Source organism: Boleophthalmus pectinirostris, unplaced genomic scaffold (assembly GCF_026225935.1).
Source record: "Boleophthalmus pectinirostris isolate CB_2022bp ecotype Guang Dong unplaced genomic scaffold, ASM2622593v1 HiC_scaffold_14, whole genome shotgun sequence".
NCBI lineage: Eukaryota > Metazoa > Chordata > Actinopteri > Gobiiformes > Gobiidae > Boleophthalmus > Boleophthalmus pectinirostris.
In genome coordinates this window covers 1664066-1734645 of record NW_026571047.1, presented here as the reverse complement: position 1 = coordinate 1734645, position 70580 = coordinate 1664066, and the positions used below count along the sequence as shown (strand labels likewise).

Here is a 70580-nt window from a genome sequence, read left to right as displayed (position 1 = left end):
ACTCAGTTGTTTAGTTGTGTTTAGAAGTGGCACATTGCGCTCGCTTTTTCAGTCGTTCCTCCATTCCGTTCCTCGTCAGTGTGGAGCAGGAGAGTCAAACTCATTTTGGTCCAGGAACCAACTTTGATCCCAAAGGGGCCGGATCAGAAACTCATGTCATATAAACTCCAAAAATAACAATAAATTCAAATATTTGTGCAGAAAAACACAAATCTGTCACAGAAATCATTTTTAATTGATGAACTCTTTCTTTTACAAAATATTATAATATTATGAACAACCTGAAACTTTAAGAAAAAAACAATTTCAACACAATGTTTTAACATGAACTTGTATGTAAATAGGAATAAGTAAATTTTTCTTGGTGTCACGGTCAACAGTCAAAACGATCGTCCTTTAAGAGCGTTTGGAAAGAGACAAGTCTTCATTTGTGCTGCTCTGGTGGGAGGGGCCACGTACAGAGACGCTGGAGACGCTGCTGTGATAAACACCACAGAAAATTAACAAGATTTTAATAGAAAATATAATTCAAATATTTTACTAGAAAAGGCTTAGGAGTGCATCTAATAGCCCAGAAAATATGGCAATATTAGTATTTTATTTTATTTATTTTTTTGTTATTTTCATTTCTATTCTGATTTCACTTATGTCATATGTTCCATTGTATATGAATGTAAATATTTACTTGCCCAAAATAAATACATTAAAAAAAAAAAAAAAAAAAAAAAAGAGTAAGCATGTTTTTATAACAGAACCACAATCGAGGCATCCAAACAAACATGTAAAAATGTACAAAAACTTTACTGAACAATAAAGTACAACTATTAATTATTCACATACTCAAAACACTTTTTAAAAATAATAATAATTTTTTTTAAAAAGCCTATATCGCTCCATTTTCTGATCTCTGTTCTAATGCAGTTTCCTCATCACAAACAGACCTGGAGTTGTGTTTTGTTTCATTCACATTTTTAACACACAAACCCTGCACAGAAAACACACGGTTCCACCTCATGATGTCATGTGGTAATACAGGAAGTGCTCCACTGTGTTTTTAAGCTTGATAAATCTTCACCGGAATCAGGAGGATAAATTTATTTTTGGAATTGTTTATCTTTACTGAACAAAGAGTAAGTTGGTAACTGTTAACATGATGACATCACAAGGTGAAACAGAGCATTTGGAGCTTTGAAGATATATAATAAAGAATAACTCAAACATATATGAATAAAACAACTCCAAATCTGTAAAAAAAAATTTCAGAAGAAGCGCTTCCTGGACCTCCTCTTCCAGGTGGAGCAGCCCTGTTGGTGGGTTTTTGTATTTAATTCACATGATTTGCTCTTGCGTCGGGACTTTGTAAGTCGTCCATTAAGACATGCCGTAAACTAATAAAGGCATTTTATTTTTAACCAGTGAGTGCCTTGGGGTTTTTTTTGCATTTTTTTTGCATCTTTGTAACTCCAGATCTGTTTTTGAGGTGACTTAAAGCTCACAAGAGTCATTTTTGTGTAATACAGGACTTTTAAACTGCATCATATTCTGCACATAAAACACCAGAAAAGTCAGATAAAAATGATTGAATTTCTTTTACAGTTGCATTCATGTTGTATTATTTACATGTCACTGATGGGAAAAGAGTTTCTGTAGGATCTGTAAAGATGGATCGAGCATGACATAACTTTTCTGGCGGAGGGTCGGCCACCTGCTCCATGGAGATGTTATTGTTTTATCTAGAATGTGCCACAGCATCTATCTACCGAAATCTGTGTATCATTCATTCATTCGTTTTTCAGAAAAATAAATAAGAAAAAAAAAAAAAAAAAAAAAAACAGCTTTTTCCCATTTCCGTGACTTAAACCGCGATGCTGGACTTTTGCACCACATATGGACTGAACCAGGACTAAACCAGTCTCAGTCCCGGTCTGGTCCCAGTCTGGTCCTGGTCTCAGTCCTGATCACCCAACAGTCTATGACGACATTCCTGGTTCAGTCTTGGTTTAGTCTTGGTTTAGTCCTGGTTTAGTTCTGGTTTAGTCCTGGTTTAGTCCTGGTTTAGTCCTGGTTTAGTCCTGGTTTAGTCCTGGTTCAGTCCTGGTTCAGTCCTAGTTTAGTCCTGTTTTAGTCCTGGTTTAGTCCTGGTTTAGTCCTGGTTCAGTCCTGTTTAGTCCTGGTTTAGTCCTGGTTTAGTCCTGGTTTAGTCCTGGTTCAGTCCGTATGCAGTGCAAAAGTCTGGCATCGCAGTTTAAGTCACGGAAACAGGAAATCCATTTTTTCCATTATTCATTTCAAAATCAAAAACTGAAAAAACAAATCATTATCCTTTTTTTTTCCATTAATAGTGAAGAAAATTGTTTTTCTTTCATTTCCTTATTTTTGGTTTTACATTGAAAAATGAATGAACAAATGATACACAGATTTACCTTAAGCATATGTTTAGTTAGAGGTGTTTTATTGCTCCAAAATACCTTGAAAATCATATATTCTAGCAGGGTTGCCTTTCCACAGATCTTACCTGTAACCTGGCCTGCTTGTGTACATGGACATAGATGTTTAATACCAATATTTAATGGAATCTAATGGAATATTCAACAGTAACATCTCCATGGAGACAAGCAGGTGGCAGACACTGACTAGAAAAGTTACACAGTAGACCTTTAAGACAAAATATAGTCCTCAAAATGGCCACCTCGTCCCCTCAGCGTGTGGCTCTAGGCGCTGGAGCCCAGGGTCTGCTCGGGGTCAGTGCTGGTCAGGAGCACACACAGACGCTTGGACAGCTCGGGGCCCACTCTGCGCACCGTGGACGTCACCCCCTCCCCGCGCCGGATCTGGAGCTCCGACAGCAGCGCCACCTTCTCCTTCTCCGTCCGGCACGAGCTGTAGGCCTGGGCATGAGAAAGAAGAACACGACTCCACGTTACATATGTGAGCTTTGAACGCACATGTCACCTCATCCAAATGTACACCCACACGTGACGGTCAATTACTCAGTTACTCAGACGTGTAGATGTAACGAAGCACATCTCTACGTATGTTTTTGAAGAGGTAACAACATTCCTACATGGCTTAAAACTCACAAGAGTCAGTTTTGCAACATACAGAGCATTGCTAGTTTGATCTGTAACTATTCATAGGACAAGACAACAGCAAACCCATTGGACTATTGGCCAATTTTACAACCTGAAAGTCAGCAAACTTCTGTCTTTTATCAAGTCCTTTTAGATGAGAGATAGAGAGGAAAGAGCGAGAGATGGAGAGGAAAGAGAGAGCCATAGTGAGGGTTAGAGAGAGAAGAGAGAGATAAAGCAGTGGAGAGAGAAATGGGGTAAAGAGAGAGGTAAAGGAAAGGAGGGGGTAGAAAGAGAGAGAGAGAGAGAGGGATTGGAAAAGGTAGAGGAGAGAGAAATAGGGGTAAAGAGAGAGGTAGAGGAGAGGGTTGGGGGGTAGAGAGAGGAGACAGAGAGATAGGGATTGGTAAAGACAGAGAAGAGTGAGAGATAGGGAGGGACAAGAGAGATAGAGGAGAGAGCCATAGTGAGGGTTAGAGAGAGAGGAGAGAGAGAGAGATAAAGAGGTGGAGAGGTAGGGGTAAAGAGAAAGGTAAAGGAGGGGCAGGAGAGAGAGAGAGAGAGAGAGAGAGAGAGAGAGAGAGAGAGAGAGAGAGAGAGAGAGAGAGAGAGAGAGAGAGATAGGGATTGGAAAAGACAGAGGGGAGAGAGAGATAGGGAGGGGCAGAAAGGAGAGAGAGATGATTATAAAATGCACAGGTTTCATAGATTATAGCTGTACAGCAGACACAAACATAATGTCTCCTTTAAACATCATTTCTCCACAGGTTCTATGTGGAGTTTTCTGGTGTGTGTGTTCATACCTGTGTGAGGAGCCTGGGCGAGGGGTAGGACGCGAGCACGGCCGATGCCATGTCCGCACTGACCCTGTGGAGCTGCTGCACCTGTCTCCTCCACACCTGCAGGAGGCCCCTGCCACTGCGCTCCACCTTCTGCCCCCCCGCCCACTCACTCTCCAGGTAGAAGGAGAAGCCGCTGTTGTCCCGCTCACGCCTGCAACCAACAACAAGAGGAGTCAGACAAGTGTGTATGAGATCTGTGACCAGACCTCTTTGTCAAAGCCACTGGAATATCAGGACCCACAGTGAGGCCAGTGATAAAACCCACAACTCCACACATTCCCTGTTGTTGAACAAATGAATATTTTATTCAATAGCTTTTTTGTTTTTTCCTTTTTCTCTCTTTTTTTTTTTGTTTTTGTTTGTTTTTGTTTTTGTTTCAAGGGATTCAGGTATTCACAGGAGACCCATCATTTATTGATTTGCCAAAAAGTGATTTCATATTAGGGATGGGCATTCGATGACATTTCATTAATCGATCGTCAGGAGAATTAATGATTGATTATCGATTAATGTTTTTATATTAACATGATCATCATTATTATTATTACTACTAATCTGCATACATTAATTCAACTTTACAACATATAAACTGTAACCACTCTAGAGCCACATGAGTTCCTTTGACATTAGAATGTGTTTAATGCAGATTTGTGCAAGTCTCACAGAAACCAAACTTAAAACCTCATGACTAATTTGCATAAACTAAGCAAAGAATAAAACAGCTCTTGTGTCGCTGATGTGGTTCAGCTTCTGTCGGATTAAAAGACATGACTCAGTGGAATACAGGTTAGTGTGACCAGATTTGTGTTTGTCAAAACCAGGACACCGTACGGGGGGTGGGAGGTGGGGACTCGTCATCGACATTGAGCAACTCTCACCTGGAAAAAACGTTTAAATGTTTTTCGGTGTCCTGGTGCTTTGAGGTCCCTGACACCACCACTGGACACCGAAACATATGTGCTGCTTTGTACACTGTGCACATGAACTCACACTTGCTTAGGGACGAAAAGCGGAGAATTTCTTGTACAAGTCATGCATTTGTGCTTTGGCATGTTGCAGACTGTTTGCGTTTGCTTGCTGAGTGTACAGAGAGCTACAAGAGACGCTCAGTTTAATGGCCCAATGAAAGGTAATGAAAACCTGAACATTTGCATCACTTTAAAAAAAAAAAAAAACCTGGATGGCCAGGACAGGACGTGGAAAAAGGACAACCTACATTCGGTTTGCATAATCAATGAAATTCTTAATGATCAATTATCGATTAATCATGCCCATCCCTATTTCATACATTTGCTCAGATGCTCAGAGCATGCTCTTTCATGGTGTTCTTCACAGCTGACAAACGTTTAAGCAGCCAGGCTCAACAACTCATGATCTCATGTGTAAGCAGTAGTGTAGTGCAGTGGTCTCCAACCTTTTTTGCGCCACAGAAGGTTTAATGTCAGACAATATTTTCACAGACCGGCCTTTAAGGTGTGGAGGATAAATATGACAAAATAAAATGATACAATCAACACAAACACTGTGGTATTTTCTAAATATAATGATAAACGTTTCCAAAGATGTGTGTTTTTTACTCATTTCGCAGCTTGTGGGTTTAATATTAGCGTTAATGTGTGAGGTAACGGAGACAAACATCTGTGAGAGTGAGTCAGAGATGTAACAGATAGAATTCAGTCATTTTTCAAAATAAAACATTGTTCAGACTTGGATAATAAATAAAAACAAATAATGTAAGTTATTTATTCTTTTAGTGCGGCCCGGAACCAAACGACCCATGGACCGGTACCGGGTTGGGGACCGCTGGTGTAGTGCACTCACCACACCGCACCCCTTTACATCATAAGGTGTGTATGATCCATCTCTGGCAGACTGTAATAAAAAGAAGACTGTGCTCATAGTCAGTTAAAAGTCTCCACTTTCTTGTGTTGGGTTTGAAGCACGGGGTGTTTGTGGAGTATGCATGTGTGTGTGTGTGTGTACTTTGCACACGTACATAATAGTAATAATTAAAAATCAGTCACAAGATAGAGAACTGGCAGTGGACCCCTCCATTAAAACAACCCAACAATATGTGAGGATTAGAAATGACTGAAAAAGAAAAGACCATTTCCGAGCTGTGTGTTTCTGACAGTGTGATTGAATGGTACACGTACTTGAAAGGTGCCTCGGCGACGGCCTTGGTTGCCATGGTGACGTGCTCGGTGAAGTCCTTCCAGGTGGAGAGGAAGCGCACGCAGACGCCCGTGTGCAGCTGCAGGTGGACCACAGCCTGAGGAGAAGAGCAGGGCTTTTACAGACGTGCACTCATATACAGTGTACATTATAGAGACCATAAACTGTGTAAAGAAGTGGATTAAAAGAGTTCAGCTCCAGGCAAATGAAGCTCACGAGGCTAACGGTTATAGGAAAGAGTATCAGATTAGGAATAGGAATTGCTTTATGGACAAAATGGTGAAATAAAAACACCAGGATCATGTAGAGTGGGTTAATACGAACATTTAAGGTCAAAATGAGGAGCCTGACGGTGGCAGATACAGAGAGAGTGGTGAGATATTTTTCAAAACAAAGTGAACTGGAGCTGGAGTCGATGGACTCAGAAACGCATCGATGCTCAACAGAAAAAAGTTTGCAAATGGAATACATTCTAAATAAACAATAGCTGGTTTTCAGATGACACCACAACATATGAGCCAGTGACATTTTTTATGGTGTTGGGGGCTGGTAAAACACTACTGTTAATGTGGGTACAGGATGCACCAATCAGGTCCTACATCTGATATCCTGGTTGGACATACAGGTAGAAACTGTCATAATAAGACTGTTTACTGGTTGTAGTTGGCCCAGAAAGTTCCATAATGTTTGGACTTTTATTTATACAGAGCTGTTGTGTACTGTGTTAGTTTGTGGCATAAATGCAGCTACATAACACATTTGAATCAGTTTTGTCTTATTTAATTTTTGTTTTAAGGAAATATCCTGCAGTCTCTGCACTGGGATCAATTGATATTGTGTAGCCTCACATCTTACTATGTGTCGTTTTATGTATTTTACCGTGTTTGTGTGTGTTGTGTGTGTGTGTGAGTGTGTGAGTGTGTGTGTGTGTTTGGGTTGTCTGGTTGTGTGAGGTTGGGGGTGTGGGGGTTGGGTTGGTGGGTGGATGGAAATGCGGAATGGTTTTTAATCACTGTAAAGCACTTTGTGTTACAGTTTTGTATGAAAAGCGCTTTATAAATAAAGTTTGATTTGATGATTTGATATCAGCAGATACTTAAAGCTATGCTATTAGTATCAGAATTGGTAAAGGAACTGAAAAAGCTGGATCGTGCATCCCTAGCAGTTACGTTACAATTACTTTCCTTAGTAGCTTTTAGTTAGTTTATCCAAAAATGTGTGTAATCAGTAGTGTGTGGTAAAGCAGTACACAAGATAAACAGGAGCAGTGGATGTCATCTCCAGTGAGCTTTGAAATAAAGTCATCTGAGTAGTAATGCTGCTCAATTATGGAAAAAATCATTATCAAGATTATTTTTGGTCAATATTGAAATCACGATCATTTTTTAGTTACACGATGCATCTATCAAGCATTTTCCTCACAAAAAATACTTTGTTATTGATAATTTACGCAAAACTTTAAAATTGAAAACAAATATCGGCTACAAATATGAACCAGATATATAAAAAATATCCCAAAACAAGCTTTGTTAAGATTTATAATAAACCGTTTCAAGTTGATTATATGAGTTTGGAGGTCGTTTGACACACAAAATCGCAATAAAAATTGTATTAATTGCACAGGCTTACTAAGTAGTAAATAGATTAGTTTAGAAGGTCAGTAATCAGACTAGTTTTGTAAACTGCTCACAGACATTGTTCAGTATCGAATCTGAAAGCACAAATAACATGCTTTGAACTGGACGTAACTAAAGCGTTATCAGTCGATTGTTGGAAGCACACATATGAAGTTCTGAAGTATTTGCAGGATTCCTAAAAACATGAATTCTAAAAATTACATCCATGTATGTTTTTGTTTAAGAAAAAGCATCCAACAGTGTGGTCCAAAGCTTCATAAAAATCCTGTGTGTTCCGAGTGTGTGTTGGGTGTGTGTGTATATGTGTGTCTGCGCACTCACCTCCTCCACCTCCACTCGGCTGAGCTCTGGCAGATGATTGGCTGCTGTGTTCTTCTTCTTCCTCTTGGCTCCTCCCTGCTCCTCTCCCATCACTGCCTCTCTCAGCTTCTTCTGGCTCTGGGCCTTGTGTGACCTGGAGCAGAGGATTCATCAGAGGTGGACACCAACACTGGCCAACAGGGCTGTGCTACATCAAGAGCGCACAAAACCACAGCGCTGCTCTATGTCTCAAAGGAAAAAACAAACAAATTGGTACACAGACTGAAGTACACATAAGACGTATCAGATGGCTCTTATGAAGTAGAAAAGATTCACCAAATAGGTTTAAGGGTGTAGTTGCTATTGGGGAAGGGCGTCTCTTTTGAGCTTTAACCATATAGATGAACCCATTTTTGTCAGATGCTGCTTTTTGAGTGAGTCTGTGCTTTACCTGAAGTACTGCTCCAGTCCCAGGACCACCAGGCTGAGGACCTTCTCTGGGTGTCTCCTCTGCAGCTCCTGTACCCATGAGGTGAGGGTCCGCCCACACTCCGCCCTGCCTGTGCGCTCCTCCTGCAGCCAATCAAAGCCCAGAGAAAGACAACAGTGAGACCGCGCACACACACACACACACACACACACGTACGAGCCTGCTGCAGATCTCCTCCTCACCTGGATGTAGCTGTGGCTCAGACTGATAAAGTCATCGACGTTCATCTGGATCACCACGTCGTTCTCTGGTACACCATCTCCATCTGCAGTCTGAGATAACAGACAGTTTACATTACAATAGGAACACGTGGACTAAACACTGGACCAGGGATTGACAACTTGGACAAAGTGTCAGTAACATTCATAAATATATTTCTGTGTAACATGACTGGGCAAAACGGAGTGTGATTAATCTGAGTTAATTTATGGATGATGCGTCATTTGTTTTGATTAATCGCATGTGTTAAAGCATTCATGTTGACAGCCCAAATTTAAACAAAATACAACTTAAATCAAGTACATCTCAGATTTGTGACCAGCTTGTCCAAGCCTGATCTCGTCAGATGTCAAGAGCTCAGCAGGGCGGGGCCTGGTCAGTACTTGGATGGGAGACGCTGGGAAAACCGCAGTGGGGCGCCAGTGGCAAAACCTGTATTCAAGTGTCCTGGGTCACATTTGAAGATCGGATACAGGTCACATAGGGGCAAAAAAATTGGATTTGGGTCACTTCAGGCGGCAGTCTGAACACAGCCATTATGTCCTTAAGCAAGACACTTCACCCACATTGCCTAGTATGAAAGCGGTGTGTGTGTGAGTGATGGGAGTGGTGGGAGGGGCTGATGTCGCAGATTGGCAGCCTCACTTCTATCAGTCCACCCCAGGGCAGCTGTGGCTACAATAGTATCTTACACCACCGAGTGTGGAGTGAATGAATAATGAACTGTAAAGAGTCTTTGAGTGTCCAGAAAAGTCCTATATAAAACTGATGCATTATTATTATTTTATTATTAGCTCTTCAAAATCTATACTTAAGTATAATCCTTAAGTACATGTCCTTACTGACCATCTCTGCAAATAAGTATCAAGTTTCAATGCTAGTTTTAGAATTGATTATCTTGTTAGCGTCGAAGAAGAGTCTATTCAAATACTGCCTGATTGTGTCCTTGAGCACAACACTTCCATGAGCTTGTTACACAACATTCCTGGAAACTAAGTGCTTCACTTCAATTGACAGTTCAATTGATGGGGACCCAACTAAATTAAATATATATATACAGTATATATATTAAAAAAAATTAAATAAATACAAAATATGGGCATCTAGGTAAAGAAAAAAAAACATCAGTGTGAATGTGAGTGTAAAGTGTATTATACAAAAATAATGTTACTGTAGAATTCAGCTGACTAAATAGTGAGCAACATCCAAACGATGAGTGTGTGAATGGTAAAATGATGATGTGTTGTGTACTGACCTGAGCACCAGGAGTCCTGCGCCTCCAGCCCACACTGCGAGGGAGGGGCTGCTTCTCGATGGCACAGGTGCAGCCCAGAGCCTGGAGAGACGAGAGCAGGGCCCCCCCACCCTCCAGCTGCAGGAGAGCTGTGGTTCAGCAATTCAACTATTAGTTTTTGATGGTGTATGCACAATGAAAAACTGGCACCACTTCTGAATAATGCAGAGGAATAATTTAAAGGCAAGTTCTACAATAAAATAAATTACCTTCAAGCTAAATCTGAATGAACTCCTGAAATTAATATGTCAAGTTTGTGGGGCCAGTCCCAAACAAAGAATGAAAAGGTTCAATGTTTGTGCATCATCATTTTGGATATTTCTTTCAAAAACAGTAAATCTCCCATAGAATTCTATTGGCCTCTGCCCTCCCTCTGAAATGATGACACCACTAAATAGAACATACCGTATTTTTCGAACTATAAGTCGCAGTTTTTTTCATGGTTTGGGTGTTTCCTGTGACTTATATATTAAAATTTTCACACTGACAGCCGTGAGAGGCTCTAGTCTGTCAGTATCTGATGCTCCTGTACCACTGTCACTTCACTCTACTGCACATGTCTGCAGCAGCAAAAGTTGCTGTCCTGTTGCAAATAGTGAAATATTCAGCCAAAAACAGTAATCGAGCAGTAGAAAGAAAGTTTGGAGTGAGCGAAAAACTTGTGAGGGACTGGTGGAAAGTGGGGATGGAGAACCCAGCTCCACTGTAACCGGGAGGGTAAAGAATAATTCTAACTGGAACTGATGCTGAGTCTGACGACAGCGACACAGAAGAGGAAGCGACGCTCTGTTTACCTCCGGAGGTCGAGGCCGAGTTGTTCAGAAGTGACACCGAGGATGAAGAATTGAATGGATTTAGTGATTTGGAGTGAGATGGAGAGTTTGATAAACTTGTTCTGTTCTGTTGTTTATGTTATAGTTTATCTGAAGAACTGTTCAAATATGTGACGTTAACATACCAGACACAATATGCCTATTCAGCCTGTTGTTCTCTGTTCTGTTGTTATTACTATAACTTGCCTTTCATGATGAGATGTCGGGTCCTGGTCTCTGACTTTATAAAATAAATTTCCCCCAAAAAGTGCGATTTACAGTCTGGTGCAACTTATATACGTTTTTTTTCTTCTTCATTAAATAATTAATTCATGATATTTTGGCTGGTGCGACTATACTCCGGAGCCACTTATAGTCTGAAAAATATGGTAAACACTTCCCATAATCCTCGTAGTTTACCTGGGTCCACCACTGCCACCATGTACTTGATGCACTCCTCTGGCCTCAGTGCCTTCACAGCGTCTGCCATGGCCTTCCTCTGGGCCCTCTCCTCCTCTCTGCCCCTCCTCTGCTCCTCTCGCTCCCTCTGCTTCCCCTCTCGAGTCCGCTTCCTCCTCAGTGCCTCCTCCTTGGACTTCTGGATCTCCTCCACTGTCCTTTTGGTAGGAGCCTTGGATTTGGGCGGACTATGACCAACCTGGCCGTTTGGATGTTGGAGTATTTCAGTAAAGCCATTCGGTGATTTTTCTGGAATACACGAGGGAACACCTAGGGATGAGAGGAATTGTGAAAAATGTGAGGAATTTTATAGAGGGTTAATCTGAAAACAATAGGGGCAACAACAATCAGGCAATATGTTTAGGTACTACATCACACAAAATGGATTCTTATGAGTTTTAAGCCATGTTAGAATGCTTAATCCTCATCAAAACATATCTGGAGTTGTGTTTTGTTTTATTCACACATATTTGAGTAACCCTTGATTCTCCAAAGCTCTAAATGCTCTGTTCCACCTTGTGACATCATGAAATATTTTCAAATTTTCTAATTATTACTTTTTAACTTTTGTTCAGTAAAAATAAACAATTCCAGGGCTGAAAGTATCCAACTGATTCTAGTAAAGGTATAAAGTTTAAAACCCAGTGGGGGAGCATGTTCTGTATGACATCACAAGGTGGAACAGGTCATTTCAGTTTAAGAGAAGAACTCCTAAATCTGCAGGGTTTGTGTGTTAAAACATGTGGGAATGAAACAAAACACAACTCCACATAGACAAGAAAATAGTTTTAATATGGGACCTTTAAAATATGACTATGGGACCTATAATTACTTAAAAAGGGGGGAATTATACAAAAGCAATCAATCTGGGGTGCAATGCGCTGCCCACAAACCTACCCTACCCACGATCATACATGAAAGTTGTCCATAAATATTCAAAAACATGATACAAAACTGTATGCAACAACTTGACAAACCTGATGCGATGTGCAGGAGCTTCATTAGCAGTATGCATGCTGATTGTGTTGTGATTAGAATATGGATTGGGCTGATTATGGCCCACGTCCAACAGAGCAGTGATCGAATCCAACCTGAGCCCAGGCATTAAGATATTTGTGTCCAAGCCTGACACAATTACAATCACACTATTTTCATCAGCCTAATGACACATGTAGGATATTATTTGTGTTCCTCTAATGGACACAGAGACGCAAAAGACAAACTCAGGATACAGCGAAAATAATGAGAAGACTTGATTCCTCATCTCTCGTAAAGTGGTAAATTTAAAGTGCAGCATCTCATCCACATTATCCACAGAAATTGTTCTCCTCAAATAATGAGCCCAGTCCACAAAACCACACTGTGAATCCAGTTTGAGGCATTTAAAAGTAAAAAGGTGAGAGTAGTTCCTCACTTGTGTCTGTTTACATCCACCCAGAGCACAGATTGAGCTGAAGCTGCAGATTAAAGACAGTGACTCTACTTCCTGTGGATTTTTATTGCCAATCTTTTATGCTTTAAAAATCATGTATCTTAAGTTTTGCACCACATGCACCGATAGTAATAACACAGTTTTGACTTGTATCTAAACTAGAAGGGCAGAGTCTCTGATCTTTGAACACTTAAGAGTCTCAAAGCGACTGGTTTTACTGTAGACAGGAATCAGCTGACGCTCTGATGTGTCTGAGTCTGACCCGAGCCCAAACATAAGTCAGGTGCCAGTGGGTTCTGTCGGACTTCGGTCAGGTTTCCATGCTCTAGTTGTGATAGCACACTGAAGGGGGAGTCAGAGTTTCAAAAAAATTAAACTGAAAAATGTTGATACATTGTTTTAGGCAAATATTGAATTTTCAGAACTATGTGTTAGCAGTTAATACCCCCAAAGAAGTGTAATACTCCCTCTTTAATAAATACTGTCCTCAATAACCACATATTTGTAGAGAATTGAAGCTAATGTTGGGTTACCCATAATGCAAAAATGTCAAACCATCCTTATGTGTACAGAGCATAAAGGCTGAACTTGAAACATTAGTACAGTAGATACAATTTGAACCCATCCTCTGCCCACCTCTCGTCGCCTCCTGCTGCTGTTTGAGACGAAGAGCCAGGGGAACGTACGGAGTGTCGTCATCAGAGTCGCTGCTTATGGTCATGACATCAGAGCGCGCTGAGGATTTGATTGGCTGTCGGAGGAGAGGGGCGGGGCTTAGGGGTCGCCTTGGTTTGGTGAGGAACACTGGGAATTCCTCGTCCAGGTCGCTGTTGGAGTCTGTGTCCATATTGGGTGACCTGTAAGATATAACAGTATACAGGATTTGAAGACAACAAACTGAAACTGGGTAATGGTACCTTCTACACATAGACATTATCAAAACTCTGTGGAGGAAGTGGCCTTTTAACTGTTAAAATGCAGATGTTTTGACCAGGTTCATCATTAATGTGTCTGTAATTACTGCGCCTATCCTAGAAAGTAGCAAAATGTTCAATGTCTTCTGTCAGTTAAAAATGTACTATGATTAATAGTGTAGTAGTACTTGAATGGTAAATGGTCACATTTTTAAATAGCACTTTTCCATCTTTTAAGGTTCTTTACATCAAGGAACCACTCACACATTCACGCACAGACACTGGGGGCAAGGTGGGTTAAGTGTCTTGCCCATGGACACCATGACAGCATTCATCTGTGGGAGCTAGAATTGCACCGCCAACCTGTGGATCAGTGGATCTGACCGCTTTCCTAATAGCATTTATCAATTTATCAATGGATGAACACTACCAACTCTCTACTCTCGTCTTAAGTTATAGTTGAATATATGAATTTCCTTTTCTTTCTTCCTTTTCATCTATAGCCCCCTCCATCTGAAACTGTGACAGAATAGACCTTTTCCACAACGTCCGGAAGTGCTGCGATATAGAGTAACCTGAACTTCCGGTTAAAGCTTTTCTATGGTAAAATATCTGTGAAAATGTCCCGCGTATTCTCCAGCAGCTTCATAAATCTGCCCCATCACCAAATCTTCAACCATGAAAGATAAACATCCTTCCATGAACAATTTAACCACAACTATCAAGGGAAGAAAGATAAAAGCTTATGATGTACGGCGGGCCACCTATGTGTTTCCAGATGGGACCCTGCCCATCATGCAGAGGTCATGTCTCACTCTGGTCACTAGGATCCTCAATGCGTTGAATCATCCTGACTGTTTCACTCTCTGGAACAATGGGCGAATTCAAGGCACAGCTCAGTGACGAGCCCCTTGCAAACTTCCCTTTTGAATGAGAGGGGACAGAGGGGTTTAAAACTATTTTCCAACGGTCATAAGACCACAGAATTTCAATTTTGTATTTGAAAAACTCTTGATGTAATTGCAACTTTTGCAATTAAAGGGGGAACAAAGGTGACACATTAGTGAACTACTGAGCAAAGCTAACATTATGTAATGAATGACTCTAGAATCAAAATAAAAAATGTATTTCATGGTGTCGATATTAGCAGAAAGATAGATTTGTGCAGTTTTAAATGCTACAGATGTTCACAGATTACATGTCTCACATTCAAACTGCACAAACAAATTCATCTATCTATGCTAATATTTAAATTTTTTTGTTTTTCTTTTTTTGATATCATGAAGAGACTGATATGTTTAATGCTAGAATGTAAAATAAATGTCCTCATTGCTATAATTGTATTCTTATTTATTCAGCATCAGATCCCTTGTACTTAGGTGTAACTTTTATGCTGCTAAGTTTTATCAATGCATAATAATGGATGATAATAATGAATACATAAATATTAACGGATACAACCTGGAAGAAGGTTTATTTCAATGTTCAATGCAAGGTCCATCTGAAGAAATGCTGCGTTTGTTGTTGTCATGACATGCACATGGAATAGTCGCAGATAAATCCATGTTCTTGAGTGTAGCTTGGCGCTTACCTGTGGTTGATTTATGCACAAGCTCAGGATAGAGTCTACTATAACGCCACGATGATTTAAACGAGCGATTTCACGGGTTAGTTTAGTTTATCAAAAGTTTTCGCGTTCACGGAGCTCGGAGACATGTTTGATTCACCCGGGCGAGGAGGCGGAGCGTGGGCTTTATGACGCTTGGGATTTTTTTCCATTCTGTTCGCTAAAACGTGAAATTACAATACAATACAAATAGCAAATATTATTGTAAATATTATTAAATCTTTGGGATTTTTTTATGTAAATAGATAAATAGTTAAAAAAAAATATTTGTGCTGTTATTTTTGTGAGTTTTATTCAAGCAAGGGTTCAATATTAAAAATAAAACTCTTTCTGAACGTACCATGAACGTAACGGGATGTGACGTAGCGGATTTGACGTGATTCAACATGGCGGCGTTGACGTCCTTGGTGTTGAAGTCTCGAGCAGGTATTTAGTTTAAAAGTGAAATAAATCGCTGTCTGCTGATCTGGACAAAGAATCTGAGCTGCAGTAGACGTGACACTTGTGTTTGAATGGACTGATTATAGGAGTTCTGCACAAATATGGTGGTTTACGACGAACGTGGGTGCTCAATGTGTCCTGAGTGAATCACTGAACGCAGCTACAGAACATGTTGTTGCATTTTTGCTTTTGAACCTTAAATTAATCTTGGCATAATTTGTCTCAGTGTTTGTCATTGATGGTGGTATAGATGTTCTCTGCATCTCATCTCAGGCTGTGCTACTAATCGAATTTTGATCGCGATTTCGATTTGTGTGTCAAACGATCTTCAAACTCATCTAATCAAGTTGAAACGAGTTATTATTATTACAATTTTTATATAAACAAGTATATTTATTAATTTTTTATTGTAGAACAGCTGGACATATAGTTTATTTTGGATACATGTGTGTTTTTCTATGCGTTATTTCATGGTCAAAGTTTATTTTATTTATTTTATGTTTTATACATCTCAAAACTTCACTAAGGTTCATATTTGTAGCCTATATTTATTTTCAGTTTGAAACTTTTGCAGAAATTGTCAATAACAAAGCATTGTTCTTGAGAGCGAGAAAGATCAAATGTAACTATAAATAAGTGTAACTGTTTGAATAATCGTGATTTCAATATTGACCAAAATAGTGATAATGATTTTTTAATTTAATTTTTTTCCGTAATCAAGCAGCATCTCATCGTATTGTGTTCATGTTCTTGCAGGGCTCCTGCTCCCCGGTCAGTCTCTTCTGCTGGACTCCGTGAGGTTTGCCTCTAAAAAAGCTGGAGGCAGCTCCAAGAACCTGGGAGGGAAGAGCCCGGGCCGCAGATACGGCTTTAAAAAACAAGATGGTAATTTAAGTTCTATAAGTTCAAGCACTGATCATACGCGATTCCAACCATACCTCAGTTTTCATCAGTTCCCCACTGACACACAACTCTGAGTGCACTGGTACATGTGATTAGAAGAGATGAGGCCAAATTCCAGATGATTCCAAACAGCACATACGTCTGCAGTCTTCATTTTACCACTGATCACATTTACTTCAGTGGGTTTGTCAGTCAGAGAGCCCAGTGTCAAGAACTACACTGGAAGTTGTCATTGCATCTTTCCTAACATTTTCCTGGTTTATGACGTAACATGAATAGAGCCTATTCGCACACAAAGTAATTCAAAGTGCCTTACAGAATAATAAATACATTAAAATCACAATACAGAGAAATCAAAACATAAGTAATCATCATAAAATTAAAAAGAGAGAGAGACATTAAATAAGAGCGAAGAGTGCAGAATGAAAAATGAAAACCTTTCAGTCATGTGCAGCTGAACAGAACTGCTTTGAGTCTGGATTTAAACAGAGTTAGAGCAGAGTCTGTCTCACATGTTCAGACTGTTCCAGGTTTTAGCTGCATGAATCTGAAACTCTGACTCCCCGTGTTTAGTCCTGACTCTGGGCACAAGCAGGAACTCCTCAGAGTGCAAGATATATTTACAAACTTGAGTTATTATGTTTGGTTACTCTCTTACATTCTCCTTTTTAGGTAACTTTGTTCGTGCTGGATACATCCTGGCCACACAGAGGCACCTGAGGTACCACCCCGGGGCTCATGTGAGTGACTGACTTTTAACATAACGCATATTTAGACAACAATTTCTGTCAAATATAGTGAAGACATTGATAGAGAATAGTTCAACAAAGTAGATTTGTGGGTATATCATTTATTTATTATTCATTATTGCGTTCTTTATTGGGTCTTTGTGAAATAAAAAACACATCTTCTCTATTCAGTTTTACTAGTTTGATAGTTGAGCTCTATTAATGTCATAAATAGTTGCTGTGTTACAAGTTGTCCCTCTGTTACTTGAGCATTGCACTCAAAGATTCAATAAATGAACAAAAATAAATTACAGATCCAGGTAGGGGATTAAGACTTGGCATATTTCTTTCCTTGACTAAGAAATGTCCAGGCACATTTCATATGGGGTTATTTTTGTCTCAATAATATTCACAAATACAAAGATGGTGATCTACAAATAGTCATTGATTTGTACGTGTTTTGATGTCCACAAATGCAAATTTAATATTTGTAACTTGTATTTTGGTATTTACAAATAGACGTGTATTTATAAATATATCTTTTTTCATTTGCAAAAAATAATTTAATTTGTTAAACTAAAAATGTGATTTGCATTTGTGGATTACCAGTTACACGAATCCACCAAGACAGACACGTACTTGACCAGTAGAGGGCAGCAACTGCATACGAAACATTTGACACTGCTGAAATTGGAAGCGTTTCTTGCGTCACTTAATGTCACTTTGGCTAATGTTTACATTATCAAACACCTCAACAGCTGAGGGCTAAACCAGAACTGAACCAGGACTGAACTAGGACTAAAACAGGACTACACCAGAACCGAGTGTCTGAACGACTCGGAGTTGTGCCCATGCAAACTGTCGGGTGACCTCAGGCAAAAGAGCTCCGAGCCTCACGGGGCTAAACACGGCCGTCACCTGAACGCGCTTTACGGACACCGAGCTCCGTGGCTCGGGGTCCTCCCGCTCTCTCTCTCAAGTCAAAGATTAGTCCTGGTTTAGACCTGGACTGAACCAGAACTGAACCAGGACTAAAACAGGTCTAAGCCAGGACTAATCTTTGACTTGAGAGCAGCGGAGCTCGGTGTCCGCAAAGCGCGTTCGGGTGATGGCTGCCTTTAGCCCCGCGAGGCTCGGAGCTCTTTCGCCCTCTGTCACCTGACGGCCTGTTCAGGCACAACTCCGAGTCGTTCAGACACTCGGTTCTGGTGTAGTCCTGTTTTAGTCCTAGTTCAGTCCTGGTTCAGTTCTGGTTTAATCCTTAGCTGTTGAGGTGTTTGATAATGTAAACAGCCAAAGTGATGTCAAGTAACGCAAGAGACACTTTCATTTCGGCAGTGTCAAATGTTTCATGTGCAGCTGCTGCCCCCTGCTGGTTAAGTACTTGTCTGTTTTTGTGGATGTGTCTGTGTTTGTGGATTTCTCAAAATGAGTATCTCAAAATTACGTCATACCGGAAATCGGTGGATTCGTGTAACTGGTGATCTACAAATTCAAATCACATTTTACAAACAGAATTTTTTGTTTTACAAATGAAATTATTTTTTGCAAATGAAAAAAGATATATTTACAAATACACGTCTGTTTGTAAATAGCAAAATACAAGTTACATATATTAAATTTGCATTTATGGACATCAAAACATATGTACAACTCAATTACTATTTGTAGATCACAATCTGTGTATTTGTGAATATTAATGAGACAAAAATAACCACATAATTTCAGTACATTTTGAAGTGAATATTATCATCGGGATAATAAAAAGACAGATACACTTCTTACATAGATGCAGGTGAAGCCGATGAGCAGATCTGCTGATTGTGTGTGTGCTCTGTGTGTCTCCCAAAGGTGGGCATGGGCACCAACAACACCCTGTTCGCTCTGGAGGACGGACACGTGTGCTTCACTAAAGAGGTGTACATCCCCCCGCCGCGCAGCACCGAGTCCAAAGACGTCATCTCCAGACTGCCCCGAGGAACCGTGCTCTACAAGACCTTCATCAACGTCCTGCCCGTCAAACAGGAGGGAAAGTTCAGACTGGTGGACTTAGTCTGAGCGCGGACTCGACTAAAGACACTTTGACATTCTGGGTTGTGTTATATTACGCTCTTCTCTGATCTGTGTTCTAATGTTGTTTCCTCATCACGTTTTGTTTTATTCACACATGTTTACTTTGTTCCACCTTGTGATGTCATGTGGTAATACAGAGCTCCATTGTGTGTGTGTGTGTGTTTTTTATTTTTATTTAAGACCTGGAATTGCCGATCTCTACTTCACTAAAGGTAAAAGGAGCTGTTAACTTGAACTCTACCACTACATGACATCAGAGCATTTTGAGCTTTGGAGATGTACACAGACTATTAAAGTTTCTATTTAACGTTTTTTAAACTTTACTGAAACAAAACACAACTCCAGCTCTGTTTTTGATGAGGTAACAACATTATAACATGGCTTAAAACTCCCAAGAGTCAATTCATTGTAATAAAGGACCTTTCAGTGTTGGACTAGGGGCTTGCATGTCTTCTGCCTGATATGTCGCCCATCTCTAGTTCAGTTCTAGATCGGTTAATGACATTAAAAATCACTTCATCTTTTTTTCAAATCCTGCAGCTGGATATATCATTATGTAATATACCATATAAGGCGAATGTTCCAACATTCTCATTTCAGTTGTGTGATGAAAGTGTGTTGTTTTTATACATGTTAAATATAACTTATATAAATCATTGGTCTCTCTTATTTTTTGTGTCATTTGTATTGTTTGTTAGTTTTCACTGTGAGGAAGCAGTTGCTCAGTTTGTAGAGATGTTTGTTCACTCACTAAGACATAGTTAGTTACTCTCTTTGTCTGGGTGAATAAAGAGTAATAAAAAAAAATTAGAATTACCATATGACTAAGTTACAGGTCAGACCTGTGCAGGGGATAAGAATGTGTGTGCTTATCTGTATCTTTGTTGATTTGAGATTTGCTAGGTTTCAGATGTGATCATAACATTCTATAGCTCAGTATTAAAATGCCAATATTCCTGGTGATACAGTGAGTTCTTGGGTCTAGACAGTAAGAGAAATGACCAGGTTCCACATTTGTTACTTTACCTTGTAGATATTTTGTGCTAAAGTACAATGTGATCAACAGGGAGAACTGTCTCCTGCCCCCCATCTGGGAGTATAATACCATCACATTTATCCATCCAGCTTCTTCCGCTTATCTGGGGTCAGGTCGCAGGGGCAACAGTCTGAGGAGGGCCTCCCAGACTTCCCTCTCCACACACACGTCCTCCAACTCTTCCAGGGGGATCCCAAGCTGTTCCCAGGCCAGCCAAGAGACATAGTCCCTCCAGTGTGTCCTGGGTCTTCCCCGGGGCCTCCTCCCGGTGGGACATGCCCGGAACACCTCAACTGACTCCTCTCGACGGAGGAGCAGCGGCTCTACTCATCACATTCTACAGTCTGAAAACCACCAATAGTATTTGAATGAATGTAATATCAGTTTAATGTATTTGCAGTCTATATATTCAGTCTGAATTTCCTGTAGTTCCACCAACCTGCTCAGGGACCACAGGTGTGACAGAGATTCATGTTATAACCACTGTCTCTTCTGTGACACTATTCTATTGTAGTGCACCATGGAAATTAGAAATTAGAAAACGTGAAAGTAAATTAATGTGTAAAATGTCCCTTGTTCTCTTATCTGTACTTTGGCCTGACTGTAGCGCACACTGTAATACTGACTTTATCCACTAGATGGAACTAAATGCACATGTTTTTGGATCCAACTCAGAAATGCATAAAATCATGAAGATTACAAATCATAAAATGTGATTTTAACATGTTATATTGTAACATGAGGGGGGATGGGAATGTTCCAAAGGATGGCATTAAGTTTATCTATCTCCATGGAGACAAGCCAATGTCACTACTGGGCTCGGTCAGTTCAGATGTGGAGCTCGAGTCTGCTTCTGTAACTGCGTGTTTTTGTTAGCAATGAAAAAGAAATGAAATACATAAATGGTACATTCTCTAATCTGTTCAGGTATTTTGAACTACATGTGAACACATTTGCATTTGCAACTTGAAACTTACCCTCCTTGAGTAATACAGCTGATGCACAGTGTAACAGTACTCTTACTTGAGTAAGTGCACAGTCTAGCAGTACTCTTACTTGAGTAAAAGTTAAAGTAAAAATAATAATGATAATAATAATAGTAGTAGTATATATGTAATTCTGTTTTATTATATAACATTTTTGTTGTCTACCTTTCAAAATCCCATTTGTATGTTTTGTCCCAGAATATATAAACTCTGTTGAGCTACTTACACCAAACAAGAAAACAAGAATACCAGAGAGCAAGAAATGTAGCGCATATAAGAGCCAAAACAAGGTACAGTTAAATGTCTATAAAACATAAATCATTATCCATGTATTAGTGCACAAAGCCACGCACCAGAATGACACATTTACAATAATAATTCATCTAATCTTTGTTTTTTACTGAAATACATATATAAATCATAAATCTCTTGGAGAGCTTCTTGAAAGGGGGTGAGAGCTCCTGGTAGCTCCCAAGTAACAGATTGTAGAGACTTTTCTTAACCTCTACAGATTTGTGTCTAAACCAGACACAGAGCCTACAACAACACACACGACAACACGTTCACGTTCTGTGTTATTTCTTTACACAATAGGCTACATGTTGACTGTGAAATGTCCTTGTCAACATGTTTGTGACAACATATTTTAAACTGCTCATTTCTTTATATGAGCAGAGTAAAGACAACATAAAGACACTTTCAAATCAGAACACTCAGGAAACACATTGGGGATTAAATGTACAATCTTTGAAGTGCAAATAAGACCAACTAAATGAAATGAGCTTTTGTCTAATGCCTCAGTCGTCCAGGTCTGATCCAAAGCAAATGAGAAATGAAATTCTGTCCCTGGACAAAAGTTTTTGGAGTGAAGACCTTTTGCAGCATAATCGCTCAGGCCCCCTCAGAGCTGTGAGAGCCTGAACTATTCTGCAAACATGACTCAGCACAGTCCCCACTCAGTGCACTTCAACAGAGCTGGTTAACAACGCAAACTGTGAACAGGTAGGTGTGTGAGTTTCAGAGGAGTTTCAGAAAATACAGAGGGTCATGTGGTTGAGTCCTGCTGGAGGCAGTGTTGGGAAGGTGACTTTTAAAATATATTCCCCTACAAATTACAGATTACATACCCCAAAATGTAGTTTGTAACATAATCCATTAAATTACTTAAAGTGAGTAACGTAATCTGAATACTTTGGATTACTTGATTTGCTGTAGAGAAGCAAAGACGAGGAAATCTTCACATAAGATGTTTTGTCTGATAAAAGAAAATGAAAAAGCTCAAACTTTACTGAACCAAATTAAAAATATTATTGATAGAAGAAGAGACACATCCACACAGCATGATTTAGTCCTGTTAAGTCCTGGTTTATTCTTGGTTTAGACCTAGTTTAGATCTAGTTTAGACCTGGTTTAGTCCTGGTTTAGTCTTGATTTAGACATAGTTTAGACCTAGATTAGACCTGGTTTAGACCTGGTTTAGTACTGGTTTAGTCTTAGTTTAGACCAGGTTTAGTGCCGGGCAATGAGTGAAATTACCGGAAAAAAAAAAAGGGGGATTTTGCCCGAAATGTGAAAACAGGAAAATACCCCCATGTAATCTATTTGTTTCAACAAAGTAACTGTAATCCAATAACCACTCAATGAAACAGTAACTGTAACTGAATACAGTTACTTATAATTTGTACTCTGATTACGTAACTCCGGTACATGTAATCTGTTACTCCTCAACACTGGCTGGAGGTCTGTGGGGTTGGGTTCTCTGGCTGGAGCTCTGCAGCCTGTTGTATTTCTAGGACTACTGCTGTCTGAACACTACTGTACAAGTGTAAGATCTGTCAGTGTCTCCATCATTCCCCACTGGCTTCATCACACTGTTAGACCCTCCTCCTCCTCCTCCTCCTCCTCTTCCTGTCTTTTCTGTGACGTGGTTGTGGACGTAGTCTATAAGAAGGTCCTGGTATAGATCTATAGATGTGAGGTGTAATGCTGCGTAATCTCACTGACAGTATGTGTCTGCACTTTAGGCCTGTTTGTAACTGATTGTAAACCAGTGTAATCACAGTGTTGGGAAGTTGACTTTTAAAATGTATTCCCCTACAAATTACAGATTACATACCCCAAAATGTAGTTTGTAACATAATCCATTAAATTACTTAAAGTGAGTAACGTAATCTGAATACTTTGGATTACTTGATTTGCTGTAGAGACGCAAAGACGAGGAAATCTTCACATAAGATGTTTTGTCTGATAAAAGAAAATGAAAAAGCTCAAACTTTACTGAACCAAATTAAAAATATTATTGATAGAAGAAGAGACACATCCACACAGCATGATTTAGTCCTGTTAAATCCTGGTTTATTCTTGGTTTAGACCTAGTTTAGATCTAGTTTAGACCAGGTTTAGTCCTGGTTTAGTCTTGATTTAGACATAGTTTAGACCTAGATTAGACCTGGTTTAGACCTGGTTTAGTACTGGTTTAGTCTTAGTTTAGACCAGGTTTAGTGCCGGGCAATGAGTGAAATTACCGGAAAAAAAAAAAAGGGGATTTTGCCCTAAATGTGAAAACAGGAAAATACCTCCATGTAATCTATTTGTTTCAACAAAGTAACTGTAATCCAATAACCACTCAATGAAACAGTAACTGTAACTGAATACAGTTACTTATAATTTGTACTCTGATTACGTAACTCCGGTACATGTAATCTGTTACTCCCCAACACTGAGTACACATATGACATGCCCACTGAGGCATGGATTTATAAGACACACAACACAATAAGCAGACAGATCACACATCAAACATAAAGTGTCCTTTTACGGAGGTCCCAGACTTTTAACACAAACTGAGCCAACTTGAAAACATCACATTTAAACAAATACTTCAGTCTCTCCTCATCAGACACAGCAACAATCATTAAGACACATTAGACAATAACTGACAGAGCAGCTCATGATACAAACAACAGTAAAACACAAGATGCATTTCATTTTCAATGTCCTTTAAGTCACACAGACACATGTGCTCCTCCTCTGGGACTGATGGAAGTGTCCTGTCTCCAAGTCCTACACCTCAACTGGACACATACTGACCTCTGACCTCTGCCCTCTAATACTACTACTACTACTACTACCACTACTACTATATAATATACTACTACTACTACTACTACTATAATACATGGGGTTATCTACCTGTGGAAAAAATAAATAAATACAAATCATAATAACGCGCATTATCACAGCGTTATTAATGACGTATGATGATGCGTGTAAAAAACGTGAGTCACGGGCACGCACGCGGCTCGTGACTCACGGCGGGTGGGCGGTGCTTGTATCCGGAGAGGCGGACAGGCGGTGCGCGCGGTGCGGGGGACGGGTGGCTCTGACTCGGCTGGACGCTGCTCAGACCTCCGCTCCGACCGCGGCTCATGCTGCGGACGCCACACCGAGCTCACGCACGAGTCCCCCGGCCGCACAGCAGCCCCAGCGCACGCACCGGCGCACGGCACGATGGAGCGGATGGAGTCTATGGAGCCCATCTCCGCTTACTACACCACGGCGTACCCGGAGATCCAGCCCGAAAGCGGCTACGGCTCCGGAGAGAAGACCCCCCCTGCGCCCGCGTACAACGAAGAGCTGGTGCACAAGGTAAACAACATCTGGACTGTGCGCCTTTTTTGTTGCGTAAAAATACATTACGACATCACGACACTAGATGATGTTTTAAACAGAGCTGGAGACAGGTCTGGATTCTCAGGTGGAGTTTGTGTAGAACTGTCAGATTGCAGATTTGTTGACCTGGCTTATGGTTCATGTTTCTATAATTACTGCACCTTTCCACATGAAACAAAAACTGGTGCAAAGTCCAGCATCTACTCTGTCAGTATAAATAATTCAACTCCAAAGCTGTGATTGATGTCACCTGAAAGGACTTTAAAGGTCTTTGTGAGCTTCTAGCCATGTTAGGATGTTGTTACCTAATGACAAATATCAAAAATACCTTGGACTTGTGTTGAATCTGTGGATCATTCGTTCATTCGCAACGATGTTCTTCATTATTTGTCTCCAAAACCAAAATGAAAAAATGGATAACGATTAACTTTTTCAGTTTTCAATTTTGTGTTTAGATTAATTTGTTTTTGGAGACAAATAATGAAGATTTTATTTTATTATTATTATTTTTTTTTTTTTTTTTTTTTTTTTTTTTGAAAAACAAGTGAACGAATGATACGCAAATTGAGTTTCATTTACACATATCTGAGTAACTTTTTATTATTAGTCTGTCTACATCTCCAGCTCAAAATGCTCCGTTCCACCTTGTGATGTCATGAAGTGGTAGTTTTCATTAACAGCTCCTTTTACGTTTAGTTCAGTAGAGATTGGAAATTCCAGACTGAAATGATCCAAGTGAATCTAGTGAAGGTGTGTGGAGTTTAAAAACACAGTGGAGCACTTCCTGTATTCCGGCATGACATCACAAGGTGGAACAAAGTGTTTTCTTTTTGAGAGAAGAACTCAGGCTGAATATTTTGTGTTAAACGTGAATGAAACAAAACACAAGTTCAGGTCTGTTTGTGATGAGGAAACATTAGAACACAGATCAGAAAATAGAGTAATACAGGCTCTTTAAAACGTTACTCAAGTACATGTAACTGAGCAAATGGAGTACCGCCCACCTCTGATGATAGGTTGCACTTACAGCTGAGCGTACAGTGTGTTGTATTGTCGTGGTTGTGCGTCGGTTTTGCGGTCGTGTCGTCTCTGGGAGCAGCGTGGTCACATGGTCGGGTGAGGGGCTGTTATATAATGAGGCTGTGCTGTTTGGCCTGGAGCTGCACTGACTCTGTGTACGAAGGAACTTTAGTGCCACTTCCATGTACACAGGCCGTTTGACAGCAGTTACAGACGGAACGTGACACTTCTGCGGCGTGTGAACCGCGAAAACATCACATATTTACATCACCGTGTTACTTTTTATTGTTCTGAAAATGAAATATTCGCCAAAAACAGTGTATTAACATGTTTTATAAATTTTACTTTTTTCACGTTTTTTAGCATCTCCCTTTCCTTTGCTCTCTGCGCTAAATCACTCCCCCTTCAGAGCACTATCACAACACAATCTGTGTGCGTCCCTCTAAAAAAAATATTGGAATTGTCGTGCAGGAGCATGGGGGACGTAGGTTTGTGGGCAGAGCTTGTAAGGAGGGTTCAAACTGGTACTAGGGGAGATCACTAAATTACTCAGACATGATCTTTTAAAAAAAACAGTTCTTTGACCTTTACAGTAATAATGAATAGAATAAATAGAACAGACCAGGATTAAAAAGACGTGTGAGTGACGGTTGGACAGATGAAGGTGCAGGAGCTGTCCGTGGTGCTGGAGTCCTCAGTGTGGCCTGACGCTCTGTTCTTTTATTACACAAAACTGACAGTTGTGAGCTTTGTTGTTGTTGTTGTTGTTTGTTGTTGTTGTTTTTAATTTGCATATAAGGGTTTACAGATACAAGATTTAATTTAAAAAACAAAGCATTATATTCCAGCCCTCATCTGTCTCTTTTTTTAATCCAATTTATACATGTAACTTCACCTTTGCAGCATGGTGGGCAGGTAGAATGGAATAGAATGGAATAAAAAGCTTTTATTGTCATTATACAGTATAATGAAATTCAGAGCTGCTCCGTCAAAGTGCAAGAATTAATAATAAATAAAACAAATGAACAGTTCTCATTCAGTATGGTTACAGTTTTGGGGAAGAAGTTGTCCCTGAGTCTGTTGGTCGTAGCTGGAACTGACCTGAAGCACCTGCCAGAAGCAACAGTTTGAACAGGTGAATCCAGGGTGTGTATTGTCTTGAATTATTTTCCTCGCTCTGCTGAGACAGTGGGAGTTGTATAACGTGGTTAAAGAAGGCAGAGGGCAGCCAGTAATGTCCTGTGCAGTGTTGGTGACCCTCTGTAGACACTTCCTGTCGGCCTCTGTGCAGCTAGAGCCACACTGTCACAGCAGAGGTCAGCAGGTGACCATTGGTGGAACAATAGAAGGTCACCAGCAGCTTGTGTTGAGTTGCTCCTTCCTGTGCAGCTGCTGCTGGGCCTTTTTGACCAATGCTGAGGTGTTGACTGACCAGGAGAGATCCACAGAGATGTGAACCCAAAGGAATTTGAAGGACCGTTGTATCCAGCACCACGTGGCTGCAGGATCCAGATTGGAGCATGGAGACCCGACCGAAGTCCAACAGGACGAGTTCAGGCAAATATTTAGAAGGGATGTTCGTGCTCAGGTCGGACTCGGACACATCAGCTGTTTCCTGTCTAGAGTAAAACCACTCACTTAAGTGTTCAGAAGATCAGAGCTCTGCACTTCTGGTTTAGATACAAGTCAAAACTGTGTTATTATTATTTGTGAAATGTGGTGCAAAACTTTAGATACGTAGATGGAAATAGAGTCACTGTCTCTAATCTGCAGCTTCAGCTCGATCCGTGTGCTGTGTGGATGTAAACAGACACACGTGAGCTACTTAGAACAGAAAATTACCCTTACAGGAAAATGTAAAAATGGGTAATGTACAAACATTTGACTGCCTAAATCAGCCTGAGTTTACACAGAACATTTTGTATGTGGAGCGCCAACAAAGCAGGATCCCGTTTGTTAAGTGAGAGGTGCAGAAGACAAACATCCTGAGCTGCACTTTCTTGTTCTTGTGGTTTTACATCAACATCACGTCTCGGGATTTTGCATTTTTGTCGCTCCACATACAAAAAGTTTACTGCAAACTTGGGATGATTTCTTAGTCAGTCAAAAGTTTCCTTTTTGGTTCTTCCTGTGGATCAATCCTGCCCATCACCTTCACCTTTCACTATTTTTCAATTCCGTTGGAAGGGGAACAGTTTGAACAGAGGTTTGCAGTCACACACATTTGATTCACTTTTGCATTTATGGAGTTCGCAAGCAAATTTCACGAGCCGTTTTCCGCTGTCAGGATCCAACATCCACACAATTACGATGTCCGAATCCCAAAACTAAAATATGACAATATCAGAACCAGAAACAAAAGTGATATGGTTCAAAAGACTTGAAAAGATCGACTTGTGTCAATAGACACATCCCACTGGGAAAATAAACATGGAGGTTTAATGTTCACTTTTTCAGAAAATCCTTCCTAGTATGAATTGCGCAATGACCGGAAGTCCGAGATTCTTGATGCTTGTATTAACAGAAAAAAATGTAAATGCAAGTTAGACAGAACATCTTTTTTCTCAGTTGTGTTAGTTTATAATCCCTTAGCCAGAACTGTGATACTGATCATTTTACAATATGTTCCTGACCTTCTCCAGATGGTTTGAAACAGGAAGGGCATCTGGCATAATAATCTGTCAAACAAAAAAGTGAAAAAAAAAAAAAGTTATATGAAAAACGGTCTTTGATCTGCGGTTTTTCTTCCATAAGACTTTAAGCTGACAGCTCCTCTGAGTGTTTCCTCTAAGCCTGCAGTGGCCTAAATCTCTCCTCATACCCCCCTCTCTGCTCTCTCCTTTTTCATTTAATGTTCATTCATTTATTTATTTATTTATTTCATTTCATCTTGTTTTGTCATTATTTATTAGTGTTGTTAAGGTTCTAATTGCACAAACGTGACTCTTGTGAGCGTTGAGTCATGTTATAATACTGTTACCTCATCACAAACAGACCTGGAGCTGTGTTTTGTTTAACTAACCATTTAGTCTTTCTACATTTCCTAATCTCCAAATGCTCTGCTCCACCTTGTGATGCCATGGAGCGGTAATTTCCAAGTTCCAGGGCTGAAATGTTCCAAATGTTTCCTGTGAATCTAGTGAATAATTCTAGTTTGCTGCACCAAAAACTTGATTTTTTTTAAATTTATTTATTTGTGTATTTATTAATTTTTTTTCTTTATTTCATTCATAAAGTATAAAAAGACATCAACAGTGTCACAACATCAAACATACAAGAAATGAATGAAAAGGAGCAGAAAGAAGAGAAATCTTATGTTATCTGCCCCTTTTTACGGAAACCAAGAGGGGTCACAACAAACGCAAACGCCGTAACAAATACAAATGCGACAACACAACAAAAAGCCACAACGGAAGTGACCGCGGGACTCTATTCTCTGACGGACCGATCAAGCGGCAAGTGAAGAAGAAGAACTACAATGTGAAACGAATAATGATAAAACAATAAATGACTTTTACTCACGTTTCCAACTTCTCCGTTCCTTTACTTTTCATGTTGTATTTCTTCTTCTTCACTTGCCACTTGATCGGTCCGTCAGAGAATAGAGTCCCGCGGTCACTTCCGTTGTGGCTTTTAATGCGTTGTGGCTTTTTTATGTGTTGTGGCATTTTAATGTGTTGTGGCATTTGCGTTTGTGTTGTGGCATTAGTATTTGTTGCGGCGTTTGCATTCAAACAGAGTCCCGCGATCATTTCCGTTGTGGCTTTTTTTGGTGTGTTGTGGCTTTGTCGCATTTGTATTTGTTGTGGCGTTTGTGTTTGTTGTGACCCCTCTCGGCTTCCGTACCTTTTCCATTTTCAAGACAATCCATCTACGCCGATGGTTACTAAACATTTCAAATCAGTACATTTCAGTTCAGGCACAATTATTAATCAGTTGTAAACAGAAATCTTCACTTTTATGCACAACAACTTCCTTTTTCATACATACACACTGCATTTGATTTTAAGTATTTTTAAAATGTCATCATTGTACTTGATTCGTTTATATCTTTGTCAAGACTATTCCATAAATGAACTTCTTTCACAGTGATGCTTTGCTCCGTAACCTTTGTTATGAATCTGTTTTTTTATTTATTTTTTTTAACATGTAGGTTCCTTTTAAATTGTAGAGACTTGTTCTCATCTCAAACAGTCTTTAAATATTTACAGATGACACATTGCACTTTAGGACACTTAAGAATTTCCCTCGGGTCAATAAAGCATCTCTCTCTCTCTCTCTGAAGGTGTATGGAGTTTAAAAACACAGTGGAGCACTTCGTGTATTACCACATGACATCACAAAGAGTATTTTCAGTTTGAGAGAAAAACTAAATCTGCAGGTTTGAGTGTTAAACTTGTTCGTGAATGAAACAAAACACAACTCCAGGTGTGTTTGTCTGTGTTTTTTTCTTTTCTTTTCTTTTTTCTGGAGGCTTCTGTCCGTCCTCTGTGTGGTTCTGTTTCTAATCTGGTCCGTCTCCTCGAAACGTGGAGTCTTAACACTGGAGCAGTACATGAGCTGACCACTGGGGGCAGTAGTGAACACAGCACGACAGTGGAAGCTAAATTTTTCAAAAGTGACTAGTTTGATTATTTGTTGCTCTGTTTCGTCCGTTTTGGTGGATTCTGACTGTTAGCGTGGTTTGTCAGCAACATTTCTCTTAAATAATTGAATGTATATTTAATGAAAGCAACAGGGAATAATCCCTGGATATCAGGGAAGAATTAGTAAACTTTTGGATGTTTACCAATAAAAAATGGCTGCAACATCAACATTTTTAGTAGGGCTGGGTATCATTAAGAAGTTGCCGATATGATACATACCTCGATACATAGGCCACGATACGATACATATCTCGATACAGTGCACTTTCGATTTGATTTGATATATTTCAAATCGATTCGATATGGTTCAATAAAACATAAAGGTTAAATCATGGCTGTGATACTAAAAGTTTTTGTTAAACCACTTCTTGTGCAAAGTTCATATGAAACACAAATATTTTAATCATCAAAACAGTAAAAATGTCATATGTGTAGCATAAATGAGTTTCCTTTCACTCCACAAGCAACAAAACTGTAGCTCTGTAACAAAATAATTTAGTAAACCATGTAAAAAATACTCCACGATATCGATACTGCATCATCACATTAAACAATACAATATATCGATATTCCGATATTTTTGCACACCCCTAATTTTTAGAGATATTGACAGGAAAACCCATAATCATGCATAACAGCATTAGCTAAGACCAGCATGACTTCATTTGTTGGTTTACAAACCCACCAATGCTATATTAAAAGAAAAAGATTGAAAATACAATTGAAATGAAGGTTGTAGAGCTCGAATTACTGAACATTTTGCAAGTTGCCTGAAAATCAGACAATCATCAACCCTGTTACACTTAAGACAGACATTTCCACCCAAATCATTATTTCCTCAAACATTTTGCCTGTATTTTAAGGGCTTAATATATTTATTACTTTTAATATTTACTTTTAAAAATATTTAAAACTTGAAATACAATTTAATATGTAACAATTTGTAACACCACCTGAACATGGATTTTCTGACTAGAGGCTCTTCTGACTAGAGGCTCTTCTGACTAGAGGCTCTTCTGACTAGAGGCTCTTCTGATGATAAGGCTGACCCCATGTAACCGCACTGAACTTGGCCGTACAAAAGTCCAGCTTGTTTGCAGGAGTAATCCGTCTGTGTTCAGTTTTGACTGTCGTATAGTTCATCTGTGTTGTGTTGTGAACAAATGTCCAGGACATGGTGCTGTCTTTTGTGGTTTTAATCTGCGTGAAACAAAATATGTACTGGTCAGAACGACGGCTCAACACCATGAGAAACTCTACAAAGATCACAGCATCTGAAATTTAACTTCTGTCATGACATGTGATGTACTGTGGCAAAAATTATTTATCTCTTGAAGATAAATAATGAATCAATTTGCAAAGCCCGATGAGTTTTTGGAAACCAAGGTTTTTGGAAGCCAAGGTGGACCAAGGTTTATTCTTGTTACAGCAGATATGGACAGAGCCTAGTCCTGCCCTGACCACAGACCAACAGCCTCTCTCCTCCAGCAGGAAGTTCCTACCACAACTCGCCCCATTTCCCAAGTATCTCTCCAGTATCTCTGAGTACCTCTGAGTATTTATACACAAATACAAGTTACATACTGTACATATTAAAGTAGAGTGACTTTGCTTTGAGAGGCTGGTGCTAAATGAACATCAGTGTTGGGAAGGTTCCTTTTAAAATGTAATCCCCTACAGATTACAGATTACAGACCCCAAAATGTAGTTTGTAACAGAATCCATTAAATTACTTAAAGTGAGTAACGTAATCTGAATACTTTGGATTACTTGAATGTACATGAATGTATCAAACACATCGTGAAAATTCATGTTTGTTCTCTTCAAATTGTCTGTTGAGCCCAAGTCTCCATGAACAGGTTTGTGTTTACTGTAGAGAAGAAAAGACCAGGATCTGAACATAAGAAGTTCTGTCTGCTAAAAGAAAATAAAAACTCCAGTCTTTCCTTAACCATATTAAAAATATTATTGATAGAGAAATGATTTTTATATGAGATCACTGCTGCCTTCAATTATGTCCAACCTACTGTTAGTGTCATATTGTTTAGACCTGGTTTTAGTCCTGCTTTTAGTCCTGGTTTTAGTCCTGCTTTTAGTCCTGGTTTAGTCCTGGTGTAGTCCTGGTTTAGTCCTGGTTTAGTCCTGGTTTAATCCTGCTTTTAGTCCTGGTTTAGTCCTGGTTTAGTCCCATTTCAGTCCTGCTTTTAGTCCTAGCTTAGTCCTAGTTTAAGTCCTGGTTTTAGTCCTGGTTTAGTTCAAAATGTAAAAACAGGAAAATACCTCTGTGTAATCCATTTATTTCAACAAAGTAACTGTAATCCAATTACCACTCACTGAAACAGTAACTGTAACTGAATACAGTTACTCATCATTTGTACTCTGATTACATAACTCCGGTACATGTAATCTGTTACTCCCCAACACTGATTAACAGTTGTGTCTGATGAACTTTTCCACATGTTCATGCTGCTCTGGGTTTCAGGTACAAATCACATTCATTTACACAAAAACACAATGAGAGAAATCTTTCCACAATCTGAATTTCTATCACAGATGTGTAACCGTCTGTGTAACAACTCATACACTGTACAAACTACGAGCTCATAAATGCCTCAAATGACATAAATAAGGTGTACGAATTAGGCTTTGAACACATAATGAATAATTAAACAGAAATACACAACTTGAATAGACAGAATGAATGTCAGTGACCCACCTCGTGTTTGAATCTCATGAACTTAGACTTAGACCAACTTTATTGATCCACAAGTGAAATGATTTGGACACAGGAGTCACACATCACAATATAATATAATAACAAAGAGAAAAAATATAAATGATAATAATAAATTCTAAATAAGTTGCAAAAAATAAGTAGAAAAATAAGTAATAAAATATAAAATCTCAGCTTTACACAAGAGGTCACAGGAAGACAGTGCAACAATGATCTGATGATTGACAGGACACTGGGTTATCTGTTCCATAAGGGTGAGTTGTTGTACAGTTGTAGGGAGTATTATCTGTTCCATAAGGGTGAGTTGTTGTACAGTTGTAGGGAGTATTATCTGTTCATAAGTGAGTTTGTACAGTTGTAAGTACATAAATGTGAGTTGTTGTACAGTTGTAGGGAGTATTATCTGTTCCATAAGGGTGAGTTGTTGTACAGTTGTAGGGAGTATTATCTGTTACATAAATGTGAGTTGTTGTACAGTTGTAGGGAGTATTATCTGTTCATAAGGGTGAGTGTTGTACAGTTGTAGGGAGTATTATCTGTTACATAAGTGAGTGTGTACAGTTGTAGGGAGTATTATCTAAGTGAGTTACAGTTGTAAGTATAGGTGAGTTGTTGTACAGTGTTATTATCTGTTAAGTGAGTTGTTGTACAGTTGTAGGGAGTATTATCTGTTACATAAGGGTGAGTTGTTGTACAGTTGTAAGTATTATCTGTTACATAAGTTGTAGTTGTGAGTTGTTGTACAGTTGTAGGGAGTATTATCTGTTACATAAGGGTGAGTTGTTGTACAGTTGTAGGGAGTATTATCTGTTACATAAATGTGAGTTGTGTACAGTTGTAGGGAGTATTATCTGTTAAGTTTGTGTAGTACTGGTGATTGTTACAGTTGTAGGAGTATTACTTATAAGTTTGTAGTTGTTGTTATCTGTTACATAAAAGTGATTTGTACAGTTGTAGGGAGTATTATCTGTTGTTTTTATTTGTCTATAACTCGCTGATTGACTGGAGCTTTTAACAGTTTTCTCTACTATTTGTGCTTCAGAAAGTGGTTAGCTCCACCGCGATGCTAACGACCCATTAACTGTTCACTAATGCACGTTCCAGCTCGGAGGGGCTCTGGCGGAGGATCCACACGCTCTAAGTGTTCCTCACATAAATCAATGTTTTGTTTTTCACTCTTTTCTCATTAGCGCACACAGCGTGACCACTCATGCTGTAATGTCAGGAAGTGTAATGTCTCAAACAGTGTTGGGGAGTAACAGATTACATGTACCGGCGTTATGTAATCAGAGTACAAATTATGAGTAACTGTATTCAGTTACAGCTACTGTTTCAGTGAGTTTGTTGAAATAAATGGATTACACAGCGGTATGTTCCTGTTTTCACATTTTGGGCTAAACCAGGACTAAACCCAGGATTAAAACCAGGACTAAACCAGGACTAAACTAGGACTAAACCAGGACTAAAACCAGGACTAAGACCAGAACTAAACCAGGTCTAAACAATATGACACCTAACATATTGCTTAGACCTGGTGGACATAACTGAAGACAGCAGTGATCTCATATATAAAGTATTTCAATAATATTTTTAATACAGTTAAGAAAAGTTTGGGCTTTTCTTTTCTTTTAGCAAACAAAACATCGTATGTTAAAATTTTGTATTTTAAAAGTATTTTAAAGTAATTTATAACACAGATATTTTGTTGTGATGCTTTGTAATGACTTTCAGTTGAAATTCAAGCACAGATTTTCTACTTACCACGTTATATCTCATGTTATTTTTTTCTCTCCACTCCATCCATCTGCTCCTGTCCGGCCCTTCCCTCAAATTTTAGAACCCTTTGTGGCCCCCGAGCCAAAAAGTTTGCCCAGCCCTGTTCTAACAGCTCACAGAGGCTGAAACAGGATCATCTGGGATTTGAACTAGAGCTGTCAAGTGATTAAAACAATTTTGAGATTAATTCGTTATGATCTGTAATTAATTGATCTAATTCATCTCTTTTTTTAATCTCACCTAAAAATTGCTGAGAAAAGCCTCAACTTGAGGTATTTTCATTTGAATTCATTATTACATTATTTTCATACTATCATTAATGTTTTTATATAAGTATCATCATTATTATTACTATTACTAATCTGCATAAATAAACTCAACTTTACAACATATAAACATCACCACTAGAGCCACATCAGCTGTTTGACATGTTAGAATGTGTTTAATGCAGCTTTGTGCAAGTCTCACAGAAACAAAACTTAAAACCACATGGCTCATTTGCATAAACTAAGCGGAGAAAAGAAAAAGAAAATGCTCTTGTGCTGATGCAGTTCAGCTTTTTTATACTAAAGGACATGACTCAGTGGAATATGAGTGTTCTTTCTGTGACAGAGGGATGTTGATGATGAAGGTGAGTCTGTTCTGTGTTTGTGTCGCGATGTTTTCAGATCAGACATGTTCAGGTTTATCACAGATGCGGTGAGAACGGAAATGAAAATTATATTTCTTTGTGGGAGTGAGCGGAGCAGGACTGCACAGTGTGACTGTGTCCTAACAACACATAAAAACAGATTTTATAATAAGGCAACTCGCACAGAAACAGTAAAGTTAGAGATTAAAAATGAGATTAACGCGATTAAAAAACATAACGCACTAAATATGACTGTAATTAATTAATCGCAATTAACACAATAATTTGACACCCCTAATTTGAACCCAGGTCCTACATGTGGAAGTACAGTTGAACTATCCTGCCTGTACTGTGCACTCCTGCCCGCTGCCAGCAGGGGGCATCACACACACACATCTAACCCAAGCATCTTCCAGAGTGTGATCCATTAGTGAACAATCAAAAGAAAATAATAGCGTCTTTCACATGAACTATATTCTTGTATTTCCCGAGCATCTGTGTTCTGTCTCTAATGGACTCCTGTCTCCAGAGAGTTTGACCTCTGTCTCCACGGCAACTGTGGAGTGGAGCTCCTAACACACATAATGTTAGCTTACATAAGGACGACAGCGGCTCTAAGACTCACTAACAGTCACTCAATAAAGCAATAAAAACAAACACGGCGATGGCATAAAGGCTATTCTGATCAGTTTAATGCCAGACTGTAAAACATTATCGGCAAAGCAATAACATCTCCATGGAGACAAGCGGGCACCGGACCCTGCACATGCTTTAAATGAACTGTACATTTCCTGTGATTTTACTGTTTAAAAAAGGGAATATAATCACAAGTGGATGTGGTTCCTGCTGTCTTCAGTGGGTTTTATTGTAACAAAAGCACAGATCACAGTGTTACCTGAAAAACCTATTTACTTCAAACTTATTGTGCTGTGTACAAGAGTGTGACGAGTACACCCTGACTGTCACACTGTCACTGTCACACTGTCCGCATGTGTATTTAAAAGTGACCTCTGCTGCTGTGTGACTCACTGCACCAGATGAAACTGAGGGGAGTAAATGTCTGAAGTGACGCAGGACAGTGACTCATGAAGCAAACACAAGAGCACAACATCAAAATCAACTGCTCGGTTTTGTAACAATTTATTTTAGATTTTTTCAGGAGATATGGAGATGGTTCCCACTGCTCCTGGCAGGCTGCTGCAGAGGCACTGATGGATAGATGGGTCAAATTAAAACCTCAAAATGTGCCTTAATCTTAACAAACTCCAAACCTCTTTTCAAAGCCCTCATTATATTTCTTTTGCCACGCGAGGCTGGACCTGGTCAGGACTTGGATGGGAGACCACATTAAATACAATTTAAATATAAAAATAAATAGGTGCCACAGTGAGACGCCAGTGGCAGAAACTGTAGTTGTGTCCTTAAGCAAGACACTTCCCCACTCACATTGTCTGGTATGCAGTGTTGGGGAGTAACAGATTACATGTACCGGAGTTACGTAATCAGAGTACAAATTATGAGTAACTGTATTCAGTTACAGTTACTGTTGCAGTGAGTGGTAATTGGATTACAGTTACTTTGTTGAAATAAATGGATTACACAGTGATATTTTCCTGTTTTCACATTTTGGGCTAAACCAGGACTAAACCAGGTCTAAACCAGGTTTTAACAGGACTAAACCAGGACTAAACCAGGTCTAAACCAGGTTTTAACAGGACTAAACAGGACTAAAACAGGATTTAACAGGTCTAAATCCTGCTGCGTGGACCGTGTCTCCTCCTCTTCTATTAATAATATGTTTATTTGGTTCAGTAAAGTCTGGGCTTTCTATTTTCTTTTATCAGACAAAACATCTTATGTTATGATTTCCTCGTCTTTGCTTCTCTACAGCAAATCAAGTAATCCAAAGTATTCAGATTACATTACTCACTTTAAGTAATTTAATGGATTACATTACAAACTACATTTTGGTGTGTGTAATCTGTAATCTGTAGGGGAATACATTTTAAAAGGAACCTTCCCAACACTGCTGGTATGAAAGTGGTGTGTGGTGCTTGTTGGAGGGGCCGATGGTGCAGATTGGCAGCCTCGCTTCTGTCAGTCTGCCCAGGGCGGCTGTGGCTACAGTAGTAGCTGTAGTAACATAATGATCCCTGGTGTCATAGATTATGACTACAGAGCAAACAAGAGCACACTGGCCATGTTTGTTTTTTTTTTTCAATTCCGAAATTGTTCTGAATTAAATAGTTCTGAATTAAAATATTCTCCTTCGAGTTTACATGGAAATAATAATTCTGAATTGAGGTTTACATGGAAAACACGTCAAATCTCCTTTATTTAATTCTGCTCAGTGTCTGGAGGTGGGAAAGGTTCTGATTGGACAGAGACACCAACATATTTACGTCGACCAGAAGAAAACACACATTTCAGTTGCCCCCAGATTTTCTGTCATCTCGGTTTGTCGTCGATCCAAACCTTTTCCACAATGGTTCCGATGATAATTGTGAAGCAGCAGCTGGAGAATTCTCTCATGACGCTTTACGTCTGTGAGCTGAGGAGGAGAAGGGAAGAGTGGCGGAGAAGGAGGAAGAAGACAAAGTGCGTGTGAGGCTGCTCTACCTCAGCCCACTCCCACATCCCGCTCACAAATCCAAAGAGACGTGGAGGAAAGTCAGGGTCACGTCAGAAGGGCGACACAACAAGCACGCACTGAACAACCAGAATTATTTTTAAGAAGAATAAATGTTTACATGATCCAGGAGTAAATGAGTTAGGCTTTAAAATCAGAATAAACCACCCGCTTACTTCGGTATTAATCATTTTCATTAGAAATTAAATGTTTACATGGTCTTTTAAAAGCAGAATTCATTTTTATTCAGAATTAAAGCTCTCATGTAAACGTGGCAAATATGTCTTCTTTAAGCAAATTGTGGCTCTTGTTTCACTCTTCCCACTCAGCTACAGATGGTGTTGTAATTTATTTATGTTTTCTTCCAATTTGCACTTATGTTGAAGCAGCCAATAATAATAATAAGAAGAAGAATAATAAGCTCTATGTTAGCCCAGCGTTGAGTTGTTGTGCTGTGACGTGAGCTGTAAGTGTGTTTTCTGTGTTTCAGACCATCCTGGTGGGCGACAGTGGAGTCGGGAAGACGTCTCTCTTGGTGCAGTTCGATCAGGGGAAGTTCATCCCCGGCTCCTTCTCCGCCACAGTGGGCATCGGCTTCACGGTGAGCGCCGGGGTGAAGTGAAGACTCTGTGAACAGTTTGATCCATGAGACAAGAACAACATTCTCAAAAATACATACTTTAATCTGAGTTTTAGCTGGACTACAACAGTTTTTAGTCACTCCCACCTTTTTTTTGTTTGTTTGTTTGTTTGTTTAAATAGGGCCATGAACACTTGTAAGTTTTTCAGACAGTCTTAATACTTTTATGGCTGTGTTTGTTAATGTGTGCATTGTGTCACCATGGTAACAGCTGGCTGTGATGTCACTGCAGTGTATGGGGTTCTGCTAGTGGTGGAGTTAGCAATTTGGGGGCCCTAGGGGAACTTGAGTTTGATACTATAATGCACAGTTTTGTTTTGTTTTTATAAATATATTTATTGTCTATTTTCCCCTTTTGTTCTGGAGACATGTACATCTCTGTTTATTTGAATTATGATGGATTGAATTTTAATATTAGTTTAGTCGCTTACTAGAAAACTAGCCCTGAAAGTAGTTTTGTTTTGTTTTTTTCCTAGTATAATTACACGTTTGTTTACATCCATTACATATATATATATATATATATATATATATATATATATATATATATATATATATATATATATATATATATATATATATATATATATATTTTATTTTTATTTATTTTTTTTTTTTTTTTGTGATTATTGTTTAAAAGTAAAACTACTCTCATTTAATGTCATATTGAGAGAAAATCAAATTGCTCTGAGGCCTCGACCATTAGTGGGACTGAGGGCAATTGATCAGGGGCCCCTCCAGATTTGGGGGCCCTAAGCAGCTGCCTACTTTTGCCTAATGATAGCGCCGCCTCTGGGATCTGCATGTATGTCTATGGAACAACAATGCATTTTACACATTATACAAATACCTAATCTTTTTTTTTTTTTTTTTTTCTTTTTAACCTGAAAACACAAGAAAAAATACAAAATGGATTTAAAGAGCACATTTTCAGGAGCCTGTGATCAGTCCGAGTTTTCATGGTCCTGTTTAGGAGTTTGATTTTCAACACAAAGATGAGAGTGACTAACCTGTTGTAGCTCCAACAGTTCCAACTCACTTCTTTGTGGTCAGGTTGGTTAAAACAAAGCTCAGGTTAAAGTTTAATTTGAGTAACAGAGCTTCAAACAGAGCAGTGCCTCTAGTTAACTTCACCTTCCTCAGAAAATGTTGATCAGCTGCAAAGTATCAGCAGTTTAAGGCAAGGCAAGTTTATTTGTATAGCACAGTTCGTACACAAAGTAATGCAAAGTGCTTTTTTTTGAGCCTGGATTTAAACAGCGTCACAGAAGAGTCTGTCTCACATGTTCAGGAAGACTGTTCCAGGTTTTAGCTGCATGAACCTGAAACTCTGACTCCCCTTGTTTAGTCGTGACTCTGGGCACCAGCAGGAGGCCGGTCCCTGAGCTCCTCAGAGTGTGAGATGGTTCATATGACACTAACATGTCACAGATGTACTTTGGTGCTCGGCCATGGAGAGACTTGTACAAGCAGAGCTGCTTTAAAGTCTCTGAGCCACAGGAGCCAGAGCAGAAACCTGAGCACAGGACTTATGTGCTCGTACTTCCTAGTTCGAGTCAGGACCCGAGCTGCATCGTTCTGGATGTTCTGCAGCGTCTCACAGCTCGTTTGGAGAGACCAGTGAGCAGAACATTACAGTATCTAACCTACTGGAGACAAACGCATGGATAAGTTTCTCCAAGTCTGATTTAGACAGTAAACCTTTGATTTTTGCTAAGTTTTTTAGATGGTAAAAGGCTGCAGATGTTATTGATTTGATGTGGCTGTTAAAGTTCAAGTCTGAGTCCATTATTACCCTGAGATTTCTTGCCTGATTTGAAGGTTTTAGAGAGAGAGACTGGAGGTGACTGCTGACACTGTCCCTTTGTTTCTGTGGACCAAACACTATGACTTCAGTCTTGTCAGAGTTTAGCTGGAGAAAGTTGTTTTGCATCCACACACTGATCTGTTGGATGCAGTGACCAAGTGAGTCCACTGGTCCATAGTCTCCTGCTGCCAGAGAGACGTAGATCTGAGTGTCATCTGCATAATTGTGGTAGGACATGTTATTGCTGCTTATTAACTGGCCTAATGGCAGCATGTAGAGAAACAGGTAGTCTTCATATTCTAGAACTGTAGGATGATTTGAGGGCAGGGATTTTATATATAACTCTATGGATCAGGTACCAAACCATATGTGACTAAGCATTTTATTGTTGTTGTACGCCGGCTATTCCGACATAACTTCATTACGACATGTCTCTATTTAGACATGCCAATTTTCCAACACTTTTTAGTATCACTTTTCTGACATGTTGTGTGTGTTTTGGGCTGTGAGAGTTTCATCTCATTGAGCTGGAGCAATGACCTTGACTGGTTATTTATTTAGTCTGTATGTTGTTCTCCGCAGATACATGACCAAATGAATGAAGCACAAAGGGCCCGTGCAGCCTCCGTTTAAGATTACATATTTTCCCGAGGCCTGACCTATGCACTTTTTCAAACGCATAACTGTTTCCCACGGTAATCAGTCAGGACTTTCCACCACTGCCGGATATCCTATGTGGCTCAAGTATTCTCTGAACTTACTGAAAGTACTTCTCTCAAGTGCTCAAGCATCTTATGATATATGAGAGCACAAAGTATAAAAAAGCAGAATATTTGAAAAATTATAAATTGCCACTTCTGCGACAGAGAAAAAAAAAATCAAAGTAGTAGATGCTTGAAAAATAATGTTTTTTTGTCATTTAAACGTCGTTGTCTAAATAGCGGCATGTGGGAACAGCAGCATATAACCTTATTTTGGTCTTTTTTCAGAATAAAGTGGTGACTGTGGACAACGTCAAAGTCAAACTCCAGGTCAGTGTCCAGTTCCCCTTATTACAGCAGATCTGTTCTACAAAATGGACTGCTCAGAGCTTTTAACTGTGTTATAGATTAGTGTGATTCATACATGTTTGAGTTTATTCTAATGTATTGAACACATCATAATTTGAAAATTCTTGTTTCCGCCAGTCCCCCATGCACCCCCACTGCTCTGTACTTTTCATATACTTTATTTTTTCTCATAATCAATGATACAGTAGAATAGTTATTTCTTATTATCATACTCAGACATGCATGAATGACTCTAAAACCTCTTCAGGCTTTTTTTTTTTAATGAACAATGTTATACATGGTAGAAGGTTATAATAATGGCTTTTACATAATACCTCCTGTTTAAAGCAGGAGCCTGTCTCATTTCGACCGTGTGTGTTTGTGTTTCAGATCTGGGACACTGCAGGACAGGAGCGCTTCAGGAGTGTCACACATGCATACTACAGAGACGCACACGGTGAGGACCACACACACACTGCTCTGTCTTTAATGTTCCTACAGAAGGACCATTCTGTCCTGGAGTGGAGGGTCAACATTTATCCTCAACTCATTTTCAAGACCTGTCCGTGTACCTTTTATCCAGGTCTCTTCTGTTTCCTGTACATGAGCACATACTCTGTGTCATGAGTCACACTTTGAGCTGATTGGAAGGAGGCATAAGTGACTCTGCTGTCATCAAACAGAATCCAGTCAAACAACCCTGAGTGCATCAGCACAGAGCACAGAACATAAGGGACTGACTGAACACATGCTCTGGGCTTCTGTGTGTGCACTGGAATGCCCCATTAAAGATGGAATGGAGACTTTGTCCAAACTCTTTTTCATCACATGTCTCTTGGCATCATATTCAAATCACAGCAGAGTCAGAATGAGGTATTCTTGCTCTGATATGATTTTTAAAGTCCTTTCTGCTCTTTGGAGGGAGCTACATCTTTTACAAGAGTAAGTATTACCTCCAAGAACTTCAGGTGCCAGGAAATAACTGATGAGATCGTGCTCAGAGGTGGCAGAGGCACAGAAGGCTAATGTCAAGTCTGTAAAGGGCTCTTCTTTCTCTGAGATGCTGTTACAGTGCATACAGAGGATCCTGGTGAGCAGCTTCCCACCAAAGCTCTTCTCTATTAAAGTTCTGTCATTGGCCTTTCTGTGGTCAGATTCCTGCAGGATCTTCTCCTTTTCATGCAGCTGGACTAGAAGAAACCTGAGTTTTGCCCTCTGAGTGTGTTCAAGAAAAGGAAACAGTAACTGAAGCTTTTTCATGAGCTTTTCTTAGCCACAGAGATTTAAAGACAAAACATGTCTCCTGAAATCAGTGGCCATAAAGAGGGTCTGCAGGATGCTGTTCATGTAGCAGGTAGTTCCAAGGTTCACCAGGCCCGTTTTGCCAGTTTTGCAAGTCAGAAAACTTCTGACCTGATCACATCTTCTCCAGGTTTTGGAAGATCCTTGATGGATTCAAGTATGTGAGTGTAAAGGTTTGGGAACTCAGAATAGCAGTGCATAATACAGTGCAACGATTTGTATTTTGAGCTCAGTTTTTATGATCAAACCATGAGATTTTAACCAACTAAGTGTGGCATGTGCAGTTCAAAGGACACAAGTAAGGGATTTTTTTGTAATGAGTTTTTCCCTTGTACATGGTGAAGGAGTTAAGGAGCTAAACTAGAGATAAACGACATTTGAGATGCTCCAGGCCACCGTCTGTCGCAAAAGACCTTTAGAGGAAATATTTTGAGGGAATGAACCATTTCATCACCAACTGAAACACCAAAGAGGCATGCAAGAGCACGGTCTTTCCTGTTGTGTTCACCTGGTTCCTCCTGGACTCTGCTGTGATGCTGCAAGACACACATGAGGGACACTTTTGGTTCTTCACAGGATCTGCTGACCCTCCCTGACCTGTCCTCCTGTCAAACTGATCCGAGACACACAGTAGAAATATTGCAGCCAAACTGCAGCAAAACTTGAATTTCACTCTGGATCAATAAAGTATCTCTCTCTCTCTGTCTCTCTCTGTCTCTCTCTGTCGATGGGGGAGTTGGATTTTTCTATAAAAACAGGATATTAAGTTCTGCGCAGAGGACATTCTATCTAACTGAAGTTCATAAAAGCTGGTCAATGCGCTTTTTGACTTAACAGGACATCCTGGGTTCAAGTCAGTGCCTTTCCGCAAGTGGGTCTCTTACGTAAACATTTCAAAACCAAGAAAACACTGAGAAAAACAGCTTGAGCACTCAATCTCGTGGTCTTCAGTCACACGCCTTATACGTTAGACCACACAGTCATGGGTGTCTTTTATTTCCTAACTTGTGAAGTAGCGGGATCATTTGTCAGAATGTTGTTCACAATACGCCAAGTGCCCAAATTTTACCTTTCTTTCATGGTTGGTTTAGAAAATGTAGGCGCTGTGGCTTAACTGGTCAAAGCACCTGTCTTATAAACAGGAGAACCTGGGTTCAAATCCCACCAGTGCCTTTTGACCTTCTATTATCATCTGTGAACATTCTAAAATTGGGATTGTACTGAGAGCCATCAAGGGAGTTCAATCTTCTGATCTCAAGTCAGACCACATATTGATGCCTAATCACGAGATGATTCCAATCGTCCCTCTTGTCTACTGAAGTCCATATAAGCTGGTCATTGTGCTTCTTGCCTCCACAGGACATCCTGGGTTCAAATCCCAGCAGTGCCTTTTCACATTCTGTTCTGTAAATATTCAAAAGCCAAGCATTATCAAGTAACCACAAACGGACTTGAACCCTCAGTCAGACGCCTTATCCATTAGGCCACGTGGTCATGTATGGAGTTTGTTTTCTAGATTGTGAAGGAGCAGGATAACTTATCTGACTTTTCTTTAGAAATGCCAAGTGCCCAGATTTTAGCTTCCTTTCATGGTCACATCTGAAAGTGTAGGCGCTGTGGCTTAGCTGGTCAAAGTGCCTGTCTCGTAAACAGGAGATTCTGGATTCAAATCCCAGCAGTGCCTTTCCACATTTGGGTCTCTTACGTAAACATTTCAGAACCAAGAATACACTGAAAAACCACGAAGCAGCTTGAGCACTCAATCCCATGGTCCGCAGTCAAGTGCCTTATAGGTTAGACCACACAGTCATGGCTGTCTTTTATTTCCTAACTTGTGAAGGAGCAGGATCATTTGTCTTAATGTCATTCACAAAACGCCAAGTGCCCAAATTTTACCTTTCTTTCATGGTTTAGAAAAATGTAGGCGCTGTGGCTTAGCTGGTTAAAGCACCTGTCTAGTAAACAGGAGATCCTGGGTTCAAATCCCAGCAGTGCCTTTACACCTTCTGTTGTTGTCTGTGAACATTCTAAAATTGAGGTTGTATTAAGGACCATCAAGGGATTCAAACGCTCAGTCTTCTGATCCCAAGTCTGACAGCATATTGATGCCTAATCTTGAAATGATTCAAATCTTCACTCTTGTGAACTGAAGTTCATAAAAGCTGGTCAATGTGCTTTTTGACTTAACAGGACATCCTGGGTTCAAGTCAGTGCCTTTCCGCAAGTGGGTCTCTTATGTAAACATTTCAAAACTAAGAATAACACTGAGAAAAGCAGCTTGAGCACTCAATCTCGTGGTCTTCAGTCACACGCCTTATACGTTAGACCACACAGTCATGGGTGTCTTTTATTTCCTAACTTGTGAAGTAGCAGGGATCATTTGTCTTAGAATGTTGTTCACAATAACGCCAAGTGCCCAAATTTTACCTTTCTTTCATGGTTAGTTAAAAAATGTAGGCGCTGTGGCTTAGCTGGTCAAAGCACCTGTCTTGTAAACAGGAGATCCTGGGTTCAAATCCCAGCAGTGCCTTTTGACCTTCTATTATCATCTGTGAACATTCTAAAATTGAGATTGTACTGAGAGCCATCAAGGGAGTTCAATCTTCTGATCTCAAGTCAGACCACATATTGATGCCTAATCACGAGATGATTCCAATCGTCCCTCCTGTCAACTGAAGTCCATATAAGCTGGTCATTGTGCTTCTTGCCTCCACAGGACATCCTGGGTTCAAATCCCAGCAGTGCCTTTTCACATTCTGTTCTGTAAATATTCAAAAGCCAAGCATTATCAAGTAACCACGAAGGGACTTGAACCCTCAATCTTCTGATCCGAAGTCAGACGCCTTATCCATTAGGCCACGTGGCCATGTTTGGAGTTTGTTTTGTAGATTGTGAAGGAGCAGGATAACTTATCTGACTGTTTTTTTAGATATGCCAAGTGCCCAGATTTTAGCTTCCTTTCATGGTCACATCTGAAAGTGTAGGCGCTGTGGCTTAGCTGGTCAAAGTGCCTGTCTCGTAAACAGGAGATCCTGGGTTCAAATCCCAGCAGTGCCTTTCCACATTCTGATATCTTCTTTAAATATTCTAAAAGCAAGCATGCACTGATAGCCACAAAAGGATTTGAACCCTTACTTTCCTTACCCAAAATCCATGTTATGTGGTCAAAACACCTGTCTACTTAAAAGGACATCCTGAGTTCAAATCCAAGCAGTGCCTTTTCACATTCTCTTTCTCTGTGGGTAACATCAAAACAATCAAACATAATCTGATTACCACAAAAGTGGGTCAAAGCCTGAATTCTTTTCACCTCAAGTCATATTCCATATGTATTAGACCACGTGGTCATTGAAGTGCTATAATGGTGTAATTTTTAATGTGCTGCATGATTTGAAAAACTGGACTGCGTTAACGTCGTAACCAATAACGGGTTTTCATCTGCGTGCATGTGCTTAAAATGCAAATGCAAGGCACTGTGGCTTAGCTGGTCAAAGCGCCTGTCTAGTAAACAGGAGATCCTGGGTTCAAGTCCCAGCAGTGCCTTTCCACCTTCTGTTCTTGTCTGTGAACATTCTAAAATTGAGGTTGTATTAATTACCATCAAGGGATTCAAACGCTCAGTCTTCTGATCCCAAGTCTGACAGCATATTGATGCCTAATCATGAAATGATTCACATCCTCACTCTTGTGAACTGAAGTTCATAAAAGCTGGTCAATGTGCTTTTTGACTTAACAGGACATCCTGGGTTCAAGTCAGTGCCTTTCCGCAAGTGGGTCTCTTATGTAAACATTTCAAAACTAAGAAAACACTGAGAAAAGCAGCTTGAGCACTCAATCGCATGGTCCGCAGTCAAGTGCATTATAGGTTAGACCACACAGTCATGGCTGTCTTTTATTTCCTAACTTGTGAAGGAGCAGGATCGTTTGTCTTAATGTCATTCACAAAACGCCAAGTGCCCAAATTTTACCCTTTCTTTCATGGTTAGTTTAAAAAATGTAGGCGCTGTGGCTTAGCTGGTCAAAGCACCTGTCTTGTAAACAGGAGATCCTGGGTTCAAATCCCAGCAGTGCCTTTTGACCTTCTATTATCATCTGTGAACATTCTAAAATTGAGATTGTACTGAGAGCCATCAAGCAATCTTCTGATCTCAAGTCAGACCACATATTGATGCCTAATCACAAGATGATTCCAATCGTCCCTCCTGTCAACTGAAGTCCATATAAGCTGGTCATTGTGCTTCTTGCCTCCACAGGACATCCTGGGTTCAAATCCCAGCAGTGCCTTTTCACATTCTGTTCTGTAAATATTCAAAAGCCAAGCATTATCAAGTAACCACGAAGGGACTTGAACCCTCAATCTTCTGATCCGAAGTCAGACGCCTTATCCATTAGGCCACGTGGCCATGGTTGGAGTTTGTTTTGTAGATTGTGAAGGAGCAGGATAACTTATCTGACTGTTTTTTTAGATATGCCAAGTGCCCAGATTTTAGCTTCCTTTCATGGTCACATCTGAAAGTGTAGGCGCTGTGGCTTAGCTGGTCAAAGTGCCTGTCTCGTAAACAGGAGATCCTGGGTTCAAATCCCAGCAGTGCCTTTCCACATTTGGGTCTCTTACGTAAACATTTCATTTTTATTGCAGACTTAGCAATATGATAATTGTGCCAACTGAATTTAAACAATTCTTGTTATGAGTGGTTGAATCTCCACAGACACAACCTGTAAATTGGCCTGGTAGCTCTGCGTATTTAGAAGTGTTAATGGAGACTGACAAGTCTAATGAACTAAAGTGGAACATTCTAGACAAAGCAGTGACATCTCCATGGAAACAAGCACATGGCTGACCCTCCAGTAGAAAAGTGACACAGTGCTCACTGAATATGAATGTGACTGTTTTGCATTTGTGTGCACAGCTCTGCTTCTGCTCTACGACATCACCAGCAAATCCTCCTTTGACAACATCCGAGTGAGTACACAGAACTCTTCATTCAGGACTGTCACGTCAAAATACTATTACTCAAGTAGAAGTACAAAATAGGACAGACACAAACATGAGACAAACTAAATCAGATCTGCATATCTGAAGGAGCTGCAAGAAACACAAATGTTCACATCGTTTCATATTGTCACATCAATATTTTGTCATTTTAGACTCACTCACAGATGCCAGAGTAACCAAAACTTTTACTCAAGAGTACTGTTACACTGTACTACGTGTTAGTCAAGTAGAACAAAAACTATGACTATAAATAAAGGTATTTGTGACAAGACTGTTTAAAATTCATTCACATTTTAAACATGTCCAAAAGAAAAGGACTGAAATCAGAACTGACAAACTAATGCAAGAATTTCAGAACATGTTTGTACAGATCTAAACTACAGGGTTAGTGGTTTTTATGAAGAATAACACAGGAGATTTTGGACTTTGTGGAGAAAATTATTATATTTTACAATTGTAGTCATTGTGATTTGCCAAATGTGTCCATCAAATTGTGATTGTGATTTGATTGAGATTCATTTTGCAGCCCTAGAAGACACATTACATCACAGAGCGTACGGAGTAAGAACTTTCAGAAATATTTGTGTGCAGTAGGATAGAACTCCATGCATATTTGGGAAATCCGTGCATATTTTGCTGTAGTTAGCTCTGGTTCAGTCCTGGTTCAGTCCTGGTTCAGTCCTGGTTCAGTCCTGGTTCAGTCCGTATGCAGCACAAAAGTCCAGCATCTCGATTGATGTTTCTTTGGCTCAATAAATAATGCCTGTGAAGTGATGATTTTAACTTCTTGGGGTTTTTTTAAAGACAATGCAGTAAAGTGTATTTACCTTGTTGACATGTTTCGGCTGCTGCATCTTCAGATCTGTCCCCGGTGTTGGTGGTGATGTGTCGTATATCAGCTGTTGTTACTTCCTGTAGGCGTGGTCAGCCTGATGGACCTGGCAGGTCGCTGAGACTGACCACGCCTCCCGTCGCCCGATGTTCTCTGGAGGAGGGTGTCCCAGGTGTGAGAAAGGAAGAACACTCTGTCATCACTGATCATCATTTCCACTGTTATTTGTGGAAATAATCACATTCTGGATTGGGACGGGGCTCGGGATCAGAAAACAACAAGTTCAAACGCTGGATCAGGGAGGACAGTGAAATCAGGAAACAAGGCATGGACACTTGGACAGCATTAACCATGATGACGCACATTCCTCCATTCTCACACCTGGGACACCCTCCTCCAGAGAACATCGGGCGACAGGAGGCGTGGTCAGTCTGAGAGACCTGCCAGGACCATCAGGCTGACCACGCCTACAGGAAGTAACAACAGCTGATATACGACACGTCACCACCAACACCGAGGACAGTTCTGAAGATGCAGCAGGAGCAGAAACATGTCAACAAGGTCAATACATTTTACTGTATTGTCTTTAAAAAGAACCTAAGAAGATTAAGTATTTTAGAAGACAATATGAACATCATTGCCTGTGAAGTGATGATGTATTTTTGACAGTCGAGTCGCGCCTGTGAATTCATATTTGTACTGAAGAAAGTGTAATTGTAATTTCTTTTTCGTGATTGTAATTCTTGATGTCGTAACTTTTCAGTTCATATTCTGATGGATAAAATACACACAGCACATTTTATATACGACTGGACTCATTCGAGAGTTTACAGATATTTATTTTATTCTCAACTACAGACAAATATGCACTGATTTCCCAAATATGCACACAAATATTTCTGAAAGCTTTCTTACTCCAGAAGAGAGCCCATTTTGCTTTATTACAAACTGGTTTTAGTTGTAGGATCTGACAACTCCAAGTGGGAAGCACCAAAAAAAGACTATAAACATGATTAACTTTGAACATGAATGACTTTGACATGCTCTGAACAATTTTTTTTTTCTGCTGTGTTCCAGGCCTGGCTCACAGAGATCCATGAGTACGCACAGAGTGATGTCGTCATCATGTTGCTAGGTAACAAGGTGAGAGTGGGAAGCAGGAAGTCCACACTAAAGCAGCAGCAGGAGTCAACTTTAAACAGCTCACAGCATCACCACATAAGCCCCCCACTGAGACCCCCACAGAGCCCCCACAGAGCCCCCCGAGCCCCCGCTGCCTGTGTTATACAACAATTAAATTCATTTCAGTTAAATTTAAAATTCAATTATCCTCTGCAGTGTTAAAGGTGCACCATGTTACTTTTTCTGTTACAGAGTTTGTCACCTGCTTGTCTCTGTGAAGATGTTATTGCTTTGTCTAGAATGTTCCACAGTATGGTATTAAAGTTGGGTTATCTCACCTGTTTAATGCCACACTGTGGAACATCCAGACAAAGTAATACATCTCCATGGCAGCTGTTTACATAGTGCACCACTGAATCTCCATCTATCTACTACCTGGTCCTGGTTTAGTCCCATTTCAGTCCTGGTTCAGTTCTGGTTTAGTCCTGGTTTAGTCCTAGTTTAATCCTGGTTTAATCCTAGTTTAGTCTTGTTTTTTTTTTCCTTGTTTAGTCCTGCCTTAGTCCCAATTTTGTCCTGTTTTAGTGCTGGTTTAGTCTTGTTTTTTCTTGGTTCAGTCCTGTTTTTTTTCCTGCTTTAGTCCTGGTTTTGTCCTAGTTTATTCTGTTTTGGTTTTTTTGTTTGTTTGTTTGTTTGTTTTTTTTTTTTGTTTTTTTCCTAGTTAGTCCTTGTTTAGTCCTAGTTTAGTCTTGGTTTTGTTCTGGTTTAGTCCTGGATCAGTCCTAATTTAGTCCTGGTTTAATCCTAGTTTAGTCTTGTTTTTTTTTCCTTGTTTAGTCCTGCCTTAGTCCCAATTTTGTCCTGGTTTAATCCTAGTTTAGTCCTGGTTTGTCCTGGTTTAGTCCTAGTTTAGTCTTGGTTTTTTCTTGGTTCAGTCCTGTTTTTTTCCTGCTTTAGTCCTGGTTTTGTCCTAGTTTATTCTTTTTTTTTTTTTTTTTTTTTTTAATGTTTTTTTTTCCTAGTTAGTCCTTGTTTAGTCTTGGTTTAGTCTTGGTTTAGTCTTGGTTTTGTCCTGGTTTTGTCCTAGTTTACCCCTGGTTTAGTCCTAGTTTAGCCTTGTTTTTTTTCCTGGTTCAGTCCTGCTTTAGTCCTGGTTTAGTCTTGTTTTTGACTTGGTTTAGTCCTGGTTTAGTCTTGGATTAGTCCTGCTTTAGTTCTGCATTAGTCTCAGTCCTGGTTTTGTTCACACTTGTGCAAAAATCTTTGAAATCCTCATCATTCCTAAACTTGCTGCAGTACTCACATATAACAGTAGAGGGCGCTGTTTATCTAGTAGCAGAAGTCTGTATGTGACAGTATGTGGGTTTCTTATATAGTTTTTTGTTTTTCTTTTTTGTCCTTGTCATTTTCAGGCGGACATGAACAGTGAGCGAGCCATCAGGAGAGAGGAGGGGGAGAGACTAGCCAGGGTAAGAATCTGTGTGCTCAAATGTTCTACTTAAATATCACCACATTATACTTTCTGATTCAGTAATATGTGTTGTGTGTATGCATGTGTGTGCACAGGAATACTCTGTACCTTTCATGGAGACCAGTGCCAAGACCGGAGTCAACGTAGAACTGGCTTTTACTGCAGTGGCCAAGTAAGTACGACTTATATATGACAAAGTTAACTGAACTGTGTGTGTCCTGCACTTTTACTGTTTTAAAAAGTTACTACAGTTACAGCTTAACCTGGGATGTCAGAGCCTTAAGCTGCAGACAGAAGACACACATACATATATTTATACTACCAGTCAAAAGTTTGAATACACCCTCTTATTTTTGTTTACTACTTTCTATATTTTATATACGCAAACACATCAAATATGAGAAGCAAGATATATGGAATTATCTGAGCTGCAGAGGCTGCACTAGCACTGACTCATGACTGGTGTGGGGGTTTAGGTAGTGGCCATTCAGGGCCTACTTTTGTGTCTATGCATAAAGGGAGCAAAAATAAACTAAAAAGAAATATTATAACTCATATCTGTTCCTCACAGTCGCAGTTTCTTTGTACTGGAGAAAAAGATGTAAAGGTGTTTGATTTGAATGGTTGGATGTTCTACACGTTCTTATTATAAATTGTAACTTTCAACATTTAAAATGACCCAAGAAAGAGGAGCTGGTGCGGGACACTGCAAATGTTAATGTACTGTAGATTTAAATAAACAAACATGCACCAAAGGTCAAATCCTGCACCTAAGGCAGTCCTGACCGAGCCAGGCTGGCACCACCTAGTGCCTCCGCTCAAGTTCATTTCTCTCCAGCTCAGCTCAGGAATCAGAATACACTAGACCAGGGTGTCCAAACTTTTTTCGTCAAGGGCCACATTTCTAAACACAGATGAAGCAGAGGGCCGATCGAGGACCGTAGACTGGTGCTCAAGGGAATAATTGAAATATGTGCCTGTTTATCATGTTAGAATGAGCATCAGTCTTTATTCATGCTAAAATCAAACTACACACGAAATATAAATATTTGCTTTATCAAGGTAGATTTTCAAAAACTTGCAGCAAAAAATTACTTTTAATTGATGCAAGGTCATTTGGGCCAATTTACCTGGAAGCCTGAGGGCCAAGAAAAATGTGTCAGGGCGCATTTGGCCCCGGGCCATAGTTTGGACATGCCTGCACTAGACGATTTGTAAGAACCCCGGAAGTGCAAGTTCGGGCACCAGCCAATCAGCGAAGAGTCATATATTCAGTGCTGTCAACGATTCCTGAGATCGAGGATTTAAAGCCGGAACAAAGACAATGTTTGGTGAATTTCATCAAGGGGAAAGACGTTATTGTCCTTCTTCCTACAGGATTTAGGAAAAGCTTAATATACCAGTTATCCCCATTCAGTGTCAGGGAGTAACAGATTACATGTACCGAAGTTACGTAATCAGAGTACAAATTATGAGTAACTGTATTCGGTTACAGTTACTGTTTCTGTGAGTGGTAATTGGATTACAGTTACTTGGTTTAAATAAATGGATTACATGGCGGTATTTTCCTGTTTTCACATTTCGGGGTATTCCCTTTCTTTTTTTTTCTTTTTTTTGGTAATTCCACTCATTGCCGGACACTAAACCAGGCCTAAACCCAGGTCCAAACCAGGACTAAAGCAGGACTAAAACCAAGTCCAAACCAGGTCTAAACCAAGTCTAAACCAAGTCTAAACCAGGTCTAAACCAGGTCTAAACCCAGGTCCAAACCATTTCTAAACCAGGTCTAAAACCAGGTCTAAACCAGGACTAAACCAGGTCTAAACCAGGACTAAACCAGGACTAAAACCAGGTGCAAACTAGGTCTAAACCAGGACTAAACCATGCTGCATGGACCGTGTCTCCTTCTCTTCTATCAATAATATTTTTAATATGGTTAAGTAAAGACTGGGCTGTTTTATTGTCTTTTAGCAGACTTATGTGAAGATTTCCTCGTCTTTGCTTCTCTACAGCAAACCAAGTAATCCAAAGTATTCAGATTACATTACTCACTTTAAGTAATGTAATGGATTACGTTACAAACTACATTTTGGGGTATGTAATCTGTACTCTGTAGGGGAATACATTTTAAAAGTAACCTTCCCAACTCTGTCCCCGTTAGCGGCGCATTACATACGTCACGACCAAATAGCAGCGAGTGGTTAAATGATTATAAGTACCTGCCTACCGTCAAGCGAACAAAATCTAAGGCTGCGAGGTTACATGGTTTGTACGAAGTGAAACAAAGTAAAACTGGTTGATGAATCAGGCTAGTCGTGACCAGGTGAGAGGACACATTTCTCTGTGGGGACAATAGAGACTCAACCTAACCTATCCTTTGAGCTTAGTTATATAAACAGTAAATCTTTCTTCATAGAGTGATACAGATTTCTGCTTTCCATCTGAAATAACATCCACACAGTGAGTGCGTATACATGCACATCAATAACCCGGTTATTAGTCATATCCCGGTTCTGTCAGTATTGGGGTTACTGCGTATACATGTGCACTGAGAAACCGGGACACTCATATCTGCGTGTACATGATCAAATGGAATATATAGTTTCTTAACATAATCTTGCAAATGTGCAAGCGCAAAAATTAACGTAAATTAATTTCATAAACCAGGAAAAATACAAACCGTGAGCTCCTTTAGCATAAGAAGCTAAGGAGCTACGAGATCTCCCACAATCCACTGTGCAGATTCTTCATTAAAATCGTCTGCATAAATACTGCATAAAAACTCAACTTTACAACATATAAACCATAACCACTATAGAGCCACATCAGCCCGTTTGATCAGATAATTCAGCTTTGATCACATTTGTTTACATTTTACAGAAACGAAACTTAAGACCACATCGCTAATTAGCATAAACTGTTAGCGGTGATAAAAACGGCTGCTCTTTGTGCCGCTGATGTGATCAGCTTCTTTTTGACTAAATGATACGACTCAGTGGATTATGTGTGTTCTTTTTGTGACAGAAGAGGTGCTGATGATGGTGAGTCTGTTCTGTGCGTGTACAGTAAAGGAGATAGTTCATGTTTTAGCTTTTCAGCGATCACACGAGTGCAGATTGTACATGTGCAGGTTTAGTGCAGCTCTTAATTTTACAGTCAGTTTACTCGTGTGGTCACTTTATTTATGTTGGCCAATTTATTTATGTTGTTACTGTTGTGGTGAAAAGACTGGAAAGTGTCTTTTGGACGCATGCGCACTCAACTTTATGTTGCAGTAACTGGGATACTGCGTTTACATGCCACAATATCCCAGTTACTATCGGAATAAACCAGCTACAGTAACCCGGTTTCTAATAACCGGGATACTGCCATAAGCGAGATACTGAAACCGGGTTACTGCGTATACATGCACCATGAAGAAACCGGGATACTCAAAAAACCCGATCATAACCGGGTTATTGATGTGCATGTATACACACTCATTGTACAATGAACACCCCCTAAAGATTCTGTGCTGTTTTTAGAGAACTGAAGAGCCGGTCCATCCAGCACCCCAGTGAGCCCAAGTTCAAGATCCACGAGTACATCGAAGCCCAGAAGGAGAAGTCAGGCTGCTGCGGACTCTTCTGAACGCCGGCCCTTTGAGAGGTCGATTTACCGCACTCTAAGTGAAGGAACCGACCCACAGACTGAGAACCGTCATCTACAAGCCCAACACGGAACCAGACCAGGCTACTTACTCAAACGAACGAACGAAATAGGCCTTTTCTGGGAGCCATGGGAGAAGTTTGAAGTTCGGTTCCTGTTTGGTATTTTGTTTTATCTATTCAGTTCAGTAACTCCTTGATCTTGGGGGACGACTGTGCTCTCCTTTATTAAGAGTCTTACCAAGCTGCTGTTTGTTAAAGGGCCCATATTACACGATTTTCTGATCCATGTTCTAATGTTGCTCCTCATCACAAACAGACCTGGAGTTGTGATTTGTTTCATTCACACATGTTTAACACACGAACCCTGCACATTTACACTGAGTTCTTCTCTCATTTTCATTTGGTCTTCTGATAATTTATGTTATTAGGTTCTTTTTTCAGACCAAGAGTGTCAACAAACTCTACGTTGTAAGAACATTATTCGACAAAACCATCATTATAACAGATGAACAAGACAAACAGGAGGAAGACAGACACATCCACAACACTCGGAAGCAACGCCAGTACACAAAACAGGTCAGAGTGAAAGACCCGTAACCAGAAAAACAGAAATAAAATTGAAAATAAGAAGCATGGTGACATTACCATACATAAGGGGCATAACAGAAAAACTGCAGAAAAAACACAACATGAACACACAAGTGAAACTGTACAGAAAACTCAGGCAAATACTCGTCCACCCAAAAGAGAAAATCAAACCAGAGCATAAATATAATGTCATATACAAAACACCTGCAATAAAACAGACATCGGAGAAACAGGTAGGGGGTTCAGTCTATGGCAGGCATGTCCAAACTATGGTCTGTGGGCCAAATGCGGCACTCAGACAAATTTTTCTTGGCCCTCAGGCTTCCAGGTGAATTGGCCCAAATTGCCTTGCATCAATGAAAAATTAACTTTTTACTGCAAGCTTTTTGAAAACCTACCTTGATAAAGTGAATATTGAATATTTAGTGTGTGGTTTTAATGATCTTAGCATGAATAAAGACTGATGGCTCATTCTAACGTGTTAAACATGCACAGATTTCAGTTATTCACTGTACTGAGCTCCAGTTTATGACCCTCGATCGACCCTCTGCTTGGTCTGTGTTTAGATATGTGGCCCTTGATGAAAAAAGTTTGGACACCCCTGGTCTATGACAAAAGGAACATAAGACAGAGTGCGAGAAGGAAACAGCGAAGACGAAACACAAGCAACAAAACACAAAGCAGAACAAGAACAACTCAAATCAGCCGTTTCTGAACACTGTAAAAGAGAGAAGCACATTCTGGACTGAGACGGAGCGAACATCACTAGAACAGAGGACTCAAACATTGTCGCTGGATTAAAGGTTGTATGGAGGATTTTTTTTTTGTTTTGTTTCAAATTGTCAGTGAAAGTTCAAAATAGAATTATAAAGATGCAGCAGCTTTGTAATTATGACGACCAAAAAAAAGAAAAAGAATGAAAATCCATCAACTGTGGGCATGGTGGGGACAAATAAACATCAGCCAATAGATAACAAGGCTACGTCTTTATCTATTGGCTGTCAGGTTGTCAATCAAACTCCTTTTGACTGACTTGCCGGCGCTCTGGGATTACGTGGTTTACATTCGCCTCTCACGCACTGACGCCGTTTACTCAACCGACACAGCGGTTCTTAGCGTCTTTTTGGAACTGTAGCCTCCTCTCAGTTTGCACAAAGTTTGTTGTAATGGCAGAAAGTCTGTTTTTGATGTCACTGAAAGAAGAAGGGAAGGGCAAAAGGAGCGAAACACAACACTTGAAAAAGGACAAACAGTCGCTGCATTTCTCTTTCCTGGAAAATCTTCTATACAACCTTTAAAGACGCAATCTAAATACAGAAACGTGCCCACGGGACGATAAACCGGGACGAGGGGCTTTTTTATTCTCACACACCTGGGATACTGTTTTGATGAAGCAGAACTGCAGGTAAACTGTTTAAATCAGCTGAGTGACGTCACAGCAACATCACGAAACTCTGAGGAGGACCGCAAGAGCAGAACAAACTGTCAGGGATGAAAACAAACTTTTGGTCTGATAAAAGAACCTAATAACATAAAGAGAAAACACTGTTCCACTTTGAGGTGTCATGTGGTAACACAGAAAGTGCTCCAGTGTGTTTTTAAACTCCGTACATCTTCACTAGAACCATTTGGATTATTTTAAATATTGTTAATCTTGACTGAACTAAAAGTAAAAAGAGCTGACAAGTTTATTTGTACATCACAATTCGTACACAAAGTAATTCAAAGTGCTTTATAGAATAAGAAATACATTAAAATCAATAAAAACAAATCAAAACATAAATAATCATGAAGATTAAAATTTAATTAAAAAGAGAGACATAAATTAAAGAGAAGAGTGAATGAAAACCTTTCAGTTATATGCACAGTCAAACAGAACCGTTTTGAGCCTGGATTTAAACAGAGTCAAAGTTGAGTCTGTGTCACATGTTCAGACTGTTCCAGGTTTTAGCTGCATGAACCTGAAACGCTCTTGTTTAGTCGTGACTCTGGGCACCAGCAGGAGGCTGGTCCCTGAGCTCCTCAGAGTGTGAGATGGTTCATATGACACTAACATGTCACAGATGGACTTTGGTGCTCGACCATGGAGACACTTGTTCAGTGCAGAGACCTGAGCACAGGACCTATGTACTCATACTTCCTAGTTCGAGTCATGACCCGAGCTGCAGCATTCTGGATGTTCTGGATGTTCTGCAACGTCTCACAGCTCGTTTGGAGAGACCAGTGAGCAGAACATTACAGTATCTAACCTACTGGAGACAAACGCATGGATAAGTTTCTCCAACTCTGATTTAGACAGTAAACCTTTGATTTTTGCGATGTTTTTTAGATGGTAAAAGGCTGCAGATGTTATTGATTTGATGTGGTTTTTAAAGTTCAAGTCTGAGTCCATTATTACCCCGAGATTTCTTGCCTGATTTGAAGGTTTTAGAGAGAGAGACTGGAGGTGACTGCTGACACTGTCCCTTTGTTTCTGTGGACCAAACACTATGACTTCAGTCTTGTCAGAGTTTAGCTGGAGAAAGTTGTTTTGCGTCCACACACTGATCTGTTGGATGCAGTGACAAAGTGAGTCCACTGGTCCAGAGTCTCCTGCTGCAAAATTGTGGTAGGACACATTATTGCTGCTTATTAACTGGCCTGTAGGGGGCAGCATGTAGAGATTGAACAAAAGAGGGCCCAGGATTGACCCCTGGGGCACCCCACAGGTCAGGGTCATGTGATCTGAGACACAGTTTCCAATTTCAACAAAATACTTCCTGTCTTCTAGATAGGACTTGAACCTGATGAATTAACTAAAACTACCGCTTCATGACACGACGTAAACAACCTAATACTTCAGTACTATTCAAACATGTGTGAAGGAAACAAAACACAACTCCAGGTCTGTTTTTGAGGAGATAATGATATTCTAACATGGCTTAAAGTACATTTCGGGTAATATAGAGGCTTTGCACCGTCACGTGACCCCTATAGCAGCGGTACCTACACCGCCATGACACCGGGCAACACTATGTCATTGCCTTCAGCAGCATCGGAGAAACTTGGGCAGGTTTTGTTGTGTATTTGGTTGTTATAGACACTATGAAAGGGATAAAACGAATCGTTTCTTCACTGTTCCTCTGGAAATGACTCATCAGGATCAAACAAGGGAATTATCGAAAAAAAGATGCGGATTATAGCTAGCAAAAATAAACCATGAAGAGATTTCCTATGGTACCATCAAGACACCCGAAGCTTCATCAAGGTATTTGCTATTTAAATTGTTTCATAGTTTATTTAATGAAAGAAGCACATTTACTGAACTAAAATTTCATTAATTTATCCAGGAAAACCCGCACTAGTTTACGATTCAACGAACCCACACTGGGCTCCTGTGATCAACATGACGCACGAGTCGAAGAGTCTGTGAGTCGAACCTCGAAAGAATCGACCATGAAAAGATCCTCACGAGCGTTAGAAAGATCCGCTCACAAAAAACGATTAATTCTAGAAGACATAGTTGTGGATAAACAAGACAATAAAGAAAACATGGATCCTACAATGAGTGACATGTTTATATGTGCGCTGGAAGATACAGTTTCTACTGCCACTCACACTGCAAATGTTTTCTTTTTACATTTTAGTTCAGTAAATGTGCTTCTCTCATTAAATAAGCTATGAAACTATTTAAATAGCAAATACCTTGATGAAAGTGACGTGAGTGTGTCTTGATGGGACCATTGGAAATCTCTTCGCGGTTTATGTTCTCTAGCCATAATTCCTTTTTTTTTCCCGATAATTCCCTTGTTTGAGCTCCTGATGAGTAATTTCCAGAGGAATAGTGAAGAAACGAATCGTTTTATCCTGTTCAGAGCGTCTAGAACAACCAAATACACAACAAAACCTGCCCATGTTTCTCCGATGCTACTGAAGTCAATGACATAGTGTGCCCGGTGTCATGGCTGCGTAGGTACCGTTGCTATAGGGGTCACGTGACGGTGCAAAGCCTCGATAGGACCTTTAACGTTGGTGTACATGGAATAGATGTATAAAGCTACATTTTCGCTCACAAAAACCCTGAGATCAACAGAAGTGGAGTCAGCTCCTCACACACTACACTGTGCCCTGTCGCTGTGCTGCTGCAAATATCAGTATTAAGCTAAAAACGTTTAAATTCTAAACTTTATTCGAACACTTGCCTTATCAGATTTTCATGCGTGAGGTTTGAGGAGACGATGTGCAGGACGTGTCAGTGTGGAAACTATCGGCTGCAGATGTTCTATTTTGGTGTTTGCTGTATTTTTGAAGCTGTTGCAGGTCATATTTTAATACTTTAAGGTGCACTATGTTATGTTTTGGTTGGCAGTCCATCTGGAATGTTCCATAGTGTGACATTAAACAGCTCTACTTCACATTTATTCAATTACAGATGGTTTTATAGCTCAAATATATCAAGAAAAACAGACATTTTGAGTCATATCTCCACGGACCTGACCTGTAACTTGTTCTGGTTTGGTCTCCATGAAGTTAGAAAGGTTTAATGCCACACTGTGAAACATTCCAGACAAAACATCTCCATAGATTTGACGGACCCTCCACCAGAAAAGTTACGCAATGCACCTTTAATCTTAATAAAGCATGAACAAGGTCTTTATTTATAATGAAGACCTTGAGTTCTTTAAAGCCCCAGTATGTAACTTTTTAGCCAAAACATAGATGAAAATAATATAATTTACGTTTTTTGGTTGTGTTTATTGCACTAAAAAGCGTGTATTTATTCTGAGTGGGCTTGCATCTCCACAAACCTGACTCGTCCCTTGGCTGTAATTGTCCATATTAAAACTTCTCTGTCTCTATGGAGAATGTTCCAAAGTCCGGCTTTAGCTTTCTATTTCCGTGGAATCATGCAGGCGAAGTGCCACCTCCCAAAAGTTACACACTGTGCTTTTAACAACGATTCAGTCTACTTAATTACTACTTAATTAATACTCTAACCTTTAAATTAAGTAGTCATTGAACCTTGAGCCTCATGCTTTATTAAAGAGCTTGTATTACACTATTTCTGATCTATGTTATAATGTTTCCTCATCACAAACAAACTTGGAAGTGTGTTTTGTTCCATTCACACATGTTTAAGTTGATTGTAGATTGTAGATTTTTAAAGTTTTTTTAAATTCACAAATTCACAAAAGAACAAAACCAAAAGGGCAAGTGAAAACACATTTTTAAAACCTTGTCTCCTCTCCTTGCTTCCTTTCTGTTAGACAAATACAAATGATTCATACAAATTCAGATCTCAAAACAGTTCTATATCGGATCCACTCCTGCCAAAACAAGTACTTTTTATTTACATGAGAACGCTTGTGAGTAAAAACGACAGAATATTTGATCAGAAGTGCCTTTCGTTTAGACGGTGATGGTGTTTTTGGGGCTTAAAAAGTAAAAAATCTGAAACCACCCTCCAGAGTGGAAAAGTTGAATACGCTCTGCTGTAGTGTTTTCATCTACACTGGCCAAGATGCAAAACTCTGGTCAGATCTGCTCACGTCGCGTAGATGTTTACCTCACATACAACACCACCGAGCGTCACCGCCGAGCGTCACCGCCGAGCGTCACCGCCGAGCGTCACCGCCGAGCGTCACCGACGAGCGTCCCGACGAGCGTCACCGACGAGCGTCACCGAGCGTCACCGCCGAGCGTCACCGCCGAGCGTCACCGACGAGCGTCACCGCCGAGCGTCACCGACGAGCGTCACCGACGAGCGTCACCGACGAGCGTCACCGACAAGCCGTCTGGCATCATAAACAGTTCAATTCCACACACTTTTGCGTCGCCGTATGCACGCAGATTTCCTCCCGAAAATGCTCATCTAAACATGGAATAAAAAGTGAAGACATGACACCACTTTTACGTCTTCTGTTCAGACCCTTATCGTATAATTGTGAGTCTTTCCATCAAAAATATCTGATAAACCGTATTATATGACTCTTTTATTACTGGTACTTCCGTTTGAAGCCATATTCTTGTCAATCTTTTCTTTGCTGTCAATAAAATAACCCTTTGTCCGCTACTGTAGAGACGTTTGGAATCTCCTGGCCTAAGTACATATGTAGGAAGTCAGAGGGAATATCAAAGCCAAAAATATTTAGTAAACATTGATGAAGCTCTTGCCAAAAAGGAATGATTTTTGGGCATGTCCAGAATAGATGATAATAATGGGCTTCTGAACTTCCGCATATTCTCCAACAGCCAGCTTCTACATTTGGTGCCTTTTTTGAACTGGGGAAACAAAAACATGCAAATTCCTTCCAAGTTAATGAACATGTGGATTTCCATTGAATTTTACATAACAGTTCCCAGTTCTTATCATCCACCACTGAGTCCAATTTCTTTTTCCCATTTTCCTTTAACATAAAACGTGTTTTTGGATGTGTTTTCTTGAAAACCCTGATATAACCTTGAAATAACGTTCAAAATCATATTAGTGTTATAACCCAATTGAAATGCAGTTAAAATTTGACTACCGTATTTTCCAGACTATAAGTCGTTCCGGAGTATTTTCCGGAGTAAAAGTGCAATGAAGAAGAAAAAACATATATAAACACCGGACTATAAGTTACACTTTTTGGGGAAATGTATTTTGTAAAATAAGAGATCAGGAACCGACATTTCATCTTGAAAGGCAAGTTTTAGTAATAACAACAGAATAGTCATTGAAGTTCAGGCTTTTTTGATTCATCCCAGTGACTTCCAGGAAAGTTACATGGTGCACCCTCCTGATTACCGTGAAGGTGTATTCCCCCTCCCTGCTTTACGACACTCAATCACAAGTTTCTCGCTCACTCCAAACTTTCTTTCTGCTGCTCAATTACCATTTTCAGCTGAATATTTCACTATTTGCAGCGAGACGGTGGATATTTCTACAGGAGACATGCGCAGTAGAGTGCAAAGTGACAGTGGTACAGGAGTAATAGTAGTACTAGATACTGACACATGAGCTTAGAGCGCCCTCTTGCGGCTGTCCAAAAATTTTAATATATAAGTCGCACAGGAGTATAAGTCACAGGACCATCCAAACCAGGAAAAAAGTGTGACTTATAGTCCGAAAAATATGGCATCCTTTTTCTTTGTATTGGCCCTTGATATCTTATTAAATCTGTTTCTCATCTGAAAATACCTAAAGAAATCTTCAGTCCTTAAGCCATGTTGCTCCAGTGTTTTTAACCTCACACACTTTCACTACAATCATTTGGATCATTTCGGTCCTGGAACTGCCAAAATCTACTGAACTAAAGATAAAAGGAGCTTGAAAACCATCTCTTCATGACATCACAAGGTGGAACTGAGCATTTTGAGCTTTGGAGATGTAGACAAACGGATTATTCAGACATGTGTGAATGAAACAGGTCTGTTTTTGAGGTTATAAAACAACATTATAACACGGCAGAGTCAGTGTGTGTAATACAGGACCTTAAAGTGTAGTTTTTATAAAGTGATACCGAGTTGCATGTTTACTTGTTTACTTGTTTACTGGATTGCATGATGAACTACTGTCATTATTGCTGTAATGTTGATTTTATTGTATTTATTTTCTTTATTTTAATGAATTGAAATATGTACGTAAGCTCAGGGCAAGCTCTTCAGAGGCCAGTATTATGCACTACGCAGTTTGAACATTTGCACTGGGATTAGGGATGGACGCTCTATCAATATATTGAGATTTCTTATATTTATACCAAATTTTATTTCGACAGATTAAACTACAGAAGTGATATCAGCAAAATACACATTGTTATAATTAATTTTTTTGACAAAAGGGACGTTAAAGATAATTACAACTTCCATTTGTGGGTCTTGCTATAGATTTTAAATAACGTTCTACTTTGGTCCCAGCCTTTTGTGTGTTTTAGTTGAAGCTACTCCCTCCTAACAGTAGTTCATGTGTTTACACGTTGCTATGGTGATGCCATAGGCTGTATAAAGAAGTGGACTAAGGGAGTGTGACGTCACCCTCAGTGTTCAGATCCAGTCAAATAAAGCTCACGAGGCTGGCAGTTATAGTAGGGAATTTGGAGCCGAGTTATAAATTAGGAATAGAAAAGTATTTACAGACAAAACTGAAATAAAAACACCAAAAACCACCAAAAATAAATACGGACATTGTAAGACCAACATGAGGAGTCTGACAGCGGCAGTCACAGAGAGTGCGGTGATATTTTTTTTCAATACAAAGTGAATTGGAACCGGAGCTGATGGAGTCGGGAGCACCCCTATGATCACCTCCTGTTTGAACCTCTGTGGCCGCAGGTCCAGAGCTCAGAGCAGCAGTGGACTGTGGATTAAAAAAGTTCATCTTATATATCATCAAGAATTTCAGACTTCCGGTCATTGCGCAGTTCATACTGGGAAGGATTTTCTGAAAAAGTGAACATCAAACCTCCATGTTTGTTTTCCCAGTGGGATGTGTCTATTGTCAAAGTCGATCTTTTCAAGTCTTTTGAACCATATCACTTTTGTTTCTGGTTCTGATATTGTCATATTTTAGTTTTGGGATTCAGATATCGTTAATTTTGTGGTTGTTGGATCCTAACAGCAGAAAACAACTCGAGAAATGTGTTTGCGAACTCCATAAATGCAAAAGTGAATCAGATGTGTGTGACTGCAAACCTCTGTTCAAACTGTTTCTCTTCCCAACGGAATTGAAAAATAGTGAAAGATGAAGGTGATGGGCAGGATTGATCCACAGGAAACATGAAAAAAGAAACATTTGACTGCCTAAATCATCCCGAGTTTGCAGAGAATATTTTTGTATGTGGAGCACCATCAAAGCAAAATCCTGATCCCTCGCTCCACCTCGGTTACAAATTTAAAAAGTCAACGCCAAAGTGAAAGGCACCAGCTGTTCACCAAGAAACAACTTCCACTGCAAAGAGACCAAGACGTGATGTTGCTGTAAAACCACAAGAACAAGAAAAGTGCAGCTCAGTCTGTTTGTCTTCTGTACCTTTTGCTTTAACAAACGGGATCCTGCTTTGATGGCTCCACATACAAAATCTTCGTTGCAAACTTGGATGATTTCTTAGGCAGTCAAAAGTTTCCTTTTTGGTCCTTCCTGTGGATCAATCCTGCCCATCGCCTTCAACTTTCACTATTTTTCAATTCCGTTGGGAAGAGAAACAGTTTGAACAGAGGTTTGCAGTCACACACATCTGATTCACTTTTGCATTTATGGAGTTCGCAAACACATTTCTCGAGTTGTTTTCCGCTGTTAGGATCCAACAACCACAAAATTAACGATATCTGAATCCCAAAACTAAAATATGACAATATCAGAACCAGAAACAAAAGTGATATGGTTCAAAAGACTTGAAAAGATCGACTTTGACAATAGACACATCCCACTGGGAAAACAAACATGGCGGTTTGATGCTCACTTTTTCGGGATTCGAGATTCTTGATGCACGTATAAAAGGTTTCACAGTGCAACTTTAAGTTGACTCTTAAGGCAGTCTGTGCTGCGAGCTCAAAGACTCGACGTGTCTTAAATGCAGTTCATGCTTAAACTGGTTTGGCCTCTACAACATGTGGGCCACACAGACACAGCCCTGATGTTGTTTTGTTTTTACCCAAACTTAATTGGAACATCCAAAACACTGCAGATCAAACAGTGTCTGCTGCAGGACAACAGCTTTTCACTTTGCATTTTTCCAATATGCACTTTCCCAAAGACTCAGGTCCAAACAGTCACAAGGAGAGTTTTCCAAATACACTTTATGGCCTCATGTGTTTCCTGTCCTCTGCGCTTCTGTTCATGTGTTTTATGCTGCAGAATAAATGATCTGAATGGAAAAGCCGGTGCTTCTGTCTTCACTGTCAGTATGGGACATTTGATCAGGACTAACCCCAGTTAAACCTGTTATCAGTGTGTAACATATGAGAGGTGAGTCAGTTCATCCGACTGTCACGAAAATGAAACAGTAAATAATGAGAGGCTATAAAAATACGAGAATGTCGATGCACTGACAGCACCTGGGCCCTGGCACCAGAAGAGCAGGTCCACAGTTTCACATGTTTCACACGTGCTGTAGAGTGAAGCTGCGCTCAGAAACACTCACAGGAATTTATGTCAGAAATGTGTAGTTCACTGTCTCCTCTCTGTCTGTCAGCTTCATCTCCAGCTGCTTTAGTTGTGAGAACTGCTGACCCAAGTGAGAACAGAGTCAAGTACAGACTCAGTCATAATCCACTGTGGCCTGTTGCCCCATTTTAGTAACAAACTTTATATTTATATAGCACTTTTCACACACATTTGTCACAGAGATGCTTTACAGATCATTATTCATTCTCTCCAGACCCAGTGGTGGTAAACTACTACTGTAGCCACAGCTGCCCTGGGACAGACTGACAGAAGAATGGCTGCCAATCAGCACCATCAGTGCCTCTAACCACCACCAACACTCCCACACACACACCACTTTCACACACGCACTGTGGGTGAAGTGTCTTGCCTAAGGACACAACAACAGTTTTTGTGACTGGCGTCCCCCTGTGGCATCTGGTTTTCCCAGAGGTCTCCCATTCAAGTACTAACCAGGCCCAGCTCTGCTGAGCTCCTGAGATGTGACGGGGTAAGTCTTTGACAAGCCGGTATGTCCACATACATGAGCTCTACACATGAAGTGAGGTGAGTTTCCTTGAGACAAGCCGGAAATACATTTAAGTCTAATTTAAAACTAATTAGCGTGTACTTGCATGTGCTATTACTGCAGGCTTGTATCTCCACAAACCTGGCACTTATTTGGCCTGGAGGAGGGTCTCCTCTTGTTGTTTCATGGAAATGTTGTTCCTGTGGCTTTGATATGGCAGCTATTCCCAAAGTCTGCAGTGTTTAAACTACATTTTTTAATAAGTATAAAATATAATATAATTACATAGGTTTAATACTAATATAAAGTAGATAAAGTAGTAAAAGCAGGCTGGGCCTGGGTAGTACTTGGATGGGAGACCACTGAGAATTCCAGTGCCACAGGGGGGCGCCACTCATAAAAACTGTCATTGTGTCCTTAGGCAAGACACTTCACTCACATTGCCTAGTATGAAAGTGGTGTGTGTGTGTGTGTGTGTGTGTGTGTGTGTGTGTGTGTGTGTGTGTGTGTGTGTGTGTGTGTGTGTGTGTGTGTGTGTGTGTGTGTGTGTGCGAGCGTGTGTGTGTGTGTGTGTGTGTGTGTGAGTCATGGTGGTGGTCACCCCTCTGACCGATGGTGCAGACTGGCAGCCTCGCTTCTGTCAGTCTGCCCCAGGGCAGCTGTGGCTACAGTAGTAGTTGACCACCACTGGGTCTGGACTGAATGAATAATGATCTGTGAAGTGCTTTGGGGATCTTGAAAGGCACTATATAAATGCAATCATTAAATGTAAACAAATATAGATGTAAAGATGATTTCATAATTCTAGTTTAATTTATTTCTTCTTTCAGAACTTTTTGCTCCTTGTGTGTAAACCTTTGGGGCCCCTGCAGTGCCCAGGACCCCACTTTGGGAATCACAGCATAAAACTGTCCATTTATCTCCATGTTCCAATGTTTCTTTTGAATTGTCTAAGTTTATTTATACAACTATACAAACAGACCTAGACTTATAAAAAATAGGCCTATATTCGAGCTCTATAGAATGATGATTTATGTTTTATATATTTATATATACATTTAGACTATCAGATAATGATGTAGTTACAGTATTATTGTACTACAGGTGTAGTACTTCTGAAGGAGACGTGAGTCCACAGTAACCTGCTGCTGTTTAGGAACAGTAATAACAGTAACAACAGTGCACTTCAGTGTGTTTAACACCTCCATGAACCTCCATGGAGTCTTTTATTTTGACACGGTGGCGTTAATCCCGCCGCTCGCAGTGATCCGGGCCCCGGCCTCTGCTCTGCTCTGCCCCGGGAGGACGCGCAGTCAGCTGGATCGTAGGGGAGGTGTAACCGGCGCCTTATCACCACTTTTCGGGGGAGGGAGGTCCCGAGAGCGGGCGGTCCGTGTGAGAAAACACTCCACCAGCTCCGGGAAGTCACCCAGAGCGGCTTCAGCTCAGCGGAAACGAGGCAGAGCTCCGGCCGTGCGACAGGTGCCAGCGAGCGGCAGACACACTCAGCTCCCCCCGGGCACGACCAGACTAAGTTGTGGGTAAAAAAAGAAAATAAAAATCTATCAGAAGCATGTCGAATCTCAGACCTAGGCGTTGTGTGCTGGAGAAGGGTCCGGACGGGTACGGCTTCCACCTCCACGGAGAGAAGGGGAAGACGGGCCAGTTCATCCGGCTGGTGGAGCCCGACACCCCCGCCTCGGCCGCCGGGCTCCTCGCGGGGGACCGGCTGGCCTTCGTCAACGGGGAGAGCGTGGAGGGGGAGAGCCATGCCCAGGTGGTGGCCCGGATCCGAGCGAGCCCCGGGAACCTGGAGCTCATCGTGGTGGACCAAGAGACCCTGGAGCTGCTCAAGAAGCACGACCTGAAGTGCCAGAAGGAGTACGTGACCGAGGGCATCCCCGTACCGGGCAGCAGCGGCGGCGGCGGCGGCGGGGACAGCGACGCGGAGAGGGCGGACACACACAGCAGCAACGGGAGCCGCAGGGGGTCCAGCCCGGTGCCCCGCCGCAGGAGAACGGGGACAGGGCTTCGCAGAGGTCCAGTGTGTCCAAGGTACATGAAATACACTCATAGTACTAGACAAATGTTCTATAAGCTTCTTTAGTCGCTTATTTTTGTTTTACATTTATAGTCTACTGGTGGTTTTCAGATTCTAGAATGTGATGTCATGGAGGAAGAGACAGTTTTAACTTTTCCTCATGTTTAGTTTTTTTTTTTTTTTTTTTTTGGTACTTTGCCATGAAATAACCAAAAGATAAATTCACAAATCTGACCAGAAGTACACAGCAAAAAGTGGAGTGTTAAAATTGTCTCTCACACAGAGGCGGCGCTAACATTAAGCAACAGTAGGCAGCCGCCTAGGGCCCCCAAACTTGGAGGGGCCCCCAACGATTCGTCCTCAGCGCCACTAATGGCCGTGGCCTCAGAGTAATTTGTTTTTCTCTCAATAAGACGTTAAATGAGAGTATTTTACTTTTAAACAAGAAAACACCATCAAAATAGAATCTGATTGTCAAATCGATTTTACCTGTCAAAGCATCCCCCCATTTCATGTTAGAATGAACGAGTCAGCTTGACCCTGATTTGAACATAATCAAAGAAAAATAAATACATACATACAAAATTAATAAAAAATCTAATAAAACTACTTTCAGGTTTGGTTATGTAGGCCACCTAACTAATAAGACAAGTTTCCAGTCAAAACTAATTCAAATATCTATATCTATAGATAGATATAGATATAGATATAGATAGATAGATAGATAGATATAGATATAGATATAGATATATAGCTATATATCTACAAAAAACAGAAACTGTGCATTATGGTGAAAGCCCCAAACTCAACTTTGCCTTGGACCCTCAAACTGTTAACTCCACCACTGCTCTCACAGACTCAGTTTGAACATTTTCTCAGGGTTTATATGAGTCCAATCTGTTCTAGAGTTAATTTTACATTTTTAATTAAGTAAAACTGGACCAACGTTCCTGTTTAACCCCAAAATCAAGAGTTATAGTAATGTTTTGAGAGTAAATAGATAACACTTTGTAGAGTTATCCAGATTTAGCTAAACAACACACAGAGAAGTTTCATTTTTACACTTTATTTGAGTTCATTTAAGATAAAATTATGTACAAAACTGGTTCAGACTGGTTTTCTCTCACAGGAGTTTGATGTGGTGTGTGGGAGTAGAAAAATTAACACTAAAGGAAGTTAAATGAACACTACTAGAATTTGAATTCACACTAGGGGAAGCTGAATTCACTTCAGCCATATCAACTCTAGCAAATAACTCCAACTCCAACCCCCATGTAACTTGCAAATAGTTAAAAAAAACACCTTTTGTGTTCAAAATAACTCTGACATATTTCCGAATAAAATTTTAACTCTCCAGTTTTTGCTGTGTATGGGGTAAAAAGTACTGCCTAAAGTACCCTGTTGTATATTTTAGTTTTATATCCTATGTCTTAAAAGTGTATTGGTGATTAGAGAGATATTAAAGGTGTTCTGGGACTTTTCTGGTGAAGATTCATTTACACCAATAACAGTTTAGTTCTAATAAACAGTTAATAACACTTCAGCTGTATTAAAAGGCTCATACTTGGCTGTTCTCTTATCTGTGTCCTAATGGAGTTCCCTCATCACAAACAGACCTGGAGTTGCTTCATTCACATGTTTAACACACAAACCCTGCACATTTAGGCCAAATTCTCCCCTCAAACAGAAACACACTGTGATGTCATCAAGTGGCAATACAGGAAGTACTCCACTGTGTTTTTTTAAACTCCATACACCATCATTTGAATCATTTGGATCATATCAGTTTTGGAATTGCCCATCTCTACTGAACAGGAAGTAAAAGGTAACTGCTAACTTGAAAACTACCACTTCATGACATCACAAGGTGGAACAGAGCATTTTGGGCTTTGGAGATGTAGACAGAG

The 70580-nt window shown here is 40.1% G+C and overlaps 4 protein-coding genes and 10 non-coding genes across 15 annotated transcripts in view; 11 read left to right on the top strand and 3 right to left on the bottom strand.

The window, feature by feature from the left end:
* Window positions 1–2168: 2168 nt before the first annotated feature.
* eme1 (essential meiotic structure-specific endonuclease 1) lies at window positions 2169–15380 on the bottom strand. Its single transcript, XM_055150179.1, has 10 exons — window positions 15237–15380; window positions 13368–13588; window positions 11261–11569; window positions 9990–10117; window positions 8698–8787; window positions 8477–8598; window positions 8047–8179; window positions 6070–6185; window positions 3875–4064; window positions 2169–2888 (listed from the first exon to the last, which is right to left on the bottom strand). Exons 2-10 carry the CDS (start codon window positions 13576–13578, stop codon window positions 2712–2714), a joined length of 1476 nt encoding a protein of 491 aa, XP_055006154.1. The 5' UTR covers window positions 13579–13588; window positions 15237–15380; the 3' UTR covers window positions 2169–2711.
* A 243-nt stretch (window positions 15381–15623) lies between these two features.
* mrpl27 (mitochondrial ribosomal protein L27) lies at window positions 15624–20073 on the top strand. Its single transcript, XM_020933304.2, has 4 exons — window positions 15624–15698; window positions 16470–16598; window positions 17289–17356; window positions 19196–20073. Exons 1-4 carry the CDS (start codon window positions 15659–15661, stop codon window positions 19400–19402), a joined length of 444 nt encoding a protein of 147 aa, XP_020788963.2. The 5' UTR covers window positions 15624–15658; the 3' UTR covers window positions 19403–20073.
* Window positions 20074–24835: 4762 nt separating this feature from the next.
* LOC110167909 (ras-related protein Rab-37-like) lies at window positions 24836–58969 on the top strand. Of its 2 annotated transcripts, XR_008631738.1 has the most exons (10): window positions 24836–25087; window positions 39038–39148; window positions 41984–42025; window positions 42434–42500; window positions 48256–48308; window positions 50251–50316; window positions 51708–51764; window positions 51862–51938; window positions 55291–55992; window positions 56571–58969. XR_008631738.1 is itself a non-coding variant. In XM_020933305.2 (9 exons), exons 1-9 carry the CDS (start codon window positions 24950–24952, stop codon window positions 55394–55396), a joined length of 717 nt encoding a protein of 238 aa, XP_020788964.1. In that variant the 5' UTR covers window positions 24836–24949; the 3' UTR covers window positions 55397–56490. The 2 variants fall into 2 exon arrangements, 1 of the variants encoding a protein (XP_020788964.1); XM_020933305.2 differs by lacking the exon at window positions 56571–58969 and having other exon boundaries at window positions 55291–56490.
* Window positions 44445–44518, top strand: trnai-uau (transfer RNA isoleucine (anticodon UAU)). The gene has a single exon. It is a non-coding gene; the product is annotated as a tRNA-Ile (tRNA).
* Window positions 44956–45029, top strand: trnat-cgu (transfer RNA threonine (anticodon CGU)). The gene has a single exon. It is a non-coding gene; the product is annotated as a tRNA-Thr (tRNA).
* trnat-agu (transfer RNA threonine (anticodon AGU)) lies at window positions 45269–45342 on the top strand. Its single transcript has one exon. It is a non-coding gene; the product is annotated as a tRNA-Thr (tRNA).
* On the top strand, window positions 45802–45875 carry trnat-ugu (transfer RNA threonine (anticodon UGU)). The gene has a single exon. It is a non-coding gene; the product is annotated as a tRNA-Thr (tRNA).
* On the bottom strand, window positions 46139–46211 carry trnar-ucg (transfer RNA arginine (anticodon UCG)). The gene has a single exon. It is a non-coding gene; the product is annotated as a tRNA-Arg (tRNA).
* trnat-cgu (transfer RNA threonine (anticodon CGU)) lies at window positions 46329–46402 on the top strand. The gene has a single exon. It is a non-coding gene; the product is annotated as a tRNA-Thr (tRNA).
* Window positions 46815–46888, top strand: trnat-agu (transfer RNA threonine (anticodon AGU)). The gene has a single exon. It is a non-coding gene; the product is annotated as a tRNA-Thr (tRNA).
* trnat-ugu (transfer RNA threonine (anticodon UGU)) lies at window positions 47345–47418 on the top strand. The gene has a single exon. It is a non-coding gene; the product is annotated as a tRNA-Thr (tRNA).
* Window positions 47676–47748, bottom strand: trnar-ucg (transfer RNA arginine (anticodon UCG)). The gene has a single exon. It is a non-coding gene; the product is annotated as a tRNA-Arg (tRNA).
* On the top strand, window positions 47866–47939 carry trnat-cgu (transfer RNA threonine (anticodon CGU)). Its single transcript has one exon. It is a non-coding gene; the product is annotated as a tRNA-Thr (tRNA).
* Window positions 58970–67953: 8984 nt separating the features above from the next.
* LOC110167907 (Na(+)/H(+) exchange regulatory cofactor NHE-RF1) overlaps window positions 67954–70580 on the top strand; it is a 57598-nt gene continuing 54971 nt past the window's right edge. Inside the window, 2 exon segments of the mRNA XM_055150180.1 lie at window positions 67954–68634; window positions 68637–68687. Of these exon segments, the coding sequence (XP_055006155.1) occupies window positions 68206–68634; window positions 68637–68687 (480 nt within the window). The 5' untranslated portion in view covers window positions 67954–68205.

What these genes read in the sequence shown, in the direction of transcription:
- eme1 (XM_055150179.1), bottom strand. Translation starts at nt 13,578, where the DNA reads ATGGACACAGACTCCAACAGCGACCTGGACGAGGAATTCCCAGTGTTC. An exon ending in GGACTGGAGCAGTACTTCAG is followed by an intron (nt 8,180 to 8,476) that starts GTAAAGCACAGA and finishes CCTCTGCTCCAG; the next exon opens with GTCACACAAGGCCCAGAGCC. An exon ending in GCCGAGTGGAGGTGGAGGAG is followed by an intron (nt 6,186 to 8,046) that starts GTGAGTGCGCAG and finishes TCTTCTCCTCAG; the next exon opens with GCTGTGGTCCACCTGCAGCT.
- mrpl27 (XM_020933304.2), top strand. Translation starts at nt 15,659, where the DNA reads ATGGCGGCGTTGACGTCCTTGGTGTTGAAGTCTCGAGCAG. An exon ending in CGGCTTTAAAAAACAAGATG is followed by an intron (nt 16,599 to 17,288) that starts GTAATTTAAGTT and finishes TCTCCTTTTTAG; the next exon opens with GTAACTTTGTTCGTGCTGGA. An exon ending in GGTACCACCCCGGGGCTCAT is followed by an intron (nt 17,357 to 19,195) that starts GTGAGTGACTGA and finishes TGTCTCCCAAAG; the next exon opens with GTGGGCATGGGCACCAACAA.
- LOC110167909 (XM_020933305.2), top strand. Translation starts at nt 24,950, where the DNA reads ATGGAGCGGATGGAGTCTATGGAGCCCATCTCCGCTTACTACACCACG. An exon ending in ACGAAGAGCTGGTGCACAAG is followed by an intron (nt 25,088 to 39,037) that starts GTAAACAACATC and finishes TCTGTGTTTCAG; the next exon opens with ACCATCCTGGTGGGCGACAG. An exon ending in GCTTTTACTGCAGTGGCCAA is followed by an intron (nt 51,939 to 55,290) that starts GTAAGTACGACT and finishes TGCTGTTTTTAG; the next exon opens with AGAACTGAAGAGCCGGTCCA.